We start from the raw sequence: 72089 nt of genomic DNA on the forward strand, positions 1-72089 counted from the left end.
TCGGCTCTGCAAATGTTTAATCAGTGATTTAGCTGTAAGATCAAAGATCCGTTAATTTATTTAAAAAATATATTTTAGTTCTGAAAATTTATTCCATACAGTACATATTTCCCTATAAATTCCCAACTTATACAAAAGAGGTAAATATAAAAACAAACACAACATATAAAAACCCCAACAAAACAGTAACTGAGCATCTTTTTTAAAATTGTAAAAAACTAACAAGAGAAACTAATGTTGTGTGTCTTAGTTAATATTAAAAAAGTTAAAAATCCCTGAATGGGGGACTCCTAACCCCTGGTTTTACATATCTCACCGTCATCAGTCTGTGGGGCTTGTATACATTGGATATAAACTTACAGCTACAATGGAATCAGATGTGTGTGGTATTGCATGAGTGCATGCTACTTATGGTAAACGTTCTAAAAAAAGAAAGAGAATCAGATGGTCATAATGCAGCTCATCATAACTATAATACAGAACAACTCAGAGATTGTGTTTTCTGGGTCTTTGAACTGAGATGAGCCAATTGAGTTGTGGGCTGATGAACTGAATGTGAAATTGACCTGTTTTTTTAAAAGCTTGAATGATCTGGAAGGATAAATGGAATGGGAAAAAGTATGGTTTCAATCCTTGGAATAGTGATTTGGGGACCTTTCCGGAACCTGTTTCATGACGCCAATTTACTTCCAACACTGTGGATAGTGACACACATTCAATGAAGCAAGTGCTTGACTGCCAACCTTGAGCCTGCTCTATTATTGCCTACTCAGCCTATCCAGACATTTCCTTGCAAACTGGCATTATTTTTTTTCAGACAAATACGTTTCTAATGGCTTATTTTTTAAATTTCCATAAACCACATAATTTAATAACAATTTTTTTAATCTTCACAAATGAAAAGGTGGTTATAAAGTATAAACACCAGGGTTATAGGGTAAAAGGGACTTCAGAACACAGGGTAGTAGGAACTTCAGAATCCTACGGATTTGGGTGGAAAAACTGATTGAGGTTCACTAAGACACCTCTTGAGGTAGAATAGCCCTCATGCAGACCTACGAAGTGTGATATCTAGGCAGTGAGCCCTCCTACTCAGTCACAATCACCGACTCCTCAGAAATGTTTTGGAGTCAGGGGAGACTGCATATAAAGTCCCCAGAAAGGATCAGTGTCCTGGCTGGAGTCTGAAGGCATCAATATATTAAAGATGCTTGCTTCTTTTTGCATCACTTTTATACCTATCATTCTTCTCATGCAGCTAAAACTCAGTCCCAGGCAAATGGCAACTACAGTAAAGAGACTGTTCTATCTGACTTCTACGTTAGGACACATAGACCATCTGAATAAACCCTTTGATTCTGTGTCCCTCTCCTTCCCATAGACAAAACTGCAGCCAGCACCAACCTTAAACCTGCAGACTAAAGGTTTTTCAAAAGTCTAGAAAGAGCAGTCAATACCCTGAAAACCTAGCCTGCAGAAGAGAAGACACAGAATCAAAAGCTACAACTGAAAAAAAAAAGCTCCAAGTGGGTGTCATTCAGACAACCGATTCCAATGAATACACTTGAGCTTCTCAAAGGGTAAAATTGCTTTTACTTCCGTACTATTGTAATTCAAACAGTTTCCCATATCTCACCTCCAAATGTAACTCCAGCAGATTCAAGTATATTAAGGAAGAGGCAATTATTCTGGTGTTTCCCCTGCACCGATTATTTTAGCCTCAATCAGTTTTACTATTCTCAGCTCATGCTTTAGATTTTCAGGTACTTGAATGTGAAGGAAATAATAAAATGGCACATTTCAGACTGCCTTCTGTGTTGCCTCACCCAGATTTACGTTTTTCATTTCTAGAGTGCCTCAACATGAGTTTTTTGGGGGGATGTCAAAGAGCATTATCATTTCCCATCATCAGTTGTTGATGGGAAATTTTACATCCTGCTGGTTCCCGTATGCAATAATTACGTTAAACAATGGAGCTTTCTGTATCTTCCTGTTTTTCACAACAGGTTATGCTCAGTCATATTGTTAGCTTATCACGCCAAATGTCCAAGATGCACAGGTGGTGTTAATTAAAGGGCGGAATGATTCATGCATTGGTCACTTTAGCATTGCAAGTTCTTGAGCATCGTGATTTTGAAATTCAGTAAAGTGAGATGATGCCTTAGCCAATCAGATGCTACTGCTTCCAAGCCTCACGTACACCCAGACATATCTGAGCAGAAGCCATATTATCTACGTGAAACAACTTTGGGTGCTCCCCAGCTATATGCAGTTGCCCATCAAATATGAGATTATTTGGCTTTCTCTGACTTGGCTCTTACTAGCAGACAGACTCATTCCATCTCTTTTGTAGATGGTTGTGGATTCTGGGGGGCCTATGGCATAATGGTGGGCTTATGAGATTAAAAAGATCTTCTAGGTAAGTTTCTTGATGTGAATTTAAAATTTAATTACAACTCTCTTTTATACACGTGTGTCTGTGGATTTCCACATCTAAATTGCACAGATTAACACATTCCCATAGCAGAGTGAACCTCCCTTCCGTCATGTCTATAGGTATTTCTCCTTCCTATGGGCAGCTGGACAGTAATTCATCTGGGAAACATCTGGTAAACCAGGACAATGGTGCTTCCCCAGCTTTCTGTGATGAGGGACCAGGACATTGGTTACCTTTATAAAAGTCTCCTGACACGTCCTCGTTGTGTCTGTTTCTGGGATCATAGAGGCTTCCTCTTCCTTGGTTGGTCTTGTTGGTAGGTACTATACAGTTGGTCTGCTTCAAAGCAACCGCAATATACAGGACAAGGAAAGGCTTGCCAATCCTTGGCCACCCTCATATCTTTTTGATGTTTGAACCAATCTTTGAAGCCCCCGTGGCCATGCATCGTCCAAAAGAGCTGGCTCTTTGTCTCTGGCCCTCCCCTTTAATCTGACCAGAAGTGTTCGTCATCTGGCCCTCTCACTGGCAAGGTTCTGCCTTGGTTTACTAGTCCTTCACTACCTGACAGTGTTTCCATGATTAGCATAAGGTTTTCAGTGGTGTATTTCGTCATCCTCAGTGTGACCTTCGTCTAGACACCCTGCTGTGCGCTTTGCCCTTTACATGACATTGCTGGCATTGGAAATAGCAGTGACCTTCACTCTGACGTTACTTTCTGTACCTAGCTACAAATGGACAGATTTTAAACAGGTCACAGTTTATCACCGACCCATGTACCACCCTTGAAGCAGCATTGGGGTAGATAATAAATCACGAGTAATCCTGCACAAGGAGATGGAGCCCTCATGTCTGAGTGGTTACAAACACCAGCCGCTCCAGGCGCACAAAAGGCGCTTTCAATTCCAGTAAAGAGTTAACAACCTCAGAAACCCAGATGGGCAGTTCTTTCCACCTGCAGCCACCCACACTGCATGTCTTTGTTGAGATGGAGGAGGACATTGTGGATTGGTGTGGGACATATGGGCTAATGTTGGACTTGTACACTTGGGCTGCACTGGTTTGGGATTTTTTCCCCATGTGCATTTACCCTTTATCTAAAGCTCACTTTTATACATTTCAGTTTCTGTGGATTTATTTCTCTAATGTACTCAGACTAACACAAGTAATATAAGAAGAGGCAGGACACAAGTCAGCACCCGTTTCCATTTGGGAAAGACACTAAACAGTGAAAAGCTATTTTCCTCCAAGCCATCTCTGTGTGGCACAAACAGTTAAGTGCTCAATTCATAACTTAAACGATCATCTGAACCCATATCGTGGTACCTCCGAAGGCAGACCTGGTGGTTTGCTTTTGAACCCTCACAGAGCCTTGCAGCCCCTATCTAACAAGGTTCAGTTTGGCTCTGCACACCAGGTTTCAATGACTTGGAATCTACCCCACAGTAACTGTTTGGATGCAAGTATACTCAGTCCTGAGATATGACCGGCCCCATCCTGACGATTCTGTCATGAGGCAGTTCTGACCAAAGTCAAATACCTCATGATACTAGCTTTTCTTTTCTTATTTTTTTCCACAGGTAGTTAAAAGTCTTTATTAGGAAGGCTTTGAAGTCAAAAGTAACACTCTTGATAGAATTTTCGTTCATCCTTTAAGTCGGCTCTGCAAATATATATTCAGTGATTTAGCTGTAAGATCAAAGATACGTTAATTTATTTAAGATAAAATATATTTTAGTTCTTAAAATTTATTCCATAAAGTACATATTTCCCTATAAATTCCCTACTTATACAAAAGAGGTAAAAAATAAACACAAAATATAAAATCCCCAAAAAAACAGTAACTGAACATCTTTTTAAAAATTGTTAAAAACTAACAAGAGAAACTAATGTGTGTGTTTGTTAATATTAAAAAAAGTGAAAAATCTCTGGATGGGGGACTCCCACCCCCTAGCTTTACATATCTCACCTTCATCAGTCTGTGGGGCTTGAATACTTTGGATATAAACTTACAGCTACAATGGCATTAGATGTGTGTGGTATAGCATGGGTGCATGCTACTTATGATAAACTTTCTAAAAACAGAAAGTGAAGCAGATGGTCATAATGCAGCTCATCATAAGTATAATACAGCACAACTCAGAGATTGTGTTTACTGGGTCTTTGAACTGATATGAGCCAATTGAGATGTGGGATGATGAACTGAATGTGAAATTGACCTGTTTTTTAAAAGCTTGAATGATCTGGAAGGCTAAATGGAATGGGAAAAAGTATGGTTTCAATCCTTGGAATAGTGATTTGGGGACCTTTCAGGAACCTGTTTCATGATGCCAATTTACTTCCAACACTGTGGATAGTGACACACATTCAATGAAGCAAGTGCTTGACTGCCAACTTTGAGCCGGCTCTATGACTGCCTACTCAGCCTATCCAGACATTTCCTTGTAAACTGGCATAATATTTTTTTAGCCAAATAAGTTTCTAATGGCTAATTTATTCAGTTTCCATAAAACACATTATTTAATAACACTTTTTTAATCTCCACAAATGAAAATGTGGTTCTAAAGTATAAACACCAAGGTTATTGGGTAAAAGGGACTGCAGGACACAGGGTACTAGGAACTTCAGAAGCCTAGGGATTTGGGCGGAAACACTGATTGAGGCACACTAAGACACCGCTTGACGTGGAATAGCCCTCATGTGGTCCTACGACGTGTGATATCTAGGCAGTGAGCCCTCCTACTCAATCACAATCTCCGACTCCTCAGAACTGTTTTGGAGTCAGGGGAGACTGCATATAAAGTCCCCAGAAAGGATCAGTGTCTAGGCTGGAGTCTGAACGCATCAATATATTAAAGATACTTGCTTCTGTTTGCATCACTTTTATCCCTATCATTCTTCTCCTGCAGCCAAAACTCAGTCCCAGGGGGATGGCAACTACAGTAACCAGACTGTTCTGTCTGACTTCTACGTTAGGACACATAGACCATCTGAATAAACCCCTTGATTCTGTGTCCCTCTCCTTCCCGTAGACAAAACTGCAGCCAGCACCAGACCTTAAACCTGCAGACTAAAGGTTTGTCAAAAGTCTAGAAAGAGCAGTCAATACCCTGAAAACCTAGCCTGCAGAAGAGAAGACACAGAATCAAAAGCTACAACTGAAAAAAAAAAAAAAAAGCTCCAGGTGGGTGTCATTCAGACAACCGATTCCAATGAAAACACTTGAGCTACTCACAGTGAAAATTGTTTTACTTCCATACTATTGTAATTCAAACAGTTTCCCATATCTCACCTCCAAATATAACTCCAGCAATTCAAGTTTATTAAGGAAGAGGCAATTATTCTGGGTTTCCCCTGCACCGATTATGGAGCCTCAAACAGTTTTACTATTCTCAGCTCATGCCTTAGATTTTCAACTATTTGAATGTGAAGGAAATCTTAACATGCCGCGTTTCAAAGGGTGGCTTCATTGTTGCCTCACCCAGATTTATGTTTTTCATTGCTAGAGTGCCTTAACATGAGTTTTTTTTTTTAATGGGGGGGGAGGGTTAAGGAGCATTATCATTTTCCATCATCAGTAGTTGATGGGAAATTTTACATCCTGCTGGCTCCCATATACAATAATTACATTAAACAATGGAGCTTTCTGTATCTTCCTGTTTTTCACAACAGGTTATGCTCACTCATATTGTTAGCTTATCACGCCAAATGTCCAACATGCACAGGTGGTGTTAATTGAAGGGCGGAAAGATTCATGCATTGGTCATTTTAGCATTGCAAGTTCTTGAGCATCTTGATTTTGAAATTCAGTAAAGTGAGATGATGCCTTAGCCAGTTAAATGCTACTCCTTCCAAACCTCACGTATACTCACATATCTGAGTAGAAGCCACATTATCTACGTGAAACAGCTTTCAGTTCTCCCCAGCTATATGCAGATGCCCATCAAAAATGAGATTATTTGGCTTTCTCTGACTTGGCTCTTACTAGCAGTCAGCCCCATTCCATCTCTTTTGTAGATGGTTGTGGAATCTGTGGGTACTATGGCATAATGGTGGGCTTATGAGATTAAAAAGATCTTTTAGGGAAGTTTCTTGATGTGCATTTAATATTTAATTACAACTCTCTTTTATACACGTGTGTCTGTGGGTTTCCACATCTAAAGTGCACCGATGAACACATTCCCATAGCTGAGTGAACCTCCCTTCCGTCATGTCTATAGGTATTTCTCCTTCCTATGGGCAGCTGGACGGTAATTCAACTGGGAAACATCTGGTAAACCAGGACAATGGTGTTTCCCCAGCATTCTGTGATGAGGGACCAGGACATTGGTTACCTTTATAAAAGTCTCCTGACACGTCCTCATGATGTCTGTTTCTGGGATCATAGAGGCTTCCTCTTCCTTGGTTGGTCTTGTTGTTAGGTACTATCCAGTTGGTCTGCTTCAAAGCAACCGCAATGTACAGGACAAGGAAAGGCTTGCCAATCCTGGGCCACCCTCATATCTTTTTGATGTTTGAACCCATCTTTGAAGCCCCCGTGGCCATGCATCGTGCAAAAGACCTGGCTCTTTGTCACTGGGCCTCCCCTTTAATCTGACCAGAAGTGTTCGTCATCTGGCCCTCTCTCTGGCAAGGTTCTGCCTTGGTTTACTAGTCCTTCACAACCTGACAGTGTTTCCATGATTAGCATAAGGTTTTCAGTGGTGTATTTCGTCATCCTCAGTGTGTCCTTCGTCTAGACACCCTGCTGCACGCTTTGCCCTTTACATGACATTGCTGGCATTGGAAATAGCAGGGACCTGCACTCTGACTTTCCTTTCTGTACCTAGCTACAAATGGACAGATTTTAAACAGGTCACAGTTTATCACCGACCCATGTACCACCCTTGAAGCAGCATTGGGGTAGATAATAAATCACGAGTAATCCTGCACAAGGAGATGGAGCCCTCGTGTCTGAGTGGTTACAAACACCAGCCGCTCCAGGCGCCCAAAAGGCGCTTTCAATTCCAGTAAAGAGTTAACAACCTCAGAAACCCAGATGGGCAGTTCTTTCCACCTGCAGCCACCCACACTGCATGTCTTTGTTGAGATGGAGGAGGACATTGTGGATTGGTGTGGGACATATGGGCTAATGTTGGACTTGTACATTTGGGCTGCACTGGTTTGGGATTTTTTCCCCATGTGCATTTACCCTTTATCTAAAGCTCTCTTTTATACATTTCAGTTTCTGTGGATTTATTTCTCTAATGTACTCAGACTAACACAAGTAATATAAGAAGAGGCAGGACACAAGTCAGCACCCGTTTCCATTTGGGAAAGACACTAAACAGTGAAAAGCTATTTTCCTCCAAGCCATCTCTGTGTGGCACAAACAGTTAAGTGCTCAATTCATAACTTAAACGATCATCTGAACCCATATCATGGTACCTCCGAAGGCAGACCTGGTGGTTTGCTTTTGAACCCTCACAGAGCCTTGCAGCCCCTATGTAACAAGGTTCAGTTTGGCTCTGCACACCAGGTTTCAATGACTTGGAATCTACCCCACAGTAACTGTTTGGATGCAGGTATACTCAGTCCTGAGGTATGACCGGCCCCATCCTGACGATTCTGTCATGAGGCAGCTCTGACCGAAGTCAAATACCTCATGATACTAGCTTTTCTTTTCTTATTTTTATCCACAGGTAGTTAAAAGTCTTTATTAGGAAGGCTTTGAAGTCAAAAGTAACACTCTTGATAGAATTTTCGTTCATCCTTTAAGTCGGCTCTGCAAATATATATTCAGTGATTTAGCTGTAAGATCAAAGATACGTTAATTTATTTAAGATAAAATATATTTTAGTTCTTAAAATTTATTCCATAAAGTACATATTTCCCTATAAATTCACTACTTATACAAAAGAGGTAAAAAATAAACACAAAATATAAAATCCCCAACAAAATAGTAACTGAACATCTTTTTTAAAATTGTAAAAAACTAACAAGAGAAACTAATGTGTGTGTTTGTTAATATTAAAAAAAGTGAAAAATCTCTGGATGGGGGACTCCCACCCCCTAGCTTTACATATCTCACCTTCATCAGTCTGTGGGGCTTGAATACTTTGGATATAAACTTACAGCTACAATGGCATTAGATGTGTGTGGTATAGCATGGGTGCATGCTACTTATGATAAACTTTCTAGAAACAGAAAGTGAAGCAGATGGTCATAATGCAGCTCATCATAAGTATAATACAGCACAACTCAGAGATTGTGTTTACTGGGTCTTTGAACTGATATGAGCCAATTGAGATGTGGGATGATGAACTGAATGTGAAATTGACCTGTTTTTTAAAAGCTTGAATGATCTGGAAGGCTAAATGGAATGGGAAAAAGTATGGTTTCAATCCTTGGAATAGTGATTTGGGGACCTTTCAGGAACCTGTTTCATGACGCCAATTTACTTCCAACACTGTGGATAGTGACACACATTCAATGAAGCAAGTGCTTGACTGCCAACTTTGAGCCGGCTCTATGACTGCCTACTCAGCCTATCCAGACATTTCCTTGTAAACTGGCATAATATTTTTTTAGCCAAATAAGTTTCTAATGGCTAATTTATTCAGTTTCCATAAAACACATTATTTAATAACACTTTTTTAATCTCCACAAATGAAAATGTGGTTCTAAAGTATAAACACCAAGGTTATTGGGTAAAAGGGACTGCAGGACACAGGGTACTAGGAACTTCAGAAGCCTAGGGATTTGGGCGGAAACACTGATTGAGGCACACTAAGACACCGCTTGACGTGGAATAGCCCTCATGTGGTCCTACGACGTGTGATATCTAGGCAGTGAGCCCTCCTACTCAATCACAATCTCCGACTCCTCAGAACTGTTTTGGAGTCAGGGGAGACTGCATATAAAGTCCCCAGAAAGGATCAGTGTCTAGGCTGGAGTCTGAACGCATCAATATATTAAAGATACTTGCTTCTGTTTGCATCACTTTTATCCCTATCATTCTTCTCCTGCAGCCAAAACTCAGTCCCAGGGGGATGGCAACTACAGTAACCAGACTGTTCTGTCTGACTTCTACGTTAGGACACATAGACCATCTGAATAAACCCCTTGATTCTGTGTCCCTCTCCTTCCCGTAGACAAAACTGCAGCCAGCACCAGACCTTAAACCTGCAGACTAAAGGTTTGTCAAAAGTCTAGAAAGAGCAGTCAATACCCTGAAAACCTAGCCTGCAGAAGAGAAGACACAGAATCAAAAGCTACAACTGAGAAAAAAAAAAAAAGCTCCAGGTGGGTGTCATTCAGACAACCGATTCCAATGAAAACACTTGAGCTACTCACAGTGAAAATTGTTTTACTTCCATACTATTGTAATTCAAACAGTTTCCCATATCTCACCTCCAAATATAACTCCAGCAATTCAAGTTTATTAAGGAAGAGGCAATTATTCTGGGTTTCCCCTGCACCGATTATGGAGCCTCAAACAGTTTTACTATTCTCAGCTCATGCCTTAGATTTTCAACTATTTGAATGTGAAGGAAATCTTAACATGCCGCGTTTCAAAGGGTGGCTTCATTGTTGCCTCACCCAGATTTACGTTTTTCATTGCTAGAGTGCCTTAACATGAGTTTTTTTTTTTTTTAATGGGGGGGGAGGGTTAAGGAGCATTATCATTTTCCATCATCAGTAGTTGATGGGAAATTTTACATCCTGCTGGCTCCCATATACAATAATTACATTAAACAATGGAGCTTTCTGTATCTTCCTGTTTTTCACAACAGGTTATGCTCACTCATATTGTTAGCTTATCACGCCAAATGTCCAACATGCACAGGTGGTGTTAATTGAAGGGCGGAATGGTTCATGCATTGGTCATTTTAGCATTGCAAGTTCCTGAGCATCTTGATTTTGAAATTCAGTAAAGTGAGATGATGCCTTAGCCAGTTAAATGCTACTCCTTCCAAACCTCACGTACACTCAGAAATATCTGAGCAGAAGCCACATTATCTACGTGAAACAGCTTTCAGTTCTCCCCAGCTATATGCAGATGCCCATCAAATATGAGATTATTTGGCTTTCTCTGACTTGGCTCTTACTAGCAGTCAGCCTCATTCCATCTCTTTTGTAGATGTTTGTGGATTCTTGGGGGCCTATGGCATAATGGTGGGCTTATGAGATTAAAAAGATCTTTTAGGGAAGTTTCTTGATGTGCATTTAATATTTAATTACAACTCTCTTTTATACACGTGTGTCTGTGGGTTTCCACATCAAAAGTGCACCGATGAACACATTCCCATAGCAGAGTGAACCTCCCTTCCGTCATGTCTATAGGTATTTCTCCTTCCTATGGGCAGCTGGACGGTAATTCAACTGGGAAACATCTGGTAAACCAGGACAATGGTGTTTCCCCAGCATTCTGTGATGAGGGACCAGGACATTGGTTACCTTTATAAAAGTCTCCTGACACGTCCTCGTGATGTCTGTTTCTGGGATCATAGAGGCTTCCTCTTCCTTGGTTGGTCTTGTTGTTAGGTACTATCCAGTTGGTCTGCTTCAAAGCAACCGCAATGTACAGGACAAGGAAAGGCTTGCCAATCCTGGGCCACCCTCATATCTTTTTGATGTTTGAACCCATCTTTGAAGCCCCCGTGGCCATGCATCGTGCAAAAGACCTGGCTCTTTGTCACTGGCCCTCCCCTTTAATCTGACCAGAAGTGTTCATCATCTGGCCCTCTCTCTGGCAAGGTTCTGCCTTGGTTTACTACTCCTTCACTACCTGACAGTGTTTCCATGATTAGCATAAGGTTTTCAGTGGTGTATTTCGTCATCCTCAGTGTGTCCTTCCTCTAGACACCCTGCTGCACGCTTTGCCCTTTACATGACATTGCTGGCATTGGAAATAGCAGTGACCTGCACTCTGACTTTCCTTTCTGTACCTAGCTACAAATGGACAGATTTTAAACAGGTCACAGTTTATCACAGACCCATGTACCACCCTTGAAGCAGCATTGGGGTAGATAATAAATCACGAGTATTCCTGCACAAGGAGATGGAGCCCTCGTGTCTGAGTGGTTACAAACACCAGCCGCTCCAGGCGCACAAAAGGCGCTTTCAATTCCAGTAAAGAGTTAACAACCTCAGAAACCCAGATGGGCAGTTCTTTCCACCTGCAGCCACCCACACTGCATGTCTTTGTTGAGAAGGAGGAGGACATTGTGGATTGGTGTGGGACATATGGGCTAATGTTGAACTTGTACACTTGGGCTGCACTTGTTTGGGATTTTTTCCCCATGTGCATTTACCCTTTATCTAAAGCTCTCTTTTATACATTTCAGTTTCTGTGGATTTATTTCTCTAATGTACTCAGAGTAACACAAGTAATATAAGAAGAGGCAGGACACAAGTAAGCACCCGTTTCCGTTTGGGAAAGACACTATACAGTGAAAAGCTATTTTCCAACAAGCCATCTCTGGGTGGCACAAACAGTTAAGTGCTCAATTCATAACTTAAACGATCATTTCACCCATATCGTGGTACCCCAGAAGGCCGACCTGGTGGTTTGCTTTTGAACCCTCACAGAGCCTTGCAGCCCCTATGTAACAAGGTTCAGTTTGGCTCTGCACACCAGGTTTCAATCACTTGGAATCTACCCCACAGTAATTGTTTGGATGCAAGTATACTCAGTCCTGAGTTATGACCGGCCCCATCCTGACGATTCTGTCATGAGGCAGTTCTGACCGAAGTCAAATACCTCATCATACTAGCTTTTCTTTTCTTATTGTTTTCCACAGGTAGTTAAAAGACTTTATTTAAAAGGCTTTGAAGTCAAAAGTAACACTCTTGATAGAATTTTCTTTCATCCTTTAAGTCGGCTCTGCAAATATATAATCAGTGATTTAGCTGTGAGATCAAAGATACGTTAATTTATTTAAGATAAAATATATTTTAGTTCTTAAAATTTATTCCATAAAGTACATATTTCCCTATAAATTCACTACTTATACAAAAGAGGTAAAAAATAAACACAAAATATAAAATCCCCAAAAAAACAGTAACTGAACATCTTTTTAAAAATTGTTAAAAACTAACAAGAGAAATTAATGTGTGTGTTTCTTAATATTTAAAAAAAGTGAAAAATCTCTGGATGGGGGACTCCCACCCCCTAGCTTTACATATCTCACCTTCATCAGTCTGTGGGGCTTGAATACTTTGGATATAAACTTACAGCTACAATGGCATTAGATGTGTGTGGTATAGCATGGGTGCATGCTACTTATGATAAACTTTCTAAAAACAGAAAGTGAAGCAGATGGTCATAATGCAGCTCATCATAAGTATAATACAGCACAACTCAGAGATTGTGTTTACTGGGTCTTTGAACTGATATGAGCCAATTGAGATGTGGGATGATGAACTGAATATGAAATTGACCTGTTTTTTAAAAGCTTGAATGATCTGGAAGGCTAAATGGAATGGGAAAAAGTATGGTTTCAATCCTTGGAATAGTGATTTGGGGACCTTTCAGGAACCTGTTTCTTGATGCCAATTTACTTCCAACACTGTGGATAGTGACACACATTCAATGAAGCAAGTGCTTGACTGCCAACTGTGAGCCGGCTCTATGACTGCCTACTCAGCCTATCCAGACATTTCCTTGTAAACTGGCATTATATTTTTTTAGCCAAATAAGTTTCTAATGGCTAACTTATTCAGTTTCCATAAAACACATTATTTAATAACACTTTTTTAATCTCCACAAATGAAAATGTGGTTCTAAAGTATAAACACCAAGTTTATTGGGTAAAAGGGACTGCAGGACACAGGGTACTAGGAACTTCAGAAGCCTAGGGATTTGGGCGGAAACACTGATTGAGGCACACTAAGACACCGCTTGACGTGGAATAGCCCTCATGTGGTCCTACGACATGTGATATCTAGGCAGTGAGCCCTCCTACTCCGTCACAATCTCTGACTCCTCAGAACTGTTTTGGAGTCAGGGGAGACTGCATATAAAGTCCCCAGAAAGGATCAGTGTCTAGGCTGGAGTCTGAACGCATCAATATATTAAAGATACTTGCTTCTGTTTGCATCACTTTTATCCCTATCATTCTTCTCCTGCAGCCAAAACTCAGTCCCAGGGGGATGGCAACTACAGTAACCAGACTGTTCTGTCTGACTATTACGTTAGGACACATAGACCATCTGAATAAACCCTGTGATTCTGTGTCCCTCCCCTTCCCATAGACAAAACTGCAGCCAGCACCAGACCTTAAACCTGCAGACTAAAGGTTTGTCAAAAGTCTACAAAGAGCAGTCAATACCCTGAAAACCTAGCCTGCAGAAGAGAAGACACAGAATCAAAAGCTACAACTGAAAAAAAAAAAAAAAAGCTCCAGGTGTGTGTCATTCAGACAACAGATTCCAACGAAAACATTTGAGCTACTCACAGTGAAAATTGTTTTACTTCCATACTATTGTAATTCAAACAGTTTCCCATATCTCACCTCCAAATATAACTCCAGCAGATTCAAGTTTATTAAGGAAGAGGCAATTATTCTGGTGTTTCCCCTGCACCGATTATGGAGCCTCAAACAGTTTTACTATTCTCAGCTCATGCCTTAGTTTTTCAGCTATTTGAATGTGAAGGAAATCTTAACATGCCGCGTTTCAAAGGGTGACTTCAGTGTTGCCTCACCCAGATTTACGTTTTTCATTTCTAGAGTGCCTCAACATGAGTTTTTTTTTTTTTTGGGGGGGGAGGGGTAAGGGGCTTTATCATTTTCCATCATCAGTTGTTGATGGGAAATTTTACATCCTGCAGGTCTCCGTATACAATAATTACATTAAACAATGGAGCTTTCTGTATCGTCCTGTTTTTCACAAGAGGTTATGCTCACTCATATTGTTAGCTTATCACGCCAAATGTCCAACATGCACAGGTGGTGTTAATTGAAGGGCGGAATGATTCATGCATTGGTCACTTTAGCATTGCAAGTTCTTGAGCATCTTGATTTTGAAATTCAGTAAAGTGAGATGATGCCTTAGCCAATTAAACGCTACTCCTTCCAAACCTCATGTACACTCAGTCATATCTGAGCAGAAGCCACATTATCTACGTGAAACAGCTTTGGGTGCTACACAGCTATATGCATATGCCCACCAAATATGAGATTATTTTGCTTTCTCTTACTTGGCTCTTACTAGCAGTCAGCCTCATTCCACTCTTTTGTAGATGGTTGTGGATTCTGGGGGGCCTATGGCATAATGGTGGGCTTATGAGATTAAAAAGATCTTTTAGGGAAGTTTCTTGATGTGCATTTAATATTTAATTACAACTCTCTTTTATACACGTGTGTCTGTGGATTTCTACATCTAAAGTGCATAGATTACCACATTCCCATAGCAGAGTGAACCTCCCTTCCGTCATTTCTATAGGTATTTCTCCTTCATATGGGCAGCTGGACAGTAATTCATCTGGGAAACATCTGGTAAACCAGGACAATGGTGCTTCCCCAGCTTTCTGTGATGAGGGAACAGGACATTGGTTACCTTTATAAAAGTCTCCTGACACGTCCTCGTGATGTCTGTTTCTGGGATCATAGAGGCTTCCTCTTCCTTGGTTGGTCTTGTTGTTAGGTACTATCCAGTTGGTCTGCTTCAAAGCAACCGCAATGTACAGGACAAGGAAAGGCTTGCCAATCCTGGGCCACCCTCATATCTTTTTGATGTTTGAACCCATCTTTGAAGCCCCCGTGGCCATGCATCGTGCAAAAGAGCTGGCTCTTTGTCACTGGCCCTCCCCTTTAATCTGACCAGAAGTGTTCATCATCTGGACCGCTCTCTGGCAAGGTTCTGCCTTGGTTTACTAGTGCTTCACTACCTGACAGTGTTTCCATGATTAGCATAAGGTTTTCAGTGGTGTATTTCGTCATCCTCAGTGTGCCCTTCGTCTAGACACCCTGCTGCGCGCTTTGCCCTTTACATGACATTGCTGGCATTGGAAATAGCAGTGACATGCACTCTTACTTTCCTTTCTGGACCTAGCTAAAATGGACAGATTTTAAGCAGGTCACAGTTTATCACCGACCCATGTACCACCCTTGAAACAGCATTGGGGTAGATAATAAATCACGAGTAGTCCTGCACAAGGAGATGGAGCCCTCGTGTCTGAGTGGTTATAAACACCAGCTGCTCCAGGCGCACAAAAGGCGCTTTCAATTCCAGTAAAAAGTTAACAACCTCAGAAACCCAGATGGGCAGTTCTTTCCACCTGCAGCCACCCACACTGCATGTCTTTGTTGAGATGGAGGAGGACATTGTGGATTGGTGTGGGACATATGGGCTAATGTTGGACTTGTACACTTGGGCTGCACTGGTTTGGGATTTTTTCTCCATGTGCATTTACCCTTTATCTAAAGCTCTCTTTTATACATTTCAGTTTCTGTGGATTTATTTCTCTAATATACTCAGACTAACACAAGTAATATAAGAAGAGGCAGGACACAAGTAAGCACCCGTTTCCGTTTGGGAAAGACACTAAACAGTGAAAAGCTATTTTCCAACAAGCCATCTCCGGGTGGCACAAACAGTTAAGTGCTCAATTCATAACATAAACGATCATCTGAACCCATATCGTGGTACCTCCGAAGGCAGACCTGGTGGTTTGCTTTTGAACCCTCACAGAGCCTTGCAGCCCCTATCTAACAAGGTTCAGTTTGGCTCTGCACACCAGGTTTCAATGACTTGGAATCTACCCCACAGTAACTGTTTGGATGCAAGTATACTCATTCCTGAGTTATGACTGGCCCCATCCTGACGATTCTGTCATGAGGCAGTTCTGACCGAAGTCAAATACCTCATGATACTAGCTTTTCTTTTCTTATTTTTTTCCACAGGTAGTTAAAAGACTTTATTAGGAAGGCTTTGAAGTCAAAAGTAACACTCTTGATAGAATTTTCTTTCAACCTTTAAGTCGGCTCTGCAAATATATAATCAGTGATTTAGCTGTAAGATCAAAGATACATTAATTTATTTAAGATAAAATATATTTTAGTTCTTAAAATTTATTCCTTAATGTACATATTTCCTTATAAATTCCCTACTTATACAAAAGAGGTAAAGAATAAAAACAAACACAAAATATGAATTCCCCAACAATACAGTAACTGAGCAGCTTTTTAAATATTGTGAAAATCTAACAAGAGAAACCAATGTTTTGTGTCTGTGTTAATATTTTAAAAAAGTGAAAAATCTTAGGATGGGGGAATCCTACCCGCTGGCTTTACATATCTCACCGTCATCAGTCAGTGGGCCTTGAATACATTGGATATAAACTTACAGCTACAATGGATTCAGAGTTGTGTGGTATAGCATGAGTGCATGCTACTTATGGTAAACTTTCTAAAAAAAAGAAAGAGAGGCAGATGTTCAAAATGCAGCTCATCATTACTATAATTCAGCACAACTCAGAGATTGTGTTTTCTCGGTCTTTGAACTGATATGAGCCAATTGAGTTGTGGGCTGATGAACTGAATGTGAAATTGACCTGTTTTTTAAAAGCTTGAATGATCTGGAAGGCTAAATGGAATGGGGAAAAGTATGGTTTCAATCCTTGGAATAGTGATTTGGGGACCTTTCAGGAACCTGTTTCATGACAACAATTTACTTGGAACACTGTGGATAGTGACACACATTCAATGAAGCAAGTGGTTGGCTGCCAACCTTGAGCCGGCTGTATGACTGCCTACTCAGCCTCTCCAGACATTTCCTTGCAAACTGGCATTATTTTTGTTAGCCAAATATGTTTCTAATGGCTTATTTTTTCATTTTCCATAACCACACATTATTTAATAACAAATTTGTTTTTGATCTCCACAAATGAAAAGGTGGTTATAAAGTATAAACACCAGGGTTATTGAGTAAAAGGCACTGCAGGACACAGGGTACTGGGAACTTCAGAAGCCTAGGGATTTGGGTGGAAACACTGCTTGAGGCACACTGAGACACCGCTTGAGGTGGAATAGCCCTCATGCAGACCGACGGAGTGTGATATCTAGGCAGTGAGACCTCCTACTCAGTCACAATCACCGTCTCCTCAGAACTGTTTTGGAGTCAGGGGAGACTGCATATAAAGTCCCCAGAAAAGATCAGTGTCCAGGCTGGAGTCTGAAGGCATCAATATATTAAAAATACTTGCTTCTATTTGCATCACTTTTATCCCTATCATTCTTCTCATGCAGCCAAAACTCAGTCCCAGGCAGATGGCAACTACAGTAACCACACTGTTCTGTCTGACTTCTACGTTAGGACACATAGATCATCTGAATAAACAATTTGATTCTGGGTCCCTATCCTTCTCATAGTCAAAGCTTCAGCCAGCAACGGACCTTAAACCTGCAGACTAAGACTTTGTCAAAAGTCTATAAAGAGCAGTCAATAACCTGGAAACATAGCCTGCAGAAGAGAAGACACAGAATCAAGAGCTACAGCTTAAAAAAAAAAAAAAAGCTACAACTTAAAAAAAAAATAAAAGCTCCAGGTGGGTGTCATTCAGACAACCGATTCCAATGAAAACACTTGAGCTTCTCACAGTGTAAAATTTCTTTTACTTCCATGCTATTGTAATTCAAACAGTTTCCCATATCTCACCTCCAAATGTAACTCCAGCAGATTCAAGTATATTAAGGAAGAGGCAATTATTCTGGTGTTTCCCCTGCACCGATTATGGAGCCTCAAACAGTTTTACTCTTCTCAGCTCATGCCTAAGATTTTCAACTACTTGAATGTTAAGGAAATCATAAAATGTCGCATTAAACATTCTGCCTTCTGAGTTGCCTCACCCAGATTTATGTTTTTCATAAATCTAGAGTGCCTCAATATTGTTTTTGTGGAGGGTCAAAGAGCATTATCATTTCCCATCATCAGTTGTTGATGGGAAGTTTTTCATCCTGCAGGTTCCCATATAAAATAATTACATTAAACAATGGAGTTTTTTGTATCTTCCTGTTTTTCACAACAGGTTATGGTCACAGATATTGTTAGCTTATCATGGCAAATGTCCAAGATGCACAGGTGGTGTTAATTGAAGGGCGGAATGATTCAGGCATTGATCACTTTAGCTTTGCAAGTTCTCCAGCATCTTGATTTTGAAATTTAGTATAGGGAGATGATGCCTTAGCCAGTTAAACGCTACTGCTTCCAAGCCTCACGTACACTCAGAAATATCTGAGCAGAAGCCACATTATCTACGTGAAACAGCTTTGGGTGCTTCACAGCTATATGCACATGCCCACCAAATATGAGATTATTTTGCTTTCTCTGACTTGGCTTTTACTAGCAGTCAGCCTCATTCCATCTCTTTTGTAGATGGTTGAAGACTGTGTGGATTCTGGGAGGCCTTTGGGATAATGATGGGCTTATGAGATTAAAAAGATGTTTTACGGAAAATTTCTTGATGTGCATTTAATATTTAATTACAACTCGCTTTTATACACGTGTGTCTGTGGGTTTCAACATCTAAAGTGCACAGATTAACACATTCCCATAGCGGAGTGAACCTCCCTTCCATCATGTCTGGACAATAATTCATCTGGGGAACGTCTGTTAAACCAGGGCAATGGTGCTTCCCCAGCTTTCTGGGATGAGGGGCCAGGCCATTGGTTACCTTTATAAAAGTCTCCTGACACGTCCTAGTGATGTCAGTTTCAGGGATCATAGAGGCTTCCACTTCCTCGGTTGGTCTTGTTGGTAGATGCTATCAGGTTGGTCTGCTTCAAACCAACCCCAATGTACAGGACAAGGAATGGCTTGCCAGTCCTGGGACACCCTTGTATCTTTCTGATGTTTGAACCCATCTTTGCAGCCCCCATGGCCATGCATCCTGCAAACGTCCTGGCTCTTGTCACTGGCCCTCCCCTTTAATCTAACCAGAAGGGTTCGTCATCTGGCCCTCTCTCTGACAAGATTCGGCCTTGCTTTACTAGTCCTCCACTACCTGACAGTGTTTCCATGATTAGCATAAGATTCTCATTGGTGTATTTCGTCATCCTCAGTGTGTCGATAGTCTAGAAACCCTGCTGTGTGCTTTGCCTTTTAAATGACATTGATGGCATTGGAAATAGCTGGGACCTGCACTCTGACCTTCCTTTCTGTACCTAGCTACAAATGGACATATTTTAAACAGGTCACAGTTTATCACCGGCCCATGTACCACCCTTGGAGCAGCATTGGGGTAGATAATAAATCACGAGTAGTCCTGCACAAGGAGATGGAGCCCTCGTGTCTGAGTGGTTACAAACACCAGCCGCTACAGGCGCACAAAGGCGCTTTTTATTCCCGTAAAGGGTTAACAACCTTCGAAAACCAGATGGGCAGTTCTTTCCACCTGCAGCCACCATCACAGAATGTGTTTGTTAAGATGGAGAGGACATTGTGGATTGGGGTGGGACATATGGGCTAATGTTGGACTTGTAGACTTTGGCTGCGTTGGTTAGGGATTTTTTTTTTCTCCATGTGCATTTTCCCTTTATCTAAAGCTCTCTTTTGTACATTTCAGTTTCTGTGGATTTATTTCTCTAATGTACTCAGACTAACACAACTAATATAAGAAACGGCAGGACACAAGTAAGTACCCGTTTCCATTTGGGAAAAACACTAAACAGTGAAAAGCTATTTTCCTCCATGCCTTCTCTGGTTGGCACAAACTGTTAAGTGCTCAATTCGTAACTAAAACGATCATCTGAGCCCATATGGTGGTACCTCAGAAGACAGACCTGGTGGTCTGATTTTCAACCCACACACAGCCTTGTAGCCCCTATCTCACACGGTTCAGTTTGGCTCTGCACACCTGGTAGTTCCATGACTAGGAATCTACCCCATAGTAACTGTTTGGATGAAAGTTACTCAGTCCTGTGTTATGACAGGCCCCATCCTGACGATTCTGTCATGAGGCAGTCCTGACCGAAGTCAAATACCTCATGATTCTTGCTTTGCTTTTCTTATTTTTTTCCACAGGTAGTTAAAAGACTTTATTAAGAAGGCTTTGAAGTCAAAAGTAACACTCTTGATTGAATTTTCTTTCATCCTATAAGTCGGCTCTGCAAATATATAATCAGAGATTCAGCTGTAAGATCAAAGATCTGTTAATTTATTTAAATGAAAATACATTTTGGTTCTTAAAATTGATTCCATAAAGTACATATTTCCCTATAAATCCCCTACTTATACAAAAGAGGTAAAAAATAAAAACAAACACAAAATATGAATTCCCCAACAATACAGTAACTGAGCAGCTTTTTAAAAATTGTGAAAAACTAACAAGAGAAACCAATGTTTTGTGTCTGTGTTAATATTTAAAAAAAGTGAAAAATCTTAGGATGGGGGAATCCTACCCGCTGGCTTTACATATCTCACCGTCATCAGTATGTGGGCCTTGAATACATTGGAGATAAACTTACAGCTACAATGGCATCAGAGGTTTGTGGTATAGCATGAGTGCATGCTACTTATGGTAAACTTTCTAAAAAAAAGAAAGAGAGGCAGATGGTCATAATGCAGCTCATCATAACTATAATTCAGCACAACTCAGAGTTTGTGTTTTCTGGGTCTTTGAACGGATATGAGCCAATTGAGTTGTGGGCTGATGAACTGAATGTGAAATTGACCTGTTTTTTAAAAGCTTGAATGATCTGGAAGGCTAAATGGAATGGGGAAAAGTATGGTTTCAATCCTTGTAATAGTGATTTGGGGACCTTTCAGGAACCTGTTTCATGACAACAATTTACTTGGAACACTGTGGATAGTGACACACATTCAATGAAGCAAGTGCTTGGCTGCCAACCTTGAGCCGGCTCTATTACTGCCTACTCAGCCTATCCAGACATTTCCTTGCAAACTGGCATTATTTTTGTTAGCCAAATAAGTTTCTGATGGCTTATTTTTTCATTTTCCATAAACACACATAATTTAATAACAAATTTGTGTATGATCTCCACAAATGAAAAGGTGGTTATAAAGTATAAACACCAGGGTTATTGAGTAAAAGGCACTGCAGGACACAGGGTACTGGGAACTTCAGAAGCCTAGTGATTTGGGTGGAAACACTGCTTGAGGCACACTGAGACACCGCTGGAGGTGGAATAGCCCTCATGCAGACCGACGGAGTGTGATATCTAGGCAGGGAGCCCTCCTACTCAGTCACAATCACCGACTCCTCAGAACTGTTTTGGAGTCAGGGGAAACTGCATATAAAGTCCCCAGAAAAGATCAGTGTCCAGGCTGGAGTCTGAAGGCATCAATATATTAAAAATACTTGCTTCTATTTGCATCACTTTTATCCCTATCATTCTTCTCATGCAGCCAAAACTCAGTCGAAGGCAGATGGCAACTACAGTAACCACACAGTTCTGTCTGACTTCTACATTAGGACACATAGACCATCTCAATAAACAATTTGATTCTGTGTCCCTATCCCTGTCATAGTCAAAGCTTCAGCCAGCACCAGACCTTAATCCTGCAGACTAAGAGTTTGTCAAAAGTCTAGAAAGAGCAGTCAATAACCTGGAAACCTAGCCTGCAGAAGAGAAGACACAGAATCAAAAGCTACAACTTAAAAAAAAAAAAAAAGCTCCAGGTGGGTGTCATTCAGACAACCGATTCCAATGAAACACTTGAGCTTCTCACAGTGTAAAATTGCTTTTACTTCCATGCTATTGTAATTCAAACCGTTTCCCATATCTCACCTCCAAATGTAACTCCAGCAGATTCAAGTATATTAAGGAAGAGGCAATTATTCTGGTGTTTCCCCTGCACCGATTATGGAGCCTCAAACAGTTTTACTCTTCTCAGCTCATGCCTTAGATTTTCAACTACTTGAATGTGAAGGAAATCATAAAATGTCGCGTTGAACAGGCTGCCTTCTGAGTTGCCTCACCCAGATTTATGTTTTTCATAAATCTAGAGTGCCTCAATATGGGTTTTGTGGGGGGTCAAAGAGCATTATCATTTCCCATCATCACTTGTTGATGGGAAATTTTACATCCTGCAGGTTCCCATATACAATAATTACATTAAACAATGGAGCTTTTTGTATCTTCCTGTTTTTCACAACAGGTTATGGTCACTGATATTTTTAGCTTATCATGGCAAATGTCCAAGATGCACAGGTGGTGTTAATTGAAGGGCGGAATGATTCAGGCATTGGTCACTTCAGCTTTGCAAGTTCTCCAGCATCTTGATTTTGAAATTCAGTATAGTGACATGATGCCTTAGCCAGTTAAACGCTACTGCTTCCAAGCCTCACGTACACTCAGAAATATCTGAGCAGAAGCCACATTATCTACGTGAAACAGCTTTGGGTGCTTCACAGCTATATGCAGATGTCCACCAAATATGAGATTATTTTGCTCTCTCTGACTTCGCTTTTACTAGCAGTCAGCCTCATTCCATCTCTTTTGTAGATGGTTGAAGACTGTGTGGATTCTGGGAGGCCTTTGGGATAATGGTGGGCTTATGAGATTAAAAAGATCTTTTAGGGAAGTTTTCTTGATGTGCATTTAATATTTAATTACAACTCTCTTTTATACACGTGTGTCTGTGGGTTTCAACATCTAAAGTGCACAGATTAACACATTCCCATAGCGGAGTGAACCTCCCTTCCGTCATGTCTATAGGTATTTCTCCTTCCTATGGGCATCTGGACAGTAATTCATCTGGGGAACGTCTGTTAAACAAGGACAATGGTGCTTCCCCAGCTTTCTGGGATGAGGGGCCAGGCCATTGGTTACCTTTATAAAAGTCTCCTGACACGTCCTAGTGATGTCAGTTTCTGGGATCATAGAGGCTTCCTCTTCCTCGCTTGGTCTTGTTGGTAGATGCTATCCAATTGGTCTACTTCAAAGCAACCCCAATGTACAGGACAAGGAATGGCTTGCTAGTCTTGGGCCACACTTATATCTTTCTGATGTTTGAACCCATCTTTGCAGCCCCCATGGCCATGCATCGTGGAAACGGCCTGGCTCTTTGTCACTGGCCCTCCCCTTTAATCTGACCAGAAGTGTTCGTCATCTGGCCCTCTCTCTGACAAGATTCTGCCTTGCTTTACTAGTCCTCCACTACCTGACAGTGTTTCCATGATTAGCATAAGATTTTCATTGGTGTATTTCGTCATCCTCAGTGTGTCGTTAGGCTAGAAACCCTGCTGTGTGCTTTGCCCTTTACATGACATTGCTGGCATTGGAAATAGCTGGGACCTGCACTCTGACCTTCTTTTCTGTACCGAGCTACAAATGGACATATTTTAAACAGGTCACAGTTTATCACCGGCCCATGTACCACCCTTGGAGCAGCATTGGGGCAGATAATAAATCACGAGTAGTCCTGCACAAGGAGATGGAGCCCTCGTGTCTGAGTGGTTACAAACACCAGCCGCTCCAGGCGCACAAAAGGCGCTTTTTATTCCCATAAAGGGTTAACAAACTCAGAAAACCAGATGGGCAGTTCTATTCTCCTGCAGCCACCATCACAGCTTGTGTTTGTTAAGATGGAGAGGACATTGTGGATTGGGGTGGGACATATGGGCTAATGTTGGACTTGTAGACTTTGGCTGCATTGGTATGGGATTTTTTTCTCCATGTGCATTTTCCCTTTATCTAAAGCTCACTTTTATTCATTTCAGTTTCTGTGGATTTATTTCTCTAATGTACTCAGACTAACACAACTAATATAAGAAAAGGCAGGACAAAAGTTAGCACCCGTTTCCATTTGGGAAAAACACTAAACAGTGAAAAGCTATTTTCCTCCATGCCATCTCTGGTTGGCACAAAATGTTAAGTGCTCAATTCGTAACTAAAACGATCATCTGAGCCCATATGGTGGTACCTCAGAAGACAGACCTGGTGGTCTGATTTTCAACCCAAACACAGCCTTGTAGCCCCTATCTCACACGGTTCAGTTTGGCTCTGCACACCTGGTAGTTCCATGACTTGGAATCTACCCCACAGTAACTGTTTGGATGAAAGTTACTCAGTCCTGTGTTATGACAGGCCCCATCCTGACGATTCTGTCATGAGGCAGTCCTGACCGAAGTCAAATACCTCATGATTCTTGCTTTGCTTTTCTTATTTTTTTTCCACAGGTAGTTAAAAGACTTTATTAAGAAGGCTTTGAAGTCAAAAGTAAAACTCTTGATAGAATTTTCTTTCATCCTTTAAGTCGGCTCTGCAAATATATAATCAGTGATTCAGCTGTAAGATCAAAGATCTGTTAATTTATTTAAATGAAAATACATTTTGGTTCTTAAAATTGATTCCATAGAGTACATATTTCCCTATAAATAATAAATCCCCTACTTACACAAAAGAGGTAAAAAATAAAAACAAACACAAAATATGAATTCCCCAACAATACAGTAACTGAGCAGCTTTTTAAAAATTGTGAGAAACTAACAAGAGAAACCAATGTTTTGTGTCTGTGTTAATATTTTAAAAAAGTGATAATCTTAGGATTGGGGATTCCTACCCACTGGCTTTTCATATCTCACCGTCATCAGTCTGTGGGCTTTGAATACATTGGATATAAACTTAGAGCTACAATGGCTTCAGAGGTGTGTGTTATAGCATGAGTGCATGCTACTTATGGTAAACTTTCTAAAAAAAAGAAAGAGAGGCAGATGGTCATAATGCAGCTCATCATAACTATAATTCAGCACAACTCAGAGATTGTGATTTCTGTGTCTTTGAACTGATATGAGCCAATTGAGTTGTGGGCTGATGAACTGAATGTGAAATTGACCTGTTTTTTAAAAGCTTGAATGATCTGGAAGGCTAAATGGAATGGGGAAAAGTATGGTTTCAATCCTTGGAATAGTGATTTGGGGACCTTTCAGGAACCTATTTCATGACAACAATTTACATCCAACACTGTGGATAGTGACACACATTCAATGAAGCAAGTGCTTTGCTGCCAACCTTGAGCCGGCTCTATTGCTGCCTACTCAGCCTATCCAGACATTTCCTTGCAAACTGGCATTATTTTTGTTAGCCAAATAAGTTTCTGATGGCTTATTTTTCATTTTCCATAAACCACATAATTTAATAACAAATTTGTGTATGATCTCCACAAATGAAAAGGTGGTTATAAAGTGTAAACACCAGGGTTATTGAGTAAAAGGCACTGCAGGACACAGGGTACTGGGAACTTCAGAAGCCTAGGGATTTGGGTGGAAACACTGCTTGAGGCACACTGAGACACTGCTTGAGGTGGGAAAGCCCTCATGCAGACCTACGGAGTGTGATATCTAGGCAGTGAGCCCTCCTACTCAGTCACTATCACCGACTCCTCAGAACTGTTTTGGAGTCAGGGGAGACTGCATATAAAGTCCCCAGAAAAGATCAGTGTCCAGACTGGAGTCTGAAGCCATCAATATATTAAAGATACTTGCTTCTCTTTGCATCACTTTTATCCCTATCATTCTTCTCATGCAGCCAAAATTCAGTCCCAGGAAGATGGCAACTACAGTAACCACACTGTTCTGTCTGACTTCTACGTTAGGACACATAGACCATCTGAATAAACAATTTGATTCTGTGTCCCTATCCCTCTCATAGTCAAAGCTTCAGCCAGCACCAGACCTTAAACCTGCAGACTAAGAGTTTGTCAAAAGTCTAGAAAGAGCAGTCAATAACCTGGAAACCTAGCCTGCAGAAGAGAAGACACAGAATCAAAAGCTACAACTTAAAAAAAAAAAGCTCCAGGTGGGTGTCATTCAGACAACCGATTCCAAAGAAAACACTTGAGCTTCTCACAGTTTAAAACTGCTTTTACTTCCATGCTATTGTAATTCAAACAGTTTCCCATATCTCACCTCCAAATGTAACTCCAGCAGATTCAAGTATATTAAGGAAGAGGCAATTATTCTGGTGTTTCCCCTGCACTGGTTATGGAGCCTCAAACAGTTTTACTCTTCTCAACTCATGCCTTAGATTTTCAACTACTTGAATGTGAAGGAAATCATAAAATGTCGCGTTAAACAGGTTGCCTTCTGAGTTGCCTCACCCAGATTTATGTTTTTCATAAATCTGGAGTGCCTCAATATGGGTTTTGTGCGGGGTCAAAGAGCATTATCATTTCCCATCATCAGTTGTTGATGGGAAATTTTACATCCTGCAGGTTCCCATATGCAATAGTTACATTAAACAATGGAGCTTTTTGTATCTTCCTGTTTTTTACAACAAGTTATGGTCACTGATATTGTTAGCTTATCATGGCAAATGTCCAAGATGCACAGGTGGTGTTAATTGAAGGGCGGAATGATTCAGGCATTGGTCACTTCAGCTTTGCAAGTTCTCCAGCATCTTGATTTTGAAATTCAGTATAGTGAGATGATGCCTTAGCCAGTTAAACGCTACTGCTTCCAAGCCTCACGTACACTCAGAAATATCTGAGCAGAAGCCACATTATCTACGTGAAACAGCTTTGGGTGCTTCACAGCTATTTGCAGATGCCCACCAAATATGAGATTATTTTGCTTTCTCTGACTTGGCTTTTACTAGCAGTCAGCCTCATTCCATCTCTTTTGTAGATGGTTGAAGACTGTGTGGATTCTGGGAGGCCTTTGGGATAATGGTGGGCTTATGAGATTAAAAAGATCTTTTAGGGAAGTTTTCTTGATGTGCATTTAATATTTAATTACAACTCTCTTTTATACACGTGTGTCTGTGGGTTTCAACATCTAAAGTGCACAGATTAACACATTCCCATAGCGGAGTGAACCTCCCTTCCGTCATGTCTATAGGTATTTCTCCTTCCTATGGGCATCTAGACAGTATATTCATCTGGGGAACATGTGTTAAACCAGGACAATGGTGCTTCCCCAGCTTTCTGGGATGAGGGGCCAGGCCATTGGTTACCTTTATAAAAGTCTCCTGACACGTCCTAGTGATGTCAGTTTCTGGGATCACAGAGGCTTCCTCTTCCTTGCTTGGTCTTGTTGGTAGATGCTATACAGTTGGTCTGCTTCAAAGCAACCCCAATGTACAGGACAAGGAATGGCTTGCTAGTCTTGGGCCACACTTATATCTTTCTGATGTTTGAACCCATCTTTGCAGCCCCCATGGCCATGCATCGTGGAAACGGCCTGGCTCTTTGTCACTGGCCCTCCCCTTTAATCTGACCAGAAGGGTTCGTCAGCTGGCCCTCTCTCTGACAAGATTCTGCCTTGCTTTACTAGTCCTCCACTACCTGACAGTGTTTCCATGATTAGCATAAGATTTTCATTGGTGTATTTCGTCATCCTCAGTGTGTCGTTAGGCTAGAAACCCTGCTGTGTGCTTTGCCCTTTACATGACATTGCTGGCATTGGAAATAACTGGGACCTGCACTATGACCTTCCTTTCTGTACCGAGCTACAAATGGACATATTTTAAACAGGTCACAGTTTATCACCGGCCCATGTACCACCCTTGGAGCAGCATTGGGGTAGATAATAAATCACGAGTAGTCCTGCACAAGGAGAAGGAGCCCTCGTGTCTGAGTGGTTACAAACACCAGCCGCTCCAGGAGCACAAAAGGTGCTTTTAATTCCCGTAAAGGGTTAACAACCGCAGAAAACCAGATGGGCAGTTCTTTCCACCTGCAGCCACCATCACAGCATGAGTTTGTTAAGATGGAGAGGACATTGTGGATTGGGGTGGGTCATATGGGCTAATGTTGGACTTGTAGACTTTGGCTGCATTGGTTTGGGATTTTTTTCTCCATGTGCATTTTCCCTTTATCTAAAGCTCTCTTTTATACATTTCAGTTTCTGTGGATTTATTTCTCTAATGTACTCAGACTAACACAACTAATATAAGAAAAGGCAGGACACAAGTAAGCACCCGTTTCCATTTGGGAAAAACACTAAACAGTGAAAAGCTATTTTCCTCCATGCCATCTCTGGTTGGCACAAACTGTTAAGTGCTCAATTCGTAACTAAAACGATCATCTGAGCCCATATGGTGGTACCTCAGTGAACAGGCCTGGTGGTCTGATTTTCAACCCACACACAGCCTTGTAGCCCTTATCTCACACGGTTCAGTTTGGCTCTGCACACCTGGTAGTTCCATGACTTGGAATCTACCCCACAGTATCTATTTGGATGAAAGGTACTCAGTCCTGTGTTATGACAGGCCCCATCCTGACGATTCTGTCATGAGGCAGTCCTGACCGAAGTCAAATACCTCATGATTCTTGCTTTGCTTTTCTTATTTTTTTCCACAGGTAGTTAAAAGACTTTATTAAGATGGCTTTGAAGTCAAAAGTAACACTCTTGATAGAATTTTCTTTCATCCTTTAAGTCGGCTCTGCAAATATATAATCAGTGATTCAGCTGTAAGATCAAACATCTGTTAGTTTATTTAAATGAAAATGCATTTTGGTTCTTAAAATTGATTCCATAAAGTACATATTTCCCTATAAATTATAAATCCCCTACTTATACAAAAGAGGTAAAAAATAAAAACAAACACCAAATATGAATTCCCCAACAATACAGTAACGGAGCAGCTTTTTAAAAATTGTGAAAAACTAACAAGAGAAACCAATGTTTTGTGTCCGTGTTAATATTTTAAAAAAGTGATAATCTTAGGATGGGGGAATCCTACCCGCTGGCTTTACATACCTCACCGTCATGAGTCTGTGGGCCTTGAATACATTGGATATAAACTTACAGCTACAATGGCATCAGAGGTGTGTGTTATAGCATGAGTGCATGTTACCTATGGTAAACTTTCTAAAAAAAAGAAAGAGAGGCAGATGGTCATAATGCAGCTCATCATAACTATAATTCAGCACAACTCAGAGATTGTGTTTTCTGGGTCTTTGAACTGATATGAGCCAATTGAGTTGTGGGCTGATGAACTGAATGTGAAATTGACCTGTTTTTTAAAAGCTTGAATCATCTGGAAGGCTAAATGGAATGGGGAAAAGTATGGTTTCAATCCTTGGAAGAGTGATTTGGGGACCTTTCAGGAACCTGTTTCATGACAACAATTTACTTCCAACACTGTGGATAGTGACACACATTCAATGAAGCAAGTGCTTTGCTGCCAACCTTGAGCCGGCTCTATTACTACCTACTCAGCCTATCCAGACATTTCCTTGCAATCTGGCATTATTTTTGTTAGCCAAATAAGTTTCTGATGGCTTATTTTTTCATTTTCCATAGACAAACATTATTCAAAAATAAATTTGTTTTTGATCTCCACAAATGAAAAGGTGGTTATTAAGTATAAACACCAGGGTTATTGAGTAAAAGGCACTGCAGGACACAGGGTACTGGGAACTTCAGAAGCCTAGGGATTTGGGTGGAAACACTGCTTGAGGCACACTGAGACACCGCTTGAGGTGGAATAGCCCTCATGCAGACCTACGGAGTGTGATATCTAGGCAGTGAGCCCTCCTACTCAGTCACTATCACCGACTCCTCAGAACTGTTTTGGAGTCAGGGGAGACTGCATATAAAGTCCCCAGAAAAGATCAGTGTCCAGACTGGAGTCTGAAGGCATCAATATATTAAAGATACTTGCTTCTCTTTGCATCACTTTTATCCCTATCATTCTTCTCATGCAGCCAAAATTCAGTCCCAGGCAGATGGCAACTACAGTAACCACAATGTTCTGTCTGACTTCTACGTTAGGACACATAGACCATCTGAATAAACAATTTGATTCTGTGTCCCTATCCCTCTCATAGTCAAAGCTTCAGCCAGCACCAGACCTTAAACCTGCAGACTAAGAGTTTGTCAAAAGTCTAGAAAGAGCAGTCAATAACCTGGAAACCTAGCCTGCAGAAGAGAAGACACAGAATCAAAAGCTACAATTAAAAAAAAAAAAAAGCTCCAGGTGGGTGTCATTCAGACAACCGATTCCAAAGAAAACACTTGAGCTTCTCACAGTGTAAAACTGCTTATACTTCCATGCTATTGTAATTCAAACAGTTTCCCATATCTCACCTCCAAATGTAACTCCAGCAGATTCAAGTATATTAAGGAAGAGGCAATTATTCTGGTGTTTCCCCTGCACCGGTTATGGAGCCTCAAACAGTTTTACTCTTCTCAGCTCATGCCTTAGATTTTCAACTACTTGAATGTGAAGGAAATCATAAAATGTCGCGTTAAACAGGCTGCCTTCTGAGTTGCCTCACCCAGATTTATGTTTTTCATAAATCTAGAGTGCCTCAATATGGGTTTTGGGGGGGGTCAAAGAGCATTATCATTTTCCATCATCAGTTCTTGATGGGAAATTTTACATCCTGCAGGTTCCCATATACAATAATTACATTAAACAATGGAGCTTTTTGTATCTTCCTGTTTTTCACAACAGGTTATGGTCACAGATATTGTTAGCTTATCATGGCAAATGTCCAAGATGCACAGGTGGTGTTAATTGAAGGGCGGAATGATTCAGGCATTGATCACTTTAGCTTTGCAAGTTCTCCAGCATCTTGATTTTGAAATTTAGTATAGGGAGATGATGCCTTAGCCAGTTAAACGCTACTGCTTCCAAGCCTCACGTACACTCAGAAATATCTGAGCAGAAGCCACATTATCTACGTGAAACAGCTTTGGGTGCTTCACAGCTATATGCACATGCCCACCAAATATGAGATTATTTTGCTTTCTCTGACTTGGCTTTTACTAGCAGTCAGCCTCATTCCATCTCTTTTGTAGATGGTTGAAGACTGTGTGGATTCTGGGAGGCCTTTGGGATAATGATGGGCTTATGAGATTAAAAAGATGTTTTACGGAAAATTTCTTGATGTGCATTTAATATTTAATTACAACTCGCTTTTATACACGTGTGTCTGTGGGTTTCAACATCTAAAGTGCACAGATTAACACATTCCCATAGCGGAGTGAACCTCCCTTCCATCATGTCTGGACAATAATTCATCTGGGGAACGTCTGTTAAACCAGGGCAATGGTGCTTCCCCAGCTTTCTGGGATGAGGGGCCAGGCCATTGGTTACCTTTATAAAAGTCTCCTGACACGTCCTAGTGATGTCAGTTTCAGGGATCATAGAGGCTTCCACTTCCTCGGTTGGTCTTGTTGGTAGATGCTATCAGGTTGGTCTGCTTCAAACCAACCCCAATGTACAGGACAAGGAATGGCTTGCCAGTCCTGGGCCACCCTTGTATCTTTCTGATGTTTGAACCCATCTTTGCAGCCCCCATGGCCATGCATCCTGCAAACGTCCTGGCTCTTGTCACTGGCCCTCCCCTTTAATCTAACCAGAAGGGTTCGTCATCTGGCCCTCTCTCTGACAAGATTCGGCCTTGCTTTACTAGTCCTCCACTACCTGACAGTGTTTCCATGATTAGCATAAGATTCTCATTGGTGTATTTCGTCATCCTCAGTGTGTCGATAGTCTAGAAACCCTGCTGTGTGCTTTGCCTTTTAAATGACATTGATGGCATTGGAAATAGCTGGGACCTGCACTCTGACCTTCCTTTCTGTACCTAGCTACAAATGGACATATTTTAAACAGGTCACAGTTTATCACCGGCCCATGTACCACCCTTGGAGCAGCATTGGGGTAGATAATAAATCACGAGTAGTCCTGCACAAGGAGATGGAGCCCTCGTGTCTGAGTGGTTACAAACACCAGCCGCTACAGGCGCACAAAGGCGCTTTTTATTCCCGTAAAGGGTTAACAACCTTCGAAAACCAGATGGGCAGTTCTTTCCACCTGCAGCCACCATCACAGCATGTGTTTGTTAAGATGGAGAGGACATTGTGGATTGGGGTGGGACATATGGGCTAATGTTGGACTTGTAGACTTTGGCTGCGTTGGTTAGGGATTTTTTTTTTCTCCATGTGCATTTTCCCTTTATCTAAAGCTCTCTTTTGTACATTTCAGTTTCTGTGGATTTATTTCTCTAATGTACTCAGACTAACACAACTAATATAAGAAACGGCAGGACACAAGTAAGTACCCGTTTCCATTTGGGAAAAACACTAAACAGTGAAAAGCTATTTTCCTCCATGCCTTCTCTGGTTGGCACAAACTGTTAAGTGCTCAATTCGTAACTAAAACGATCATCTGAGCCCATATGGTGGTACCTCAGAAGACAGACCTGGTGGTCTGATTTTCAACCCACACACAGCCTTGTAGCCCCTATCTCACACGGTTCAGTTTGGCTCTGCACACCTGGTAGTTCCATGACTAGGAATCTACCCCATAGTAACTGTTTGGATGAAAGTTACTCAGTCCTGTGTTATGACAGGCCCCATCCTGACGATTCTGTCATGAGGCAGTCCTGACCGAAGTCAAATACCTCATGATTCTTGCTTTGCTTTTCTTATTTTTTTCCACAGGTAGTTAAAAGACTTTATTAAGAAGGCTTTGAAGTCAAAAGTAACACTCTTGATTGAATTTTCTTTCATCCTATAAGTCGGCTCTGCAAATATATAATCAGAGATTCAGCTGTAAGATCAAAGATCTGTTAATTTATTTAAATGAAAATACATTTTGGTTCTTAAAATTGATTCCATAAAGTACATATTTCCCTATAAATCCCCTACTTATACAAAAGAGGTAAAAAATAAAAACAAACACAAAATATGAATTCCCCAACAATACAGTAACTGAGCAGCTTTTTAAAAATTGTGAAAAACTAACAAGAGAAACCAATGTTTTGTGTCTGTGTTAATATTTAAAAAAAGTGAAAAATCTTAGGATGGGGGAATCCTACCCGCTGGCTTTACATATCTCACCGTCATCAGTATGTGGGCCTTGAATACATTGGAGATAAACTTACAGCTACAATGGCATCAGAGGTTTGTGGTATAGCATGAGTGCATGCTACTTATGGTAAACTTTCTAAAAAAAAGAAAGAGAGGCAGATGGTCATAATGCAGCTCATCATAACTATAATTCAGCACAACTCAGAGTTTGTGTTTTCTGGGTCTTTGAACGGATATGAGCCAATTGAGTTGTGGGCTGATGAACTGAATGTGAAATTGACCTGTTTTTTAAAAGCTTGAATGATCTGGAAGGCTAAATGGAATGGGGAAAAGTATGGTTTCAATCCTTGTAATAGTGATTTGGGGACCTTTCAGGAACCTGTTTCATGACAACAATTTACTTGGAACACTGTGGATAGTGACACACATTCAATGAAGCAAGTGCTTGGCTGCCAACCTTGAGCCGGCTCTATTACTGCCTACTCAGCCTATCCAGACATTTCCTTGCAAACTGGCATTATTTTTGTTAGCCAAATAAGTTTCTGATGGCTTATTTTTTCATTTTCCATAAACACACATAATTTAATAACAAATTTGTGTATGATCTCCACAAATGAAAAGGTGGTTATAAAGTATAAACACCAGGGTTATTGAGTAAAAGGCACTGCAGGACACAGGGTACTGGGAACTTCAGAAGCCTAGTGATTTGGGTGGAAACACTGCTTGAGGCACACTGAGACACCGCTGGAGGTGGAATAGCCCTCATGCAGACCGACGGAGTGTGATATCTAGGCAGGGAGCCCTCCTACTCAGTCACAATCACCGACTCCTCAGAACTGTTTTGGAGTCAGGGGAAACTGCATATAAAGTCCCCAGAAAAGATCAGTGTCCAGGCTGGAGTCTGAAGGCATCAATATATTAAAAATACTTGCTTCTATTTGCATCACTTTTATCCCTATCATTCTTCTCATGCAGCCAAAACTCAGTCGAAGGCAGATGGCAACTACAGTAACCACACAGTTCTGTCTGACTTCTACATTAGGACACATAGACCATCTCAATAAACGATTTGATTCTGTGTCCCTATCCCTGTCATAGTCAAAGCTTCAGCCAGCACCAGACCTTAATCCTGCAGACTAAGAGTTTGTCAAAAGTCTAGAAAGAGCAGTCAATAACCTGGAAACCTAGCCTGCAGAAGAGAAGACACAGAATCAAAAGCTACAACTTAAAAAAAAAAAAAAAGCTCCAGGTGGGTGTCATTCAGACAACCGATTCCAATGAAACACTTGAGCTTCTCACAGTGTAAAATTGCTTTTACTTCCATGCTATTGTAATTCAAACCGTTTCCCATATCTCACCTCCAAATGTAACTCCAGCAGATTCAAGTATATTAAGGAAGAGGCAATTATTCTGGTGTTTCCCCTGCACCGATTATGGAGCCTCAAACAGTTTTACTCTTCTCAGCTCATGCCTTAGATTTTCAACTACTTGAATGTGAAGGAAATCATAAAATGTCGCGTTGAACAGGCTGCCTTCTGAGTTGCCTCACCCAGATTTATGTTTTTCATAAATCTAGAGTGCCTCAATATGGGTTTTGTGGGGGGTCAAAGAGCATTATCATTTCCCATCATCACTTGTTGATGGGAAATTTTACATCCTGCAGGTTCCCATATACAATAATTACATTAAACAATGGAGCTTTTTGTATCTTCCTGTTTTTCACAACAGGTTATGGTCACTGATATTTTTAGCTTATCATGGCAAATGTCCAAGATGCACAGGTGGTGTTAATTGAAGGGCGGAATGATTCAGGCATTGGTCACTTCAGCTTTGCAAGTTCTCCAGCATCTTGATTTTGAAATTCAGTATAGTGACATGATGCCTTAGCCAGTTAAACGCTACTGCTTCCAAGCCTCACGTACACTCAGAAATATCTGAGCAGAAGCCACATTATCTACGTGAAACAGCTTTGGGTGCTTCACAGCTATATGCAGATGTCCACCAAATATGAGATTATTTTGCTCTCTCTGACTTCGCTTTTACTAGCAGTCAGCCTCATTCCATCTCTTTTGTAGATGGTTGAAGACTGTGTGGATTCTGGGAGGCCTTTGGGATAATGGTGGGCTTATGAGATTAAAAAGATCTTTTAGGGAAGTTTTCTTGATGTGCATTTAATATTTAATTACAACTCTCTTTTATACACGTGTGTCTGTGGGTTTCAACATCTAAAGTGCACAGATTAACACATTCCCATAGCGGAGTGAACCTCCCTTCCGTCATGTCTATAGGTATTTCTCCTTCCTATGGGCATCTGGACAGTAATTCATCTGGGGAACGTCTGTTAAACAAGGACAATGGTGCTTCCCCAGCTTTCTGGGATGAGGGGCCAGGCCATTGGTTACCTTTATAAAAGTCTCCTGACACGTCCTAGTGATGTCAGTTTCTGGGATCATAGAGGCTTCCTCTTCCTCGCTTGGTCTTGTTGGTAGATGCTATCCAATTGGTCTACTTCAAAGCAACCCCAATGTACAGGACAAGGAATGGCTTGCTAGTCTTGGGCCACACTTATATCTTTCTGATGTTTGAACCCATCTTTGCAGCCCCCATGGCCATGCATCGTGGAAACGGCCTGGCTCTTTGTCACTGGCCCTCCCCTTTAATCTGACCAGAAGTGTTCGTCATCTGGCCCTCTCTCTGACAAGATTCTGCCTTGCTTTACTAGTCCTCCACTACCTGACAGTGTTTCCATGATTAGCATAAGATTTTCATTGGTGTATTTCGTCATCCTCAGTGTGTCGTTAGGCTAGAAACCCTGCTGTGTGCTTTGCCCTTTACATGACATTGCTGGCATTGGAAATAGCTGGGACCTGCACTCTGACCTTCTTTTCTGTACCGAGCTACAAATGGACATATTTTAAACAGGTCACAGTTTATCACCGGCCCATGTACCACCCTTGGAGCAGCATTGGGGCAGATAATAAATCACGAGTAGTCCTGCACAAGGAGATGGAGCCCTCGTGTCTGAGTGGTTACAAACACCAGCCGCTCCAGGCGCACAAAAGGCGCTTTTTATTCCCATAAAGGGTTAACAAACTCAGAAAACCAGATGGGCAGTTCTATTCTCCTGCAGCCACCATCACAGCTTGTGTTTGTTAAGATGGAGAGGACATTGTGGATTGGGGTGGGACATATGGGCTAATGTTGGACTTGTAGACTTTGGCTGCATTGGTATGGGATTTTTTTCTCCATGTGCATTTTCCCTTTATCTAAAGCTCACTTTTATTCATTTCAGTTTCTGTGGATTTATTTCTCTAATGTACTCAGACTAACACAACTAATATAAGAAAAGGCAGGACAAAAGTTAGCACCCGTTTCCATTTGGGAAAAACACTAAACAGTGAAAAGCTATTTTCCTCCATGCCATCTCTGGTTGGCACAAAATGTTAAGTGCTCAATTCGTAACTAAAACGATCATCTGAGCCCATATGGTGGTACCTCAGAAGACAGACCTGGTGGTCTGATTTTCAACCCAAACACAGCCTTGTAGCCCCTATCTCACACGGTTCAGTTTGGCTCTGCACACCTGGTAGTTCCATGACTTGGAATCTACCCCACAGTAACTGTTTGGATGAAAGTTACTCAGTCCTGTGTTATGACAGGCCCCATCCTGACGATTCTGTCATGAGGCAGTCCTGACCGAAGTCAAATACCTCATGATTCTTGCTTTGCTTTTCTTATTTTTTTTCCACAGGTAGTTAAAAGACTTTATTAAGAAGGCTTTGAAGTCAAAAGTAAAACTCTTGATAGAATTTTCTTTCATCCTTTAAGTCGGCTCTGCAAATATATAATCAGTGATTCAGCTGTAAGATCAAAGATCTGTTAATTTATTTAAATGAAAATACATTTTGGTTCTTAAAATTGATTCCATAGAGTACATATTTCCCTATAAATAATAAATCCCCTACTTACACAAAAGAGGTAAAAAATAAAAACAAACACAAAATATGAATTCCCCAACAATACAGTAACTGAGCAGCTTTTTAAAAATTGTGAGAAACTAACAAGAGAAACCAATGTTTTGTGTCTGTGTTAATATTTTAAAAAAGTGATAATCTTAGGATTGGGGATTCCTACCCACTGGCTTTTCATATCTCACCGTCATCAGTCTGTGGGCTTTGAATACATTGGATATAAACTTAGAGCTACAATGGCATCAGAGGTGTGTGTTATAGCATGAGTGCATGCTACTTATGGTAAACTTTCTAAAAAAAAGAAAGAGAGGCAGATGGTCATAATGCAGCTCATCATAACTATAATTCAGCACAACTCAGAGATTGTGATTTCTGTGTCTTTGAACTGATATGAGCCAATTGAGTTGTGGGCTGATGAACTGAATGTGAAATTGACCTGTTTTTTAAAAGCTTGAATGATCTGGAAGGCTAAATGGAATGGGGAAAAGTATGGTTTCAATCCTTGGAATAGTGATTTGGGGACCTTTCAGGAACCTATTTCATGACAACAATTTACATCCAACACTGTGGATAGTGACACACATTCAATGAAGCAAGTGCTTTGCTGCCAACCTTGAGCCGGCTCTATTGCTGCCTACTCAGCCTATCCAGACATTTCCTTGCAAACTGGCATTATTTTTGTTAGCCAAATAAGTTTCTGATGGCTTATTTTTCATTTTCCATAAACCACATAATTTAATAACAAATTTGTGTATGATCTCCACAAATGAAAAGGTGGTTATAAAGTGTAAACACCAGGGTTATTGAGTAAAAGGCACTGCAGGACACAGGGTACTGGGAACTTCAGAAGCCTAGGGATTTGGGTGGAAACACTGCTTGAGGCACACTGAGACACTGCTTGAGGTGGGAAAGCCCTCATGCAGACCTACGGAGTGTGATATCTAGGCAGTGAGCCCTCCTACTCAGTCACTATCACCGACTCCTCAGAACTGTTTTGGAGTCAGGGGAGACTGCATATAAAGTCCCCAGAAAAGATCAGTGTCCAGACTGGAGTCTGAAGCCATCAATATATTAAAGATACTTGCTTCTCTTTGCATCACTTTTATCCCTATCATTCTTCTCATGCAGCCAAAATTCAGTCCCAGGAAGATGGCAACTACAGTAACCACACTGTTCTGTCTGACTTCTACGTTAGGACACATAGACCATCTGAATAAACAATTTGATTCTGTGTCCCTATCCCTCTCATAGTCAAAGCTTCAGCCAGCACCAGACCTTAAACCTGCAGACTAAGAGTTTGTCAAAAGTCTAGAAAGAGCAGTCAATAACCTGGAAACCTAGCCTGCAGAAGAGAAGACACAGAATCAAAAGCTACAACTTAAAAAAAAAAAAGCTCCAGGTGGGTGTCATTCAGACAACCGATTCCAAAGAAAACACTTGAGCTTCTCACAGTTTAAAACTGCTTTTACTTCCATGCTATTGTAATTCAAACAGTTTCCCATATCTCACCTCCAAATGTAACTCCAGCAGATTCAAGTATATTAAGGAAGAGGCAATTATTCTGGTGTTTCCCCTGCACTGGTTATGGAGCCTCAAACAGTTTTACTCTTCTCAACTCATGCCTTAGATTTTCAACTACTTGAATGTGAAGGAAATCATAAAATGTCGCGTTAAACAGGTTGCCTTCTGAGTTGCCTCACCCAGATTTATGTTTTTCATAAATCTGGAGTGCCTCAATATGGGTTTTGTGCGGGGTCAAAGAGCATTATCATTTCCCATCATCAGTTGTTGATGGGAAATTTTACATCCTGCAGGTTCCCATATGCAATAGTTACATTAAACAATGGAGCTTTTTGTATCTTCCTGTTTTTTACAACAAGTTATGGTCACTGATATTGTTAGCTTATCATGGCAAATGTCCAAGATGCACAGGTGGTGTTAATTGAAGGGCGGAATGATTCAGGCATTGGTCACTTCAGCTTTGCAAGTTCTCCAGCATCTTGATTTTGAAATTCAGTATAGTGAGATGATGCCTTAGCCAGTTAAACGCTACTGCTTCCAAGCCTCACGTACACTCAGAAATATCTGAGCAGAAGCCACATTATCTACGTGAAACAGCTTTGGGTGCTTCACAGCTATTTGCAGATGCCCACCAAATATGAGATTATTTTGCTTTCTCTGACTTGGCTTTTACTAGCAGTCAGCCTCATTCCATCTCTTTTGTAGATGGTTGAAGACTGTGTGGATTCTGGGAGGCCTTTGGGATAATGGTGGGCTTATGAGATTAAAAAGATCTTTTAGGGAAGTTTTCTTGATGTGCATTTAATATTTAATTACAACTCTCTTTTATACACGTGTGTCTGTGGGTTTCAACATCTAAAGTGCACAGATTAACACATTCCCATAGCGGAGTGAACCTCCCTTCCGTCATGTCTATAGGTATTTCTCCTTCCTATGGGCATCTAGACAGTATATTCATCTGGGGAACATGTGTTAAACCAGGACAATGGTGCTTCCCCAGCTTTCTGGGATGAGGGGCCAGGCCATTGGTTACCTTTATAAAAGTCTCCTGACACGTCCTAGTGATGTCAGTTTCTGGGATCACAGAGGTTTCCTCTTCCTTGCTTGGTCTTGTTGGTAGATGCTATACAGTTGGTCTGCTTCAAAGCAACCCCAATGTACAGGACAAGGAATGGCTTGCTAGTCTTGGGCCACACTTATATCTTTCTGATGTTTGAACCCATCTTTGCAGCCCCCATGGCCATGCATCGTGGAAACGGCCTGGCTCTTTGTCACTGGCCCTCCCCTTTAATCTGACCAGAAGGGTTCGTCAGCTGGCCCTCTCTCTGACAAGATTCTGCCTTGCTTTACTAGTCCTCCACTACCTGACAGTGTTTCCATGATTAGCATAAGATTTTCATTGGTGTATTTCGTCATCCTCAGGGTGTCCTTAGGCTAGAAACCCTGCTGTGTGCTTTGCCCTTTACATGACATTGCTGGCATTGGAAATAACTGGGACCTGCACTATGACCTTCCTTTCTGTACCTAGCTACAAATGGACATATTTTAAACAGGTCACAGTTTATCACCGGCCCATGTACCACCCTTGGAGCAGCATTGGGGTAGATAATAAATCACGAGTAGTCCTGCACAAGGAGAAGGAGCCCTCGTGTCTCAGAGGTTACAAACACCAGCCGCTCCAGGAGCACAAAAGGTGCTTTTAATTCCCGTAAAGGGTTAACAACCGCAGAAAACCAGATGGGCAGTTCTTTCCACCTGCAGCCACCATCACAGCATGAGTTTGTTAAGATGGAGAGGACATTGTGGATTGGGGTGGGTCATATGGGCTAATGTTGGACTTGTAGACTTTGGCTGCGTTGGTTAGGGATTTTTTTTTTCTCCATGTGCATTTTCCCTTTATCTAAAGCTCTCTTTTATACATTTCAGTTTCTGTGGATTTATTTCTCTAATGTACTCAGACTAACACAACTAATATAAGAAAAGGCAGGACACAAGTAAGCACCCGTTTCCATTTGGGAAAAACACTAAACAGTGAAAAGCTATTTTCCTCCATGCCATCTCTGGTTGGCACAAACTGTTAAGTGCTCAATTCGTAACTAAAACGATCATCTGAGCCCATATGGTGGTACCTCAGTGAACAGGCCTGGTGTTCTGATTTTCAACACACACACAGCCTTGTAGCCCTTATCTCACACGGTTCAGTTTGGCTCTGCACACCTGGTAGTTCCATGACTTGGAATCTTCCCCACAGTATCTATTTGGATGAAAGGTACTCAGTCCTGTGTTATGACAGGCCCCATCCTGACGATTCTGTCATGAGGCAGTCCTGACCGAAGTCAAATACCTCATGATTCTTGCTTTGCTTTTCTTATTTTTTTCCACAGGTAGTTAAAAGACTTTATTAAGATGGCTTTGAAGTCAAAAGTAACACTCTTGATAGAATTTTCTTTCATCCTTTAAGTCGGCTCTGCAAATATATAATCAGTGATTCAGCTGTAAGATCAAACATCTGTTAGTTTATTTAAATGAAAATGCATTTTGGTTCTTAAAATTGATTCCATAAAGTACATATTTCCCTATAAATTATAAATCCCCTACTTATACAAAAGAGGTAAAAAATAAAAACAAACACAAAATATGAATTCCCCAACAATACAGTAACGGAGCAGCTTTTTAAAAATTGTGAAAAACTAACAAGAGAAACCAATGTTTTGTGTCCGTGTTAATATTTTAAAAAAGTGATAATCTTAGGATGGGGGAATCCTACCCGCTGGCTTTACATACCTCACCGTCATGAGTCTGTGGGCCTTGAATACATTGGATATAAACTTACAGCTACAATGGCATCAGAGGTGTGTGTTATAGCATGAGTGCATGTTACCTATGGTAAACTTTCTAAAAAAAAGAAAGAGAGGCAGATGGTCATAATGCAGCTCATCATAACTATAATTCAGCACAACTCAGAGATTGTGTTTTCTGGGTCTTTGAACTGATATGAGCCAATTGAGTTGTGGGCTGATGAACTGAATGTGAAATTGACCTGTTTTTTAAAAGCTTGAATGATCTGGAAGGCTAAATGGAATGGGGAAAAGTATGGTTTCAATCCTTGGAAGAGTGATTTGGGGACCTTTCAGGAACCTGTTTCATGACAACAATTTACTTCCAACACTGTGGATAGTGACACACATTCAATGAAGCAAGTGCTTTGCTGCCAACCTTGAGCCGGCTCTATTACTACCTACTCAGCCTATCCAGACATTTCCTTGCAATCTGGCATTATTTTTGTTAGCCAAATAAGTTTCTGATGGCTTATTTTTTCATTTTCCATAGACAAACATTATTTAAAAATAAATTTGTTTTTGATCTCCACAAATGAAAAGGTGGTTATTAAGTATAAACACCAGGGTTATTGAGTAAAAGGCACTGCAGGACACAGGGTACTGGGGACTTCAGAAGCCTAGGGATTTGGGTGGAAACACTGCTTGAGGCACACTGAGACACCGCTTGAGGTGGAATAGCCCTCATGCAGACCTACGGAGTGTGATATCTAGGCAGTGAGCCCTCCTACTCAGTCACTATCACCGACTCCTCAGAACTGTTTTGGCGTCAGGGGAGACTGCATATAAAGTCCCCAGAAAAGATCAGTGTCCAGGCTGGAGTCTGAAGGCATCAATATATTAAAGATACTTGCTTCTCTTTGCATCACTTTTATCCCTATCATTCTTCTCATGCAGCCAAAATTCAGTCCCAGGCAGATGGCAACTACAGTAACCACAATGTTCTGTCTGACTTCTACGTTAGGACACATAGACCATCTGAATAAACAATTTGATTCTGTGTCCCTATCCCTCTCATAGTCAAAGCTTCAGCCAGCACCAGACCTTAAACCTGCAGACTAAGAGTTTGTCAAAAGTCTAGAAAGAGCAGTCAATAACCTGGAAACCTAGCCTGCAGAAGAGAAGACACAGAATCAAAAGCTACAATTAAAAAAAAAAAAAAGCTCCAGGTGGGTGTCATTCAGACAACCGATTCCAAAGAAAACACTTGAGCTTCTCACAGTGTAAAACTGCTTATACTTCCATGCTATTGTAATTCAAACAGTTTCCCATATCTCACCTCCAAATGTAACTCCAGCAGATTCAAGTATATTAAGGAAGAGGCAATTATTCTGGTGTTTCCCCTGCACCGGTTATGGAGCCTCAAACAGTTTTACTCTTCTCAGCTCATGCCTTAGATTTTCAACTACTTGAATGTGAAGGAAATCATAAAATGTCGCGTTAAACAGGCTGCCTTCTGAGTTGCCTCACCCAGATTTATGTTTTTCATAAATCTAGAGTGCCTCAATATGGGTTTTGGGGGGGGGTCAAAGAGCATTATCATTTCCCATCATCAGTTCTTGATGGGAAATTTTACATCCTGCAGGTTCCCATATACAATAATTACATTAAACAATGGAGCTTTTTGTATCTTCCTGTTTTTCACAACAGGTTATGGTCATTGATATTGTTAGCTTATCATGCCAAATGTCCAAGATGCACAGTGGTGTTAATTGAAGGGCGGAATGATTCAGGCATTGGTCACTTCAGCTTTGCAAGTTCTCCAGCATCTTGATTTTGAAATTCAGTATAGTGAGATGATGCCTTAGCCAGTTAAACGCTACTGCTTCCAAGCCTCACGTACACTCAGAAATATCTGAGCAGAAGCCACATTATCTACGTGAAACAGCTTTGGGTGCTTCACAGCTATATGCAGATGCCCACCAAATATGAGATTATTTTGCTTTCTCTGACTTGGCTTTTACTAGCAGTCAGCCTCATTCCATCTCTTTTGTAGATGGTTGAAGACTGTGTGGATTCTGGGAGGCCTTTGGGATAATGGTGGGCTTATGAGATTAAAAAGATCTTTTAGGGAAGTTTTCTTGATGTGCATTTAATATTTAATTACAACTCTCTTTTATACACGTGTGTCTGTGGGTTTCAACATCTAAAGTGCACAGATTAACACATTCCCATAGCGGAGTGAACCTCCCTTCCGTCATGTCTATAGGTATTTCTCCTTCCTATGGGCATCTGGACAGTAATTCATCTGGGGAACATCTGTTAAACCAGGACAATGGTGCTTCCCTAGCTTTCTGGGATGAGGGCCAGGCCATTGGTTACCTTTATAAAAGTCTCCTGACACGTCCTAGTGATGTCAGTTTCTGGGATCATAGAGACTTCCTCTTCCTCGCTTGGTTTTGTTGTTAGATGCTATCCAGTTGGTCTGCTTCAGAGCAACCCCAATGTACAGGACAAGGAATGGCTTGCTAGTCTTGGGCCACACTTATATCTTTCTGATGTTTGAACCCATCTTTGCAGCCCCCATGGCCATGCATCGTGCAAACGGCCTGGCTCTTTGTCACTGGCCCTCCCCTTTAATCTGACCAGAAGGGTTCGTCATCTGGCCCTCTCTCTGACAAGATTCTGCCTTGCTTTACTAGTCCTCCACTACCTGACAGTGTTTCCATGATTAGCATAAGATTTTCATTGGTGTATTTCGTCATCCTCAGTGTATCGTTAGTCTAGAAACCCTGCTGTGTGCTTTGCCCTTTACATGACATTGCTGGCATTGGAAATAGCTGGGACCTGCACTCTGACCTTCCTTTCTGTACCGAGCTACAAATGGACATATTTTAAACAGGTCACAGTTTATCACCGGCCCATGTACCACCCTTGGAGCAGCATTGGGGTAGATAATAAATCACGAGTAGTCCTGCACAAGGAGATGGAGCCCTCGTGTCTCAGAGGTTACAAACACCAGCCGCTCCAGGCGCACAAAAGGCGCTTTTTATTCCCGTAAAGGGTTAACAACCTTCGAAAACCAGATGGGCAGTTCTTTCCACCTGCAGCCACCATCACAGCATGTGTTTGTTAAGATGGAGAGGACATTGTGTATTGGGGTGGGACATATGGGCTAATGTTGGACTTGTAGACTTTGGCTGCATTGGTATGGGATTTTTTTCTCCATGTGCATTTTCCCTTTATCTAAAGCTCTCTTTTATTCATTTCAGTTTCTGTGGATTTATTTCTCTAATGTACTCAGACTAACACAACTAATATAAGAAAAGGCAGGACACAAGAAAGCACCCGTTTCCATTTGGGAAAAACACTAAACAGTGAAAAGCTATTTTCCTCCATGCCATCTCTGGTTGGCACAACTGTTAAGTGCTCAATTCGTAACTAAAACGATCATCTGAGCCCATATGGTGGTACCTCAGAAGAAAGACCTGGTGGTCTGATTTTCAACCCACACACAGCCTTGTAGCCCCTATCTCACACGGTTCAGTTTGGCTCTGCACACCTGGTAGTACCATGACTTGGAATCTACCCCACAGTAACTGTTTGGATGAAAGTTACTCAGTCCTGTGTTATGACAGGCCCCATCCTGATGATTCTTTCATGAGGCAGTCCTGACCGAAGTCAAATACCTCATGATTCTTGCTTTTCTTTTCTTATTTTTTTCCACAGGTAGTTAAAAGACTTTATTAAGAAGGCTTTGAAGTCAAAAGTAACACTCTTGATAGAATTTTCTTTCATCCTTTAAGTCGGCTCTGCAAATATATAATCAGTGATTCAGCTGTAAGATCAAAGATCTGTTAATTTATTTAAATGAAAATACATTTTGGTTCTTAAAATTGATTCCATAAAGTACATATTTCCCTATAAATTATAAATCCCCTACTTATACAAAAGAGGTAAAAAATAAAAACAAACACAAACTATGAATTCCCCAACAATACAGTAACTGAGCAGCTTTGTAAAAATTGTGAAAAACTAACAAGAGAAACCAATGTTTTGTGTCTGTGTTAATATTTAAAAAAAGCGATAATCTTAGGATTGGGGAATCCTACCCACTAGCTTTACATATCTCACCATCATCAGTCTGTGGGCCTTGAATACATTGTATATAAACTTACAGCTACAATGGCATCAGAGGTGTGTGTTATAGCATGAGTGCATGCTACTTATGGTAAACTTTCTAAAAAAAAGAAAGAGAGGCAGATGGTCATAATGCAGCTCATCATAACTATAATTCAGCACAACTCAGAGATTGTGTTTTCTGGGTCTTTGAACTGATATGAGCCAATTAAGTTGTGGGCTGATGAACTGAATGTGAAATTGACCTGTTTTTTAAAAGCTTGAATGACCTGGAAGGCTAAATGGAATGGGGAAAACTATGGTTTCAATCCTTGGAATAGTGATTTGGGGACCTTTCAGGAACCTGTTTCATGACAACAATTTACTTTCAACACTGTGGATAGTGACACACATTCAATGAAGCAAGTGTTTTACTGCCAACCTTGAGCCGGCTCTATTACTGCCTACTCAGCCTAATCAGACATTTCCTTGCAAACTGGCATTATTTTTGTTAGCCAAATAAGTTTGTGAAGGCTTATTTTTCATTTTCCATAAACCACATAATTTAATAACAAATTTGTGTATGATCTCCACGAATGAAAAGGTGGTTATTAAGTATAAACACCAGGGTTATTGAGTAAAAGGCACTGTAGGACACAGGGTACTGGGAACTTCAGAAGCCTAGGGATTTGGGTGGAAACACTGCTTGAGGCACACTGAGACACCGCTTGAGGTGGAATAGCCCTCATGCAGACCTACGGAGTGTGATATCTAGGCAGTGAGCCCTCCTACTCAGTCACAATCACCGCCTCCTCAGAACTGTTTTGGAGTCAGGGGAGACTGCATATAAAGTCCCCAGAAAAGATCAGTGTCCAGGCTGGAGTCTGAAGGCATCAATATATTAAAGATACTTGCTTCTCTTTGCATCACTTTTATCCCTATCATTCTTCTCATGCAGCCAAAATTCAGTCCCAGGCAGATGGCAACTACAGTAACCACAATGTTCTGTCTGACTTCTACGTTAGGACACATAGACCATCTGAATAAACAATTTGATTCTGTGTCCCTATCCCTCTCATAGTCAAAGCTTCAGCCAGCACCAGACCTTAAACCTGCAGACTAAGAGTTTGTCAAAAGTCTAGAAAGAGCAGTCAATAACCTGGAAACCTAGCCTGCAGAAGAGAAGACACAGAATCAAAAGCTACAATTAAAAAAAAAAAAAAGCTCCAGGTGGGTGTCATTCAGACAACCGATTCCAAAGAAAACACTTGAGCTTCTCACAGTGTAAAACTGCTTATACTTCCATGCTATTGTAATTCAAACAGTTTCCCATATCTCACCTCCAAATGTAACTCCAGCAGATTCAAGTATATTAAGGAAGAGGCAATTATTCTGGTGTTTCCCCTGCACCGGTTATGGAGCCTCAAACAGTTTTACTCTTCTCAGCTCATGCCTTAGATTTTCAACTACTTGAATGTGAAGGAAATCATAAAATGTCGCGTTAAACAGGCTGCCTTCTGAGTTGCCTCACCCAGATTTATGTTTTTCATAAATCTAGAGTGCCTCAATATGGGTTTTGTGGGGGGTCAAAGAGCATTATCATTTCCCATCATCAGTTCTTGATGGGAAATTTTACATCCTGCAGGTTCCCATATACAATAATTACATTAAACAATGGAGCTTTTTGTATCTTCCTGTTTTTCACAACAGGTTATGGTCACTGATATTGTTAGCTTATCATGACAAAAGTAAAAGATGCACAAGTGGTGTTAATTGAAGGGCGGAATGATTCAGGCATTGGTCACTTCAGCTTTGCAAGTTCTCCAGCATCTTGATTTTGAAATTCAGTATAGTGAGATGATGCCTTAGCCAGTTAAACGCTACTGCTTCCAAGCCTCACGTACACTCAGAAATATCTGAGCAGAAGCCACATTATCTACGTGAAACAGCTTTGGGTGCTTCACAGCTATATGCAGATGCCCACCAAATATGAGATTATTTTGCTTTCTCTGACTTGGCTTTTACTAGCAGTCAGCCTCATTCCATCTCTTTTGTAGATGGTTGAAGACTGTGTGGATTCTGGGAGGCCTTTGGGATAATGGTGGGCTTATGAGATTAAAAAGATCTTTTAGGGAAGTTTTCTTGATGTGCATTTAATATTTAATTACAACTCTCTTTTATACACGTGTGTCTGTGGGTTTCAACATCTAAAGTGCACAGATTAACACATTCCCATAGCGGAGTGAACCTCCCTTCCGTCATGTCTATAGGTATTTCTCCTTCCTATGGGCATCTGGACAGTAATTCATCTGGGGAACGTGTGTTAAACCAGGACAATGGTGCTTCCCCAGCTTTCTGGGATGAGGGGCCAGGCCATTGGTTACCTTTATAAAAGTCTCCTGACACGTCCTAGTGATGTCAGTTTCTGGGATCATAGAGGCTTCCTCTTCCTCGCTTGGTCTTGTTGGTAGATGCTATCTAGTTGGTCTGCTTCAAAGCAACCCCAATGTACAGGACAAGGAATGGCTTGCTAGTCTTGGGCCACACTTATATCTTTCTGATGTTTGAACCCATCTTTGCAGCCCCCATGGCCATGCATCGTGGAAACGGCCTGGCTCTTTGTCACTGGCCCTCCCCTTTAATCTGACCAGAAGGGTTCGTCATCTGGCCCTCTCTCTGACAAGATTCTGCCTTGCTTTACTAGTCCTCCACTACCTGACAGTGTTTCCATGATTAGCATAAGATTTTCATTGGTGTATTTCGTCATCCTCAGTGTGTCGTTAGTCTAGAAACCCTGCTGTGTGCTTTGCCCTTTACATGACATTGCTGGCATTGGAAATAGCTGGGACCTGCACTCTGACCTTCCTTTCTGTACCGAACTACAAATGGACATATTTTAAACAGGTCACAGTTTATCACCGGCCCATGTACCACCCTTGGAGCAGCATTGGGGTAGATAATAAATCACGAGTAGTCCTGCACAAGGACATGGAGCCCTCGTGTCTGAGTGGTTACAAACACCAGCCGCTCCAGGCGCACAAAAGGCGCTTTTTATTCCCGTAAAGGGTTAACAACCTACGAAAACCAGATGGGCAGTTCTTTCCACCTGCAGCCACCATCACAGCATGTGTTTGGTAAGATGGAGAGGACATTGTGGATTGGGGTGGGACATATGGGCTAATGTTGGACTTGTAGACTTTGGCTGCATTGGTATGGGATTTTTTTCTCCATGTGCATTTTCCCTTTATCTAAAGCTCTCTTTTATTCATTTCAGTTTCTATGGATTTATTTCTCTAATGTACTCAGACTAACACAACTAATATAAGAAAAGGCAGGACACAAGAAAGCACCCGTTTCCATTTGGGAAAAACACTAAACAGTGAAAAGCTATTTTCCTCCATGCCATCTCTGGTTGGCACAACTGTTAAGTGCTCAATTCGTAACTAAAACGATCATCTGAGCCCATATGGTGGTACCTCAGAAGACAGACCTGGTGGTCTGATTTTCAACCCACACACAGCCTTGTAGCCCCTATCTCACACGGTTCAGTTTGGCTCTGCACACCTGGTAGTTCCATGACTTGGAATCTACCCCACAGTAACTGTTTGGATGAAAGTTACTCAGTCCTGTGTTATGACAGGCCCCATCCTGGTGATTCTTTCATGAGGCAGTCCTGACCGAAGTCAAATACCTCATGATTCTTGCTTTTCTTTTCTTATTTTTTTCCACAGGTAGTTAAAAGACTTTATTAAGAAGGCTTTGAAGTCAAAAGTAACACTCTTGATAGAATTTTCTTTCATCCTTTAAGTCGGCTCTGCAAATATATAATCAGTGATTCAGCTGTAAGATCAAAGATCTGTTAATTTATTTAAATGAAAATACATTTTGGTTCTTAAAATTGATTCCATAAAGTACATATTTCCCTATAAATTATAAATCCCCTACTTATACAAAAGAGGTAAAAAATAAAAACAAACACAAACTATGAATTCCCCAACAATACAGTAACTGAGCAGCTTTGTAAAAATTGTGAAAAACTAACAAGAGAAACCAATGTTTTGTGTCTGTGTTAATATTTAAAAAAAGTGATAATCTTAGGATTGGGGAATCCTACCCACTGGCTTTACATATCTCACCATCATCAGTCTGTGGGCCTTGAATACATTGTATATAAACTTACAGCTACAATGGCATCAGAGGTGTGTGTTATAGCATGAGTGCATGCTACTTATGGTAAACTTTCTAAAAAAAAGAAAGAGAGGCAGATGGTCATAATGCAGCTCATCATAACTATAATTCAGCACAACTCAGAGATTGTGTTTTCTGGGTCTTTGAACTGATATGAGCCAATTAAGTTGTGGGCTGATGAACTGAATGTGAAATTGACATGTTTTTTAAAAGCTTGAATGACCTGGAAGGCTAAATGGAATGGGGAAAACTATGGTTTCAATCCTTGGAATAGTGATTTGGGGACCTTTCAGGAACCTGTTTCATGACAACAATTTACTTCCAACACTGTGGATAGTGACACACATTCAATGAAGCAAGTGTTTTACTGCCAACCTTGAGCCGGCTCTATTACTGCCTACTCAGCCTAATCAGACATTTCCTTGCAAACTGGCATTATTTTTGTTAGCCAAATAAGTTTGTGAAGGCTTATTTTTCATTTTCCATTAACCACATAATTTAATAACAAATTTGTGTATGATCTCCACAAATGAAAAGGTGGTTATTAAGTATAAACACCAGGGTTATTGAGTAAAAGGCACTGCAGGACACAGGGTACTGGGAACTTCAGAAGCCTAGGGATTTGGGTGGAAACACTGCTTGAGGCACACTGAGACACCGCTTGAGGTGGAATAGCCCTCATGCAGACCTACGGAGTGTGATATCTAGGCAATGAGCCCTCCTACTCAGTCACTATCACCGACTCCTCAGAACTGTTTTGGAGTCAGGGGAGACTGCATATATAGTCCCCAGAAAAGATCAGTGTCCAGGCTGGAGTCTGAAGGCATCAATATATTAAAGATACTTGCTTCTCTTTGCATCACTTTTATCCCTATCATTCTTCTCATGCAGCCAAAATTCAGTCCCAGGCAGATGGCAACTACAGTAACCACAATGTTCTGTCTGACTTCTACGTTAGGACACATAGACCATCTGAATAAACAATTTGATTCTGTGTCCCTATCCCTCTCATAGTCAAAGCTTCAGCCAGCACCAGACCTTAAACCTGCAGACTAAGAGTTTGTCAAAAGTCTAGAAAGAGCAGTCAATAACCTGGAAACCTAGCCTGCAGAAGAGAAGACACAGAATCAAAAGCTACAATTAAAAAAAAAAAAAAGCTCCAGGTGGGTGTCATTCAGACAACCGATTCCAAAGAAAACACTTGAGCTTCTCACAGTGTAAAACTGCTTATACTTCCATGCTATTGTAATTCAAACAGTTTCCCATATCTCACCTCCAAATGTAACTCCAGCAGATTCAAGTATATTAAGGAAGAGGCAATTATTCTGGTGTTTCCCCTGCACCGGTTATGGAGCCTCAAACAGTTTTACTCTTCTCAGCTCATGCCTTAGATTTTCAACTACTTGAATGTGAAGGAAATCATAAAATGTCGCGTTAAACAGGCTGCCTTCTGAGTTGCCTCACCCAGATTTATGTTTTTCATAAATCTAGAGTGCCTCAATATGGGTTTTGGGGGGGGTCAAAGAGCATTATCATTTTCCATCATCAGTTCTTGATGGGAAATTTTACATCCTGCAGGTTCCCATATACAATAATTACATTAAACAATGGAGCTTTTTGTATCTTCCTGTTTTTCACAACAGGTTATGGTCATTGATATTGTTAGCTTATCATGCCAAATGTCCAAGATGCACAGTGGTGTTAATTGAAGGGCGGAATGATTCAGGCATTGGTCACTTCAGCTTTGCAAGTTCTCCAGCATCTTGATTTTGAAATTCAGTATAGTGAGATGATGCCTTAGCCAGTTAAACGCTACTGCTTCCAAGCCTCACGTACACTCAGAAATATCTGAGCAGAAGCCACATTATCTACGTGAAACAGCTTTGGGTGCTTCACAGCTATATGCAGATGCCCACCAAATATGAGATTATTTTGCTTTCTCTGACTTGGCTTTTACTAGCAGTCAGCCTCATTCCATCTCTTTTGTAGATGGTTGAAGACTGTGTGGATTCTGGGAGGCCTTTGGGATAATGGTGGGCTTATGAGATTAAAAAGATCTTTTAGGGAAGTTTTCTTGATGTGCATTTAATATTTAATTACAACTCTCTTTTATACACGTGTGTCTGTGGGTTTCAACATCTAAAGTGCACAGATTAACACATTCCCATAGCGGAGTGAACCTCCCTTCCGTCATGTCTATAGGTATTTCTCCTTCCTATGGGCATCTGGACAGTAATTCATCTGGGGAACGTGTGTTAAACCAGGACAATGGTGCTTCCCCAGCTTTCTGGGATGAGGGGCCAGGCCATTGGTTACCTTTATAAAAGTCTCCTGACACGTCCTAGTGATGTCAGTTTCTGGGATCATAGAGACTTCCTCTTCCTCGCTTGGTTTTGTTGTTAGATGCTATCCAGTTGGTCTGCTTCAAAGCAACCCCAATGTACAGGACAAGGAATGGCTTGCTAGTCTTGGGCCACACTTATATCTTTCTGATGTTTGAACCCATCTTTGCAGCCCCCATGGCCATGCATCGTGGAAACGGCCTGGCTCTTTGTCACTGGCCCTCCCCTTTAATCTGACCAGAAGGGTTCGTCATCTGGCCCTCTCTCTGACAAGATTCTGCCTTGCTTTACTAGTCCTCCACTACCTGACAGTGTTTCCATGATTAGCATAAGATTTTCTTTGGTGTATTTCGTCATCCTCAGTGTATCGTTAGTCTAGAAACCCTGCTGTGTGCTTTGCCCTTTACATGACATTGCTGGCATTGGAAATAGCTGGGACCTGCACTCTGACCTTCCTTTCTGTACCGAGCTACAAATGGATATATTTTAAACAGGTCACAGTTTATCACCGGCCCATGTACCACCCTTGGAGCAGCATTGGGGTAGATAATAAATCACGAGTAGTCCTGCACAAGGAGATGGAGCCCTCGTGTCTCAGAGGTTACAAACACCAGCCGCTCCAGGCGCACAAAAGGCGCTTTTTATTCCCGTAAAGGGTTAACAACCTTCGAAAACCAGATGGGCAGTTCTTTCCACCTGCAGCCACCATCACAGCATGTGTTTGTTAAGATGGAGAGGACATTGTGTATTGGGGTGGGACATATGGGCTAATGTTGGACTTGTAGACTTTGGCTGCATTGGTATGGGATTTTTTTCTCCATGTGCATTTTCCCTTTATCTAAAGCTCTCTTTTATTCATTTCAGTTTCTGTGGATTTATTTCTCTAATGTAGTCAGACTAACACAACTAATATAAGAAAAGGCAGGACACAAGAAAGCACCCGTTTCCATTTGGGAAAAACACTAAACAGTGAAAAGCTATTTTCCTCCATGCCATCTCTGGTTGGCACAACTGTTAAGTGCTCAATTCGTAACTAAAACGATCATCTGAGCCCATATGGTGGTACCTCAGAAGACAGACCTGGTGGTCTGATTTTCAACCCACACACAGCCTTGTAGCCCCTATCTCACACGGTTCAGTTTGGCTCTGCACACCTGGTAGTTCCATGACTTGGAATCTACCCCACAGTAACTGTTTGGATGAAAGTTACTCAGTCCTGTGTTATGACAGGCCCCATCCTGATGATTCTTTCATGAGGCAGTCCTGACCGAAGTCAAATACCTCATGATTCTTGCTTTTCTTTTCTTATTTTTTTCCACAGGTAGTTAAAAGACTTTATTAAGAAGGCTTTGAAGTCAAAAGTAACACTCTTGATAGAATTTTCTTTCATCCTTTAAGTCGGCTCTGCAAATATATAATCAGTGATTCAGCTGTAAGATCAAAGATCTGTTAATTTATTTAAATGAAAATACATTTTGGTTCTTAAAATTGATTCCATAAAGTACATATTTCCCTATAAATTATAAATCCCCTACTTATACAAAAGAGGTAAAAAATAAAAACAAACACAAACTATGAATTCCCCAACAATACAGTAACTGAGCAGCTTTGTAAAAATTGTGAAAAACTAACAAGAGAAACCAATGTTTTGTGTCTGTGTTAATATTTAAAAAAAGTGATAATCTTAGGATTGGGGAATCCTACCCACTGGCTTTACATATCTCACCATCATCAGTCTGTGGGCCTTGAATACATTGGATATAAACTTACAGCTACAATGGCATCAGAGGTGTGTGTTATAGCATGAGTGCATGCTACTTATGGTAAACTTTCTAAAAAAAAGAAAGAGAGGCAGATGGTCATAATGCAGCTCATCATAACTATAATTCAGCACAACTCAGAGATTGTGTTTTCTGGGTCTTTGAACTGATATGAGCCAATTAAGTTGTGGGCTGATGAACTGAATGTGAAATTGACATGTTTTTTAAAAGCTTGAATGACCTGGAAGGCTAAATGGAATGGGGAAAACTATGGTTTCAATCCTTGGAATAGTGATTTGGGGACCTTTCAGGAACCTGTTTCATGACAACAATTTACTTCCAACACTGTGGATACTGACACACATTCAATGAAGCAAGTGTTTTACTGCCAACCTTGAGCCGGCTCTATTACTGCCTACTCAGCCTAATCAGACATTTCCTTGCAAACTGGCATTATTTTTGTTAGCCACATAAGTTTGTGAAGGCTTATTTTTCATTTTCCATTAACCACATAATTTAATAACAAATTAGTGTATGATCTCCACAAATGAAAAGGTGGTTATTAAGTATAAACACCAGGGTTATTGAGTAAAAGGCACTGCAGGACACAGGGTACTGGGAACTTCAGAAGCCTAGGGATTTGGGTGGAAACACTGCTTGAGGCACACTGAGACACCGCTTGAGGTGGAATAGCCCTCATGCAGACCTACGGAGTGTGATATCTAGGCAGTGAGCCCTCCTACTCAGTCACTATCACCGACTCCTCAGAACTGTTTTGGAGTCAGGGGAGACTGCATATAAAGTCCCCAGAAAAGATCAGTGTCCAGGCTGGAGTCTGAAGGCATCAATATATTAAAGATAATTGCTTCTCTTTGCATCACTTTTATCCCTATGATTCTTCTCATGCAGCCAAAATTCAGTCCCAGGAAGATGGCAACTACAGTAACCACGCTGTTCTGTCTGACTTCTACGTTAGGACACATAGACCATCTGAATAAACAATTTGATTCTGTGTCCCTATCCCTCTCATAGTCAAAGCTTCAGCCAGCACCAGACCTTAAACCTGCAGACTAAGAGTTTGTCAAAAGTCTAGAAAGAGCAGTCAATAACCTGGAAACCTAGCCTGCAGAAGAGAAGACACAGAATCAAAAGCTACAATTAAAAAAAAAAAAAGCTCCAGGTGGGTGTCATTCAGACAACCGATTCCAAAGAAAACACTTGAGCTTCTCACAGTGTAAAACTGCTTATACTTCCATGCTATTGTAATTCAAACAGTTTCCCATATCTCACCTCCAAATGTAACTCCAGCAGATTCAAGTATATTAAGGAAGAGGCAATTATTCTGGTGTTTCCCCTGCACCGGTTATGGAGCCTCAAACAGTTTTACTCTTCTCAGCTCATGCCTTAGATTTTCAACTACTTGAATGTGAAGGAAATCATAAAATGTCGCGTTAAACAGGCTGCCTTCTGAGTTGCGTCACCCAGATTTATGTTTTTCATAAATCTAGAGTGCCTCAATATGGGTTTTGTGGGGGGTCAAAGAGCATTATCATTTCCCATCATCAGTTCTTGATGGGAAATTTTACATCCTGCAGGTTCCCATATACAATAATTACATTAAACAATGGAGCTTTTTGTATCTTCCTGTTTTTCACAACAGGTTATGGTCACTGATATTGTTAGCTTATCATGCCAAATGTCCAAGATGCACAAGTGGTGTTAATTGAAGGGCGGAATGATTCAGGCATTGGTCACTTTAGCTTTGCAAGTTCTCCAGCATCTTGATTTTGAAATTCAGTAAAGTGAGATGATGCCTTAGCCAGTTAAACGCTACTGTTTCCAAGCCTCACGTACACTCAGAAATATCTGAGCAGAAGCCACATTATCCACGTGAAACAGCTTTGGTTGCTCCACAGCTATATGCAGATGCCCACCAAATATGAGATTATTTTGCTTTCTCTGACTTGGCTTTTACTAGCAGTCAGCCTCATTCCATCTCTTTTGTAGATGGTTGAAGACTGTGTGGATTCTGGGAGGCCTATGGGATAATGGTGGGCTTATGAGATTAAAAATATCTTTTGGGGAAATTTTCTTGATGTGCATTTAATATTTAATTACAACTCTCTTTTATACACGTGTGTCTGTGGGTTTCAACATCTAAAGTGCACAGATTAACACATTCCCATAGCGGAGTGAACCTCCCTTCCGTCATGTCTATACGTATTTCTCCTTCCTATGGGCATCTGGACAGTAATTCATCTGGGGAACGTGTGTTAAACCAGGACAATGGTGCTTCCCCAGCTTTCTGGGATGAGGGGCCAGGCCATTGGTTACCTTTATAAAAGTCTCCTGACACGTCCTAGTGATGTCAGTTTCTGGGATCATAGAGGCTTCCTCATCCTCGGTTGGTCTTGTTGGTAGATTCTATCCAGTAGGTCTGCTTCTAAGAAAACCCAATGTACAGGACAAGGAATGCTTTGTCAGTCCTGGGCCACCCTTATATCTTTCTGATGTTTGAACCCATCTTTGCAGCCCCCATGGCCATGCATCGTGCAAACGGCCTGGCTCTTTTTCACTAGCCCTCCAATTTAATCTGACTAGAAGGGTTCGTCATCTGGCCCTATCTCTGACAAGTTTCTGTTTTGTTTTACTAGTCCTCTACTACCTGACAGTGTTTCCATGATTAGCATAAGATTTTCATTGGTGTATTTCGTCATCCTCAGTGTGTCGTTAGTCTAGAAACCCTGCTGCGTGCTTTGCCCTTTACATGACATTGCTGGCATTGGAAATAGCTGGGACTTGCACTCTGACCTAACTTACTGTACCTAGCTACAAATGGACATATTTTAAACAGGTCACAGTTTATCACCGGCCCATGTACCACCCTTGGAGCAACATAGGGGTAGATAATAAATCACGAGTAGTCCTGCACAAGGAGATGGAGCCCTCTTGTCTGAGTGGTTACAAACACCAGCTGCTCCAGGCGCACAAAAGGCGCTTTTAATTCCAGGAAAGAGTTAACTACCTCAGAAAACCAGATGGGCAGTTCTTTCCACCTGCAGCCACCATCACTGCATGTGTTTGTTAAGATGGAGAGGGCATTCTGGATTGGGGTGGGACATATGGGCTAATGTTGGACTTGTAGACTTTGGCTGCACTGGTTTGGGATTTTTTCTCCATGTGCATTTTCCTTTTATCTAAAGCTCTATTTTATCCATTTCAGTTTCTGTGGATGTATTTCTCTAATGTACTCAGACTAACACAACCAATATAAGAAAAGGCAAGACACAAGTAAACACCCGTTTTCGTTTGGGAAAAACACTAAAGAGTGAAAAGCTGTTTTCCTCCATGCCATCTCTGGGTGGTACAAACATTTAATTGCTCAATTCGTAACTAAAACAATCATCTGAGCCCATAAGGCGGTACCTCAGAAGACAGACCTGGTGGTCTGCTTTGGAACTCACACACAGCCTTGCAGCCCATATGTCACACGGTTCAGTTTGGCTCTGCACACCTGGTAGTTCCATGACTTGGAATCTACCCCACAGTAACTGTTTGGATGAAAGGTACTCAATCCTGTGTTATGACAGGCCCCATCCTGACGATTCTGTCATGAGGCAGTCCTGACCGAAGTCAAATACATCATGATTCTAGCTTGCCTTTTCTTATTTTTTTCCACATGTAGTTAAAAGACTTTATTAAGAAGGCTTTGAAGTCAAAAGTAACACTCTTGATAGAATTTTCTTTCATCCTTTAAGTCGGCTCTGCAAATATATAATCAGTGATTCAGCTGTAAGATCAAAGATTTCTTAATTTATTTAAATTAAAATACTTTTTGGTTCTTAAAATTTAATCCATAAAGTACATATTTAACTATAAATTCCCTACTTATACAAAAGAGGTAAAATTAAAAACAAACACAATATATGAAATCCCCAACAAAACAGTAACTGAGCAGCTTTTTAAAAATTGTAAAAAACTAACAAGAGAAACCAATGTTTTGTGTCTGTGTTAATATTTTAAAAAAGTGAAAAATCTTAGGATGGGAGAATCCTACCCCCTGGCTTTCCATATCTCACCGTCATCAGTCTGTGGGTCTTGAATACATTGGATATAAAATTACAGCTACAATGGCAGCAGAGGTGTGTGGTATTGCATAAGTGCATGCTACTTATGGTATACTTTCTAAAAAAAAGAAAGAGAGGCAGATGGTCATAATGCAGCTCATCATAACTATAATACAGCACAACTCAGAGATTGTGTTTTCTGGGTCTTTGAACTGATATGAGCCAATTGAGTTGTGGGCTGATGAACTGAATGTGAAATTGACCTGTTTTTTAAAAGCTTGAATGATCTGGAAGGATAAATGGAATGGGAAAAAGTATGGTTTCAATCCTTGGAATAGTGATTTGGGGACCTTTCAGAACCTGTTTCATGACAACAATTTACTTCCAACACTTTGGATAGTGACACACATTCAATGAAGCAAGTGCCTGGCTGCCAACCTTGAGCCGGCTCTATTACTGCCTACTCAGCCTATCCAGACATTTCCTTGCAAACTGGCATAATTTTTGTTAGCCAAATAAGTTTGTAATGGCTTAATTTTTCATTTTCCATAAACCACATTATTTAATAACAATTTTTATTTTGATCTCCACAAATGTAAAGGTGGTTATAAAGTTCAAACACCAGGGTTATTGAGTAAAAGGGACTGCAGGACACAGGGTACTGGGAACTTCAGAAGCCTAGGGATTTGGGTGGCAACACTGATTGAGGCACACTGAGACACCGCATGAGGTGGAATAGCCCTCATGCAGACCTACGAAGTGTGAAATCTAGGCAGTGAGCCCTCCTACTCAGTCACAATCACCGCCTCCTCAGAACTGTTTTGGAGTCAGGGGAGACTGCATATAAAGTCCGCAGAAAGGATCAGTGTCCAGGCGGGAGTCTGAAGGCATCAAAATATTAAAGATACTTGCTTTTGTTTGCATCACTTTTATCCCTATCATTCTTCTCCAACCCCAAAACTCATTCCCAGTAAGATGGCAACTACAGTAACCACACTGTTCTGTCTGACTTCTACGTTCAGACACATAGAGCATCTGAATAAACAATTTGATTCTGTGTCACCATCCGTCTCATAGTCAAAGCTTCAGCCAGCACCAGACCTTAAACCTGTAGACTAAGAGTTTGTCAAAAGTCTAGAAAGAGCAGTCAATAACCTGGAAACCTAGACTGCAGAAGAGAAGACACAGAATCAAAAGCTACAACTGAAAAAAAAGCTCCAGGTGGGTGTCATTCAGACAACAGATTCCAATGAAAACACTTGAGCTTCTCAGAGTGTAAAATTGCTTTTACTTCCATGCTATTGTAATTCAAACAGTTTCCCATATCTCACCTCCAAATGTAACTCCAGCAGATTCAAGTATATTAAGGAAGAGGCAATTATTCTGGTGTTTCCCCTGCACCGATTTTGGAGCCTCAAACAGTTTTACTCTTCTCAGCTCATGCCTTAGATTTTCAAATACTTGAATGTTAAGGAAATCATAAAATATCGCGTTAAACAGGCTGCCTTCTGAGTTGCCTCACCCAGATTTATGTTTTTCATAAATCTAGAGTGCCTCAATATGGAATTTTTGGGGAGTCAAAGAGCATTATCATTTCCCATCATCAGTTGTTGATGGGAAATTTTACATCCTGCAGGTTCCCATATAAAATAATTACATTAAACAATGGAGCTTTTTGTATCTTCCTGTTTTTCACAACAGGTTATGGTCACTGATATTGTTAGCTTATCATGCCAAATGTCCAAGATGCACAGGTGGTGTTAATTGAAGGGCGGAATGATTCATGCATTGGTCACTTTAGCTTTGCAAGTTCTCCAGCATCTTGATTTTGAAATTCAGTAAAGTGAGATGATGCCTTAGCCAGTTAAACGCTACTGTTTCCAAGCCTCACGTACACTCAGAAATATCTGAGCAGAAGCCACATTATCCACGTGAAACAGCTTTGGTTGCTCCACAGCTATATGCAGATGCCCACCAAATATGAGATTATTTTGCTTTCTCTGACTTGGCTTTTACTAGCAGTCAGCCTCATTCCATCTCTTTTGTAGATGGTTGAAGACTGTGTGGATTCTGGGAGGCCTATGGGATAATGGTGGGCTTATGAGATTAAAAATATATTTTGGGGAAATTTTCTTGATGTGCATTTAATATTTAATTACAACTCTCTTTTATACACGTGTGTCTGTGGGTTTCAACATCTAAAGTGCACAGATTAACACATTCCCATAGCGGAGTGAACCTCCCTTCCGTCATGTCTATACGTATTTCTCCTTCCTATGGGCATCTGGACAGTAATTCATCTGGGGAACGTGTGTTAAACCAGGACAATGGTGCTTCCCCAGCTTTCTGGGATGAGGGGCCAGGCCATTGGTTACCTTTATAAAAGTCTCCTGACACGTCCTAGTGATGTCAGTTTCTGGGATCATAGAGGCTTCCTCATCCTCGGTTGGTCTTGTTGGTAGGTTCTATCCAGTAGGTCTGCTTCTAAGAAAACCCAATGTACAGGACAAGGAATGCTTTGTCAGTCCTGGGCCACCCTTATATCTTTCTGATGTTTGAACCCATCTTTGCAGCCCCCATGGCCATGCATCGTGCAAACGGCCTGGCTCTTTTTCACTAGCCCTCCAATTTAATCTGACTAGAAGGGTTCGTCATCTGGCCCTATCTCTGACAAGTTTCTGTTTTGTTTTACTAGTCCTCTACTACCTGACAGTGTTTCCATGATTAGCATAAGATTTTCATTGGTGTATTTCGTCATCCTCAGTGTGTCGTTAGTCTAGAAACCCTGCTGCGTGCTTTGCCCTTTACATGACATTGCTGGCATTGGAAATAGCTGGGACTTGCACTCTGACCTAACTTACTGTACCTAGCTACAAATGGACATATTTTAAACAGGTCACAGTTTATCACCGGCCCATGTACCACCCTTGGAGCAACATAGGGGTAGATAATAAATCACGAGTAGTCCTGCACAAGGAGATGGAGCCCTCTTGTCTGAGTGGTTACAAACACCAGCTGCTCCAGGCGCACAAAAGGCACTTTTAATTCCAGGAAAGAGTTAACTACCTCAGAAAACCAGATGGGCAGTTCTTTCCACCTGCAGCCACCATCACTGCATGTGTTTGTTAAGATGGAGAGGGCATTCTGGATTGGGGTGGGACATATGGGCTAATGTTGGACTTGTAGACTTTGGCTGCACTGGTTTGGGATTTTTTCTCCATGTGCATTTTCCTTTTATCTAAAGCTCTATTTTATCCATTTCAGTTTCTGTGGATGTATTTCTCTAATGTACTCAGACTAACACAACCAATATAAGAAAAGGCAAGACACAAGTAAACACCCGTTTTCGTTTGGGAAAAACACTAAAGAGTGAAAAGCTGTTTTCCTCCATGCCATCTCTGGGTGGTACAAACATTTAATTGCTCAATTCGTAACTAAAACAATCATCTGAGCCCATAAGGCGGTACCTCAGAAGACAGACCTGGTGGTCTGCTTTGGAACTCACACACAGCCTTGCAGCCCATATGTCACACGGTTCAGTTTGGCTCTGCACACCTGGTAGTTCCATGACTTGGAATCTACCCCACAGTAACTGTTTGGATGAAAGGTACTCAATCCTGTGTTATGACAGGCCCCATCCTGACGATTCTGTCATGAGGCAGTCCTGACCGAAGTCAAATACATCATGATTCTAGCTTGCCTTTTCTTATTTTTTTCCACATGTAGTTAAAAGACTTTATTAAGAAGGCTTTGAAGTCAAAAGTAACACTCTTGATAGAATTTTCTTTCATCCTTTAAGTCGGCTCTGCAAATATATAATCAGTGATTCAGCTGTAAGATCAAAGATTTCTTAATTTATTTAAATTAAAATACTTTTTGGTTCTTAAAATTTAATCCATAAAGTACATATTTAACTATAAATTCCCTACTTATACAAAAGAGGTAAAATTAAAAACAAACACAATATATGAAATCCCCAACAAAACAGTAACTGAGCAGCTTTTTAAAAATTGTAAAAAACTAACAAGAGAAACCAATGTTTTGTGTCTGTGTTAATATTTTAAAAAAGTGAAAAATCTTAGGATGGGAGAATCCTACCCCCTGGCTTTCCATATCTCACCGTCATCAGTCTGTGGGCCTTGAATACATTGGATATAAAATTACAGCTACAATGGCAGCAGAGTGTGTGGTATTGCATAAGTGCATGCTACTTATGGTATACTTTCTAAAAAAAAGAAAGAGAGGCAGATGGTCATAATGCAGCTCATCATAACTATAATACAGCACAACTCAGAGATTGTGTTTTCTGGGTCTTTGAACTGATATGAGCCAATTGAGTTGTGGGCTGATGAACTGAATGTGAAATTGACCTGTTTTTTAAAAGCTTGAATGATCTGGAAGGATAAATGGAATGGGAAAAAGTATGGTTTCAATCCTTGGAATAGTGATTTGGGGACCTTTCAGAACCTGTTTCATGACAACAATTTACTTCCAACACTTTGGATAGTGACACACATTCAATGAAGCAAGTGCCTGGCTGCCAACCTTGAGCCGGCTCTATTACTGCCTACTCAGCCTATCCAGACATTTCCTTGCAAACTGGCATAATTTTTGTTAGCCAAATAAGTTTGTAATGGCTTAATTTTTCATTTTCCATAAACCACATTATTTAATAACAATTTTTATTTTGATCTCCACAAATGTAAAGGTGGTTATAAAGTTCAAACACCAGGGTTATTGAGTAAAAGGGACTGCAGGACACAGGGTACTGGGAACTTCAGAAACCTAGGGATTTGGGTGGCAACACTGATTGAGGCACACTGAGACACCGCATGAGGTGGAATAGCCCTCATGCAGACCTACGAAGTGTGAAATCTAGGCAGTGAGCCCTCCTACTCAGTCACAATCACCGCCTCCTCAGAACTGTTTTGGAGTCAGGGGAGACTGCATATAAAGTCCCCAGAAAGGATCAGTGTCCAGGCGGGAGTCTGAAGGCATCAAAATATTAAAGATACTTGCTTTTGTTTGCATCACTTTTATCCCTATCATTCTTCTCCTACAGCCAAAACTCAGTCCCAGTAAGATGGCAACTACAGTAACCACACTGTTCTGTCTGACTTCTACGTTCAGACACATAGAGCATCTGAATAAACAATTTGATTCTGTGTCACCATCCGTCTCATAGTCAAAGCTTCAGCCAGCACCAGACCTTAAACCTGTAGACTAAGAGTTTGTGAAAAGTCTAGAAAGAGCAGTCAATAACCTGGAAACCTAGACTGCAGAAGAGAAGACACAGAATCAAAAGCTACAACTGAAAAAAAAAAAAAAGCTCCAGGTGGGTGTCATTCAGACAACAGATTCCAATGAAAACACTTGAGCTTCTCAGAGTGTAAAATTGCTTTTACTTCCATGCTATTGTAATTCAAACAGTTTCCCATATCTCACCTCCAAATGTAACTCCAGCAGATTCAAGTATATTAAGGAAGAGGCAATTATTCTGGTGTTTCCCCTGCACCGATTATGGAGCCTCAAACAGTTTTACTCTTCTCAGCTCATGCCTTAGATTTTCAAATACTTGAATGTTAAGGAAATCATAAAATGTCGCGTTAAACAGGCTGCCTTCTGAGTTGCCTCACCCAGATTTATGTTTTTCATAAATCTAGAGTGCCTCAATATGGAATTTTTGGGGAGTCAAAGAGCATTATCATTTCCCATCATCAGTTGTTGATGGGAAATTTTACATCCTGCAGGTTCCCATATACAATAATTACATTAAACAATGGAGCTTTTTGTATCTTCCTGTTTTTCACAACAGGTTATGGTCACTGATATTGTTAGCTTATCATGCCAAATGTCCAAGATGCACAGGTGGTGTTAATTGAAGGGCGGAATGATTCATGCATTGGTCACTTCAGCTTTGCAAGTTCTCCAGCATCTTGATTTTGAAATTCAGTAAAGTGAGATGATGCCTTAGCCAGTTAAACGCTACTGTTTCCAAGCCTCACGTACACTCAGAAATATCTGAGCAGAAGCCACATTATCCACGTGAAACAGCTTTGGTTGCTCCACAGCTATATGCAGATGCCCACCAAATATGAGATTATTTTGCTTTCTCTGACTTGGCTTTTACTAGCAGTCAGCCTCATTCCATCTCTTTTGTAGATGGTTGAAGACTGTGTGGATTCTGGGAGGCCTATGGGATAATGGTGGGCTTATGAGATTAAAAATATCTTTTGGGGAAATTTTCTTGATGTGCATTTAATATTTAATTACAACTCTCTTTTATACACGTGTGTCTGTGGGTTTCAACATCTAAAGTGCACAGATTAACACATTCCCATAGCGGAGTGAACCTCCCTTCCGTCATGTCTATACGTATTTCTCCTTCCTATGGGCATCTGGACAGTAATTCATCTGGGGAACGTGTGTTAAACCAGGACAATGGTGCTTCCCCAGCTTTCTGGGATGAGGGGCCAGGCCATTGGTTACCTTTATAAAAGTCTCCTGACACGTCCTAGTGATGTCAGTTTCTGGGATCATAGAGGCTTCCTCATCCTCGGTTGGTCTTGTTGGTAGGTTCTATCCAGTAGGTCTGCTTCTAAGAAAACCCAATGTACAGGACAAGGAATGCTTTGTCAGTCCTGGGCCACCCTTATATCTTTCTGATGTTTGAACCCATCTTTGCAGCCCCCATGGCCATGCATCGTGCAAACGGCCTGGCTCTTTGTCACTAGCCCTCCAATTTAATCTGACTAGAAGGGTTCGTCATCTGGCCCTATCTCTGACAAGTTTCTCTTTTGTTTTACTAGTCCTCCACTACCTGACAGTGTTTCCATGATTAGCATAAGATTTTCATTGGTGTATTTCGTCATCCTCAGTGTGTCGTTAGTCTAGAAACCCTGCTGCGTGCTTTGCCCTTTACATGACATTGCTGGCATTGGAAATAGCTGGGACTTGCACTCTGACCTAACTTACTGTACCTAGCTACAAATGGACATATTTTAAACAGGTCACAGTTTATCACCGGCCCATGTACCACCCTTGGAGCAACATAGGGGTAGATAATAAATCACGAGTAGTCCTGCACAAGGAGATGGAGCCCTCTTGTCTGAGTGGTTACAAACACCAGCTGCTCCAGGCGCACAAAAGGCACTTTTAATTCCAGGAAAGAGTTAACTACCTCAGAAAACCAGATGGGCAGTTCTTTCCACCTGCAGCCACCATCACTGCATGTGTTTGTTAAGATGGAGAGGGCATTCTGGATTGGGGTGGGACATATGGGCTAATGTTGGACTTGTAGACTTTGGCTGCACTGGTTTGGGATTTTTTCTCCATGTGCATTTTCCTTTTATCTAAAGCTCTATTTTATCCATTTCAGTTTCTGTGGATGTATTTCTCTAATGTACTCAGACTAACACAACCAATATAAGAAAAGGCAAGACACAAGTAAACACCCGTTTTCGTTTGGGAAAAACACTAAAGAGTGAAAAGCTGTTTTCCTCCATGCCATCTCTGGGTGGTACAAACATTTAATTGCTCAATTCGTAACTAAAACAATCATCTGAGCCCATAAGGCGGTACCTCAGAAGACAGACCTGGTGGTCTGCTTTGGAACTCACACACAGCCTTGCAGCCCATATGTCACACGGTTCAGTTTGGCTCTGCACACCTGGTAGTTCCATGACTTGGAATCTACCCCACAGTAACTGTTTGGATGAAAGGTACTCAATCCTGTGTTATGACAGGCCCCATCCTGACGATTCTGTCATGAGGCAGTCCTGACCGAAGTCAAATACATCATGATTCTAGCTTGCCTTTTCTTATTTTTTTCCACATGTAGTTAAAAGACTTTATTAAGAAGGCTTTGAAGTCAAAAGTAACACTCTTGATAGAATTTTCTTTCATCCTTTAAGTCGGCTCTGCAAATATATAATCAGTGATTCAGCTGTAAGATCAAAGATTTCTTAATTTATTTAAATTAAAATACTTTTTGGTTCTTAAAATTTAATCCATAAAGTACATATTTAACTATAAATTCCCTACTTATACAAAAGAGGTAAAATTAAAAACAAACACAATATATGAAATCCCCAACAAAACAGTAACTGAGCAGCTTTTTAAAAATTGTAAAAAACTAACAAGAGAAACCAATGTTTTGTGTCTGTGTTAATATTTTAAAAAAGTGAAAAATCTTAGGATGGGAGAATCCTACCCCCTGGCTTTCCATATCTCACCGTCATCAGTCTGTGGGCCTTGAATACATTGGATATAAAATTACAGCTACAATGGCAGCAGAGTGTGTGGTATTGCATAAGTGCATGCTACTTATGGTATACTTTCTAAAAAAAAGAAAGAGAGGCAGATGGTCATAATGCAGCTCATCATAACTATAATACAGCACAACTCAGAGATTGTGTTTTCTGGGTCTTTGAACTGATATGAGCCAATTGAGTTGTGGGCTGATGAACTGAATGTGAAATTGACCTGTTTTTTAAAAGCTTGAATGATCTGGAAGGATAAATGGAATGGGAAAAAGTATGGTTTCAATCCTTGGAATAGTGATTTGGGGACCTTTCAGAACCTGTTTCATGACAACAATTTACTTCCAACACTTTGGATAGTGACACACATTCAATGAAGCAAGTGCCTGGCTGCCAACCTTGAGCCGGCTCTATTACTGCCTACTCAGCCTATCCAGACATTTCCTTGCAAACTGGCATAATTTTTGTTAGCCAAATAAGTTTGTAATGGCTTAATTTTTCATTTTCCATAAACCACATTATTTAATAACAATTTTTATTTTGATCTCCACAAATGTAAAGGTGGTTATAAAGTTCAAACACCAGGGTTATTGAGTAAAAGGGACTGCAGGACACAGGGTACTGGGAACTTCAGAAACCTAGGGATTTGGGTGGCAACACTGATTGAGGCACACTGAGACACCGCATGAGGTGGAATAGCCCTCATGCAGACCTACGAAGTGTGAAATCTAGGCAGTGAGCCCTCCTACTCAGTCACAATCACCGCCTCCTCAGAACTGTTTTGGAGTCAGGGGAGACTGCATATAAAGTCCCCAGAAAGGATCAGTGTCCAGGCGGGAGTCTGAAGGCATCAAAATATTAAAGATACTTGCTTTTGTTTGCATCACTTTTATCCCTATCATTCTTCTCCTACAGCCAAAACTCAGTCCCAGTAAGATGGCAACTACAGTAACCACACTGTTCTGTCTGACTTCTACGTTCAGACACATAGAGCATCTGAATAAACAATTTGATTCTGTGTCACCATCCGTCTCATAGTCAAAGCTTCAGCCAGCACCAGACCTTAAACCTGTAGACTAAGAGTTTGTCAAAAGTCTAGAAAGAGCAGTCAATAACCTGGAAACCTAGACTGCAGAAGAGAAGACACAGAATCAAAAGCTACAACTGAAAAAAAAAAAAAAAGCTCCAGGTGGGTGTCATTCAGACAACAGATTCCAATGAAAACACTTGAGCTTCTCAGAGTGTAAAATTGCTTTTACTTCCATGCTATTGTAATTCAAACAGTTTCCCATATCTCACCTCCAAATGTAACTCCAGCAGATTCAAGTATATTAAGGAAGAGGCAATTATTCTGGTGTTTCCCCTGCACCGATTATGGAGCCTCAAACAGTTTTACTCTTCTCAGCTCATGCCTTAGATTTTCAAATACTTGAATGTTAAGGAAATCATAAAATGTCGCGTTAAACAGGCTGCCTTCTGAGTTGCCTCACCCAGATTTATGTTTTTCATAAATCTAGAGTGCCTCAATATGGAATTTTTGGGGAGTCAAAGAGCATTATCATTTCCCATCATCAGTTGTTGATGGGAAATTTTACATCCTGCAGGTTCCCATATACAATAATTACATTAAACAATGGAGCTTTTTGTATCTTCCTGTTTTTCACAACAGGTTATGGTCACTGATATTGTTAGCTTATCATGCCAAATGTCCAAGATGCACAGGTGGTGTTAATTGAAGGGCGGAATGATTCATGCATTGGTCACTTCAGCTTTGCAAGTTCTCCAGCATCTTGATTTTGAAATTCAGTAAAGTGAGATGATGCCTTAGCCAGTTAAACGCTACTGTTTCCAAGCCTCACGTACACTCAGAAATATCTGAGCAGAAGCCACATTATCCACGTGAAACAGCTTTGGTTGCTCCACAGCTATATGCAGATGCCCACCAAATATGAGATTATTTTGCTTTCTCTGACTTGGCTTTTACTAGCAGTCAGCCTCATTCCATCTCTTTTGTAGATGGTTGAAGACTGTGTGGATTCTGGGAGGCCTATGGGATAATGGTGGGCTTATGAGATTAAAAATATCTTTTGGGGAAATTTTCTTGATGTGCATTTAATATTTAATTACAACTCTCTTTTATACACGTGTGTCTGTGGGTTTCAACATCTAAAGTGCACAGATTAACACATTCCCATAGCGGAGTGAACCTCCCTTCCGTCATGTCTATACGTATTTCTCCTTCCTATGGGCATCTGGACAGTAATTCATCTGGGGAACGTGTGTTAAACCAGGACAATGGTGCTTCCCCAGCTTTCTGGGATGAGGGGCCAGGCCATTGGTTACCTTTATAAAAGTCTCCTGACACGTCCTAGTGATGTCAGTTTCTGGGATCATAGAGGCTTCCTCATCCTCGGTTGGTCTTGTTGGTAGGTTCTATCCAGTAGGTCTGCTTCTAAGAAAACCCAATGTACAGGACAAGGAATGCTTTGTCAGTCCTGGGCCACCCTTATATCTTTCTGATGTTTGAACCCATCTTTGCAGCCCCCATGGCCATGCATCGTGCAAACGGCCTGGCTCTTTGTCACTAGCCCTCCAATTTAATCTGACTAGAAGGGTTCGTCATCTGGCCCTATCTCTGACAAGTTTCTCTTTTGTTTTACTAGTCCTCCACTACCTGACAGTGTTTCCATGATTAGCATAAGATTTTCATTGGTGTATTTCGTCATCCTCAGTGTGTCGTTAGTCTAGAAACCCTGCTGCGTGCTTTGCCCTTTACATGACATTGCTGGCATTGGAAATAGCTGGGACTTGCACTCTGACCTAACTTACTGTACCTAGCTACAAATGGACATATTTTAAACAGGTCACAGTTTATCACCGGCCCATGTACCACCCTTGGAGCAACATAGGGGTAGATAATAAATCACGAGTAGTCCTGCACAAGGAGATGGAACCCTCTTGTCTGAGTGGTTACAAACACCAGCTGCTCCAGGCGCACAAAAGGCGCTTTTAATTCCAGGAAAGAGTTAACTACCTCAGAAAACCAGATGGGCAGTTCTTTCCACCTGCAGCCACCATCACTGCATGTGTTTGTTAAGATGGAGAGGGCATTCTGGATTGGGGTGGGACATATGGGCTAATGTTGGACTTGTAGACTTTGGCTGCACTGGTTTGGGATTTTTTCTCCATGTGCATTTTCCTTTTATCTAAAGCTCTATTTTATCCATTTCAGTTTCTGTGGATGTATTTCTCTAATGTACTCAGACTAACACAACCAATATAAGAAAAGGCAAGACACAAGTAAACACCCGTTTTCGTTTGGGAAAAACACTAAAGAGTGAAAAGCTGTTTTCCTCCATGCCATCTCTGGGTGGTACAAACATTTAATTGCTCAATTCGTAACTAAAACAATCATCTGAGCCCATAAGGCGGTACCTCAGAAGACAGACCTGGTGGTCTGCTTTGGAACTCACACACAGCCTTGCAGCCCATATGTCACACGGTTCAGTTTGGCTCTGCACACCTGGTAGTTCCATGACTTGGAATCTACCCCACAGTAACTGTTTGGATGAAAGGTACTCAATCCTGTGTTATGACAGGCCCCATCCTGACGATTCTGTCATGAGGCAGTCCTGACCGAAGTCAAATACATCATGATTCTAGCTTGCCTTTTCTTATTTTTTTCCACATGTAGTTAAAAGACTTTATTAAGAAGGCTTTGAAGTCAAAAGTAACACTCTTGATAGAATTTTCTTTCATCCTTTAAGTCGGCTCTGCAAATATATAATCAGTGATTCAGCTGTAAGATCAAAGATTTCTTAATTTATTTAAATTAAAATACTTTTTGGTTCTTAAAATTTAATCCATAAAGTACATATTTAACTATAAATTCCCTACTTATACAAAAGAGGTAAAATTAAAAACAAACACAATATATGAAATCCCCAACAAAACAGTAACTGAGCAGCTTTTTAAAAATTGTAAAAAACTAACAAGAGAAACCAATGTTTTGTGTCTGTGTTAATATTTTTAAAAAGTGAAAAATCTTAGGATGGGAGAATCCTACCCCCTGGCTTTCCATATCTCACCGTCATCAGTCTGTGGGCCTTGAATACATTGGATATAAAATTACAGCTACAATGGCAGCAGAGTGTGTGGTATTGCATAAGTGCATGCTACTTATGGTATACTTTCTAAAAAAAAGAAAGAGAGGCAGATGGTCATAATGCAGCTCATCATAACTATAATACAGCACAACTCAGAGATTGTGTTTTCTGGGTCTTTGAACTGATATGAGCCAATTGAGTTGTGGGCTGATGAACTGAATGTGAAATTGACCTGTTTTTTAAAAGCTTGAATGATCTGGAAGGATAAATGGAATGGGAAAAAGTATGGTTTCAATCCTTGGAATAGTGATTTGGGGACCTTTCAGAACCTGTTTCATGACAACAATTTACTTCCAACACTTTGGATAGTGACACACATTCAATGAAGCAAGTGCCTGGCTGCCAACCTTGAGCCGGCTCTATTACTGCCTACTCAGCCTATCCAGACATTTCCTTGCAAACTGGCATAATTTTTGTTAGCCAAATAAGTTTGTAATGGCTTAATTTTTCATTTTCCATAAACCACATTATTTAATAACAATTTTTATTTTGATCTCCACAAATGTAAAGGTGGTTATAAAGTTCAAACACCAGGGTTATTGAGTAAAAGGGACTGCAGGACACAGGGTACTGGGAACTTCAGAAACCTAGGGATTTGGGTGGCAACACTGATTGAGGCACACTGAGACACCGCATGAGGTGGAATAGCCCTCATGCAGACCTACGAAGTGTGAAATCTAGGCAGTGAGCCCTCCTACTCAGTCACAATCACCGCCTCCTCAGAACTGTTTTGGAGTCAGGGGAGACTGCATATAAAGTCCCCAGAAAGGATCAGTGTCCAGGCGGGAGTCTGAAGGCATCAAAATATTAAAGATACTTGCTTTTGTTTGCATCACTTTTATCCCTATCATTCTTCTCCTACAGCCAAAACTCAGTCCCAGTAAGATGGCAACTACAGTAACCACACTGTTCTGTCTGACTTCTACGTTCAGACACATAGAGCATCTGAATAAACAATTTGATTCTGTGTCACCATCCGTCTCATAGTCAAAGCTTCAGCCAGCACCAGACCTTAAACCTGTAGACTAAGAGTTTGTGAAAAGTCTAGAAAGAGCAGTCAATAACCTGGAAACCTAGACTGCAGAAGAGAAGACACAGAATCAAAAGCTACAACTGAAAAAAAAAAAAAAGCTCCAGGTGGGTGTCATTCAGACAACAGATTCCAATGAAAACACTTGAGCTTCTCAGAGTGTAAAATTGCTTTTACTTCCATGCTATTGTAATTCAAACAGTTTCCCATATCTCACCTCCAAATGTAACTCCAGCAGATTCAAGTATATTAAGGAAGAGGCAATTATTCTGGTGTTTCCCCTGCACCGATTATGGAGCCTCAAACAGTTTTACTCTTCTCAGCTCATGCCTTAGATTTTCAAATACTTGAATGTTAAGGAAATCATAAAATGTCGCGTTAAACAGGCTGCCTTCTGAGTTGCCTCACCCAGATTTATGTTTTTCATAAAACTAGAGTGCCTCAATATGGAATTTTTGGGGAGTCAAAGAGCATTATCATTTCCCATCATCAGTTGTTGATGGGAAATTTTACATCCTGCAGGTTCCCATATAAAATAATTACATTAAACAATGGAGCTTTTTGTATCTTCCTGTTTTTCACAACAGGTTATGGTCACTGATATTGTTAGCTTATCATGCCAAATGTCCAAGATGCACAGGTGGTGTTAATTGAAGGGCGGAATGATTCATGCATTGGTCACTTTAGCTTTGCAAGTTCTCCAGCATCTTGATTTTGAAATTCAGTAAAGTGAGATGA

The sequence above is a fragment of the Tenrec ecaudatus genome, chromosome 11 (assembly GCF_050624435.1).
Source record: "Tenrec ecaudatus isolate mTenEca1 chromosome 11, mTenEca1.hap1, whole genome shotgun sequence".
Taxonomy (NCBI): domain Eukaryota; kingdom Metazoa; phylum Chordata; class Mammalia; order Afrosoricida; family Tenrecidae; genus Tenrec; species Tenrec ecaudatus.